This window comes from Henckelia pumila, chromosome 4 (genome assembly GCF_033568475.1).
Source record: "Henckelia pumila isolate YLH828 chromosome 4, ASM3356847v2, whole genome shotgun sequence".
Taxonomy (NCBI): domain Eukaryota; kingdom Viridiplantae; phylum Streptophyta; class Magnoliopsida; order Lamiales; family Gesneriaceae; genus Henckelia; species Henckelia pumila.
This window is the reverse complement of record NC_133123.1, coordinates 197687770-197759858: the sequence shown is the minus strand read 5'-3', so window position 1 is coordinate 197759858 and position 72089 is coordinate 197687770. Positions and strand designations below refer to the sequence as shown.

General features: G+C 36.8%; 1 protein-coding gene across 3 annotated transcripts; it reads right to left on the bottom strand.

Moving 5' to 3' along the window:
- Positions 1–15051: 15051 nt before the first annotated feature.
- LOC140863011 (isoamylase 3, chloroplastic) lies at positions 15052–71160 on the bottom strand. 3 transcript variants are annotated; one of them, XM_073266089.1, is made up of 24 exons: positions 70848–71158; positions 70699–70732; positions 70527–70616; positions 69988–70139; positions 68953–69046; positions 48920–49156; positions 47784–47888; positions 41829–41933; positions 41492–41626; positions 41275–41361; positions 40377–40434; positions 38762–38825; positions 35060–35159; positions 34345–34445; positions 24630–24681; positions 22696–22758; positions 21392–21481; positions 21231–21303; positions 19594–19673; positions 18049–18153; positions 17864–17962; positions 16976–17037; positions 16166–16274; positions 15052–15461 (listed from the first exon to the last, which is right to left on the bottom strand). In XM_073266089.1, exons 1-24 carry the CDS (start codon positions 70913–70915, stop codon positions 15339–15341), a joined length of 2286 nt encoding a protein of 761 aa, XP_073122190.1. In that variant the 5' UTR covers positions 70916–71158; the 3' UTR covers positions 15052–15338. The 3 variants fall into 3 exon arrangements, with proteins under 3 accessions (XP_073122190.1, XP_073122191.1, XP_073122192.1); XM_073266090.1 differs by lacking the exon at positions 17864–17962 and having other exon boundaries at positions 70848–71160; XM_073266091.1 differs by lacking the exons at positions 17864–17962; positions 18049–18153 and having other exon boundaries at positions 70848–71160.
- Positions 71161–72089: the final 929 nt, after the last annotated feature.

Here is a 72089-nt window from a genome sequence, read left to right as displayed (position 1 = left end):
TGTATGATTATATATATTATATATATTATAAAAGAAATGTGAAGGGTTATGTTGAATGTTACAATTCCCATGCATGACCTCTTGTGTGCCCTTTGACCATAACATAAAATACACAATTTCTTTCACAATTTTAAAAGCATGGATGTGGGTCTCCATATAGAATTCTCCAAGATTTTTGTCTTTTGATTTTGGGAGAAAAGGCAAGCAATATCTCAATGATAAATGTTCTAAATATTCTAGTGCATATTTAGAGTGGATATAGATTGTCTAGTCGTTGACCTAATTTGAAGGAGGAGCTATTTCGAAGAAGGTGCGCTCTTGGAAGCTTGTAGATTGGGTCTACCATATCAAGAGCTAAATTTTTCACAACTTGGTTGGAGCCATAAATCAATCTTTTGAGATTGATAGGTAAAATCTTCTAAAACACCCTATGGATGTTTGATAATTTTAAATGCTACATAAGTGCTCGGTTTTCTTTTGATAAAATTTTTTAAATTTTCGCTGCGTATTCGGGCATGAGGTAACTGATCCCTAACAATGGTATCAGAGCCTAGGTTACTCTTTTGTGTAGTATTTATTGAATATTATGTTGATGTAAATTTCTAACCGCATGAGAAAATCAAAATCCAACTTAGCCCGTTTTTAATTAAAAAAAATTTTGGTTGGCCGGAATCCGGCGACGGTGCTCCGGCAACGACTATGACGACTTAGATTTCCAAAAGGTGTTTTGGAATATCGAAGTGTAATGAGCCCTAAGTTGTTAAGATTATAATAGTTGATATTTTTGTGAAAAATTCTATTTTTATAATGTATGATTTTTCTCATAAAATAAATAATTAAAGTGTGACTTTGATTATTTATAGTAAATTGTGATTTACAAGAAAATCGATTATAAATAAATTAATTGGAAAGTAAACAAATGTGTTTGTTTATTTTGTTAATTTAATTTAGTGATTGGACCAAAATATATAATATTTGATCAATTGATTATTGTGATAATTAATTGATGGTATATGATATGTGATATTATGCATGAAGGATGATCAAAAGCCCAAGACCAATTTGCTAGGTGTATGCTAGGATATTTTGTGTTGAATGGGTTGTAATAATTATCAAATTATAAAGTGGGTTTGGTTTATATCCCGTTTCCACCCCATGAGATGTATCTCTATTTGCCATGGATATTTTACTGTAAAATATTTGATAGTGGAAGATCAAGATTGGAAGATGGTGGGCCATGATGAATTATGAAGATCCAAGACATGTAAATATTGGAAGCTTATGTAATTGTTGCATTTGCATCCCGTGCATTCCCTAGGATTGGATCTAGGCCCGTGTTTGGCTCACACGGGCCGAATAGTTTTGGGGCGATTGATCATCCTTGTTAATTTACTGTTTATAATATATGCATGATATATTATAAATAATGAGTATGTGCGTTATTATTTTATAATAACAAATTTGCATGAATTCGGCAAACATACGATCAAACATGGTAGTTTTTAAAATTAACGACGAGACCATTTCAAAATTAAAAACCCTCATTTTGAATTAGATTCAAAATTTATATCAAGTCCAAAAAGGAAAATTATAAATTTGTTTATAATTTTCATGTCTTTCATCGACAATGGATGCATGATGAACGCTATCCGTATTCAATGCTCGGCTCATATTATTGGCTAAGAAATCTGAAAATCGTCTTGAATTCGGAAAGGATTGCATATACACTTGATGAGTCACCCCCCTGATAAGGCTCCGACTGATTGTAGCCCTGAGGAGCTACAAACTTACAAGGATTTGTGTGACCATGACTTTAAAGCCAAGTGTTATATGCATGCTTCTATGAATGATGAGTTGCAGAGGCGTTTTGAGGATGCTAAGAATCCTGCTGACATTCATTTACATCTCAAAGAGCTCTTTGGTGAGCAAACACGCCCGCTTAAACATGCAACATTTAAGGAGCTGGTCTCTTTGTGCATGCGAGATGGGGCTTCGGTCCATGAGCATGGTGTAAGGATGATTGGGCGGGCTTGTGGAAAAGCTCTTTGTCATGGATCTTGTGTTACCAGCCGAGTTGACCACGAACGTGTTGCTCTTGTCACTGCCAAGCTCGTTTGATCCTTTTGTGGTGAATTTCAACATGAACAAGTTAGATCCGACCCTGAGGAGTTGATTAACATGCTTGTTACGTTTGAATCCACAATCAAGAAAGAGAAGCCGGTTCTTTAAGTGAGATCTTCATCTGGTGCAAAGAATAGACCACGTGGCAAGGGAAAGAAGCGTTCTTTCCATGCTTCCAAGAAAAATGTGTCCTTGAATAGGTAGGCTCCGAGTCTCGTTGTGGCAGCCACACCAGTTAAGTCTAACAAGACTAGTGACGTCTGTCATCACTGCAAGAAGCCTGGACATTGGAAGCGTAATTGCAAGGAATATCTTGACCAGAATGGTTCTGGAAAGGGTATGTTTTACATTGAAGTGAACATTTCACTTAACTCTTCTTCTTGGGTATTAGATACCAGCTGTGGCTCATATCTCTGTAACGATTTGCAGGTGATGGTAAGAAGTAGGAGACTTAGGGAAGGTGATACCTTCTTGAGGATGGGCAATGGGGCAAGAGTTGCTGCCAAAGCTATTGGAGATGTTTACTTATTGTTGGACAATGATTTTAAATTAATTTTGAGAGATGTTTTGTTTGTACCAGATTTGATGAAAAACATTATTTCCATTTCTATGCTTGATAAAGATGGATATTCTTGTTTATTTGGAAAAAGTCTTTGCAATATTTACTAGAATGAATGTTTAATTGGTACAAGCCAACTGGAAAACGATCTCTATAATTTAAAATTGAAATATATTCCATTGTATAATTTACAAGAGATATCAACAACATCCAAAAGAAAACAATATACTCGGAATCCGGCACACTTATGACATGCTCGATTAGGTCATATATCTTTAAGAAGGATGAACAAGCAAGTGGAAGAAGGCATGATATGTCTGATATTAATTCTCTTACTACTTGTGAACCCTGTCTAAAAGGAAAGATGACCAAAATTCCCTTTAAGGTCCATGTGGAGCGAGCCAATGGACTGTTGGATTTGATCCATATAGATATGTGTGGTTCACTTAGCATCACCACTAAGCACGGACATTCCTACTTCATCACCTTTACCGATGACTTTTCTAGGTATGGGTATGTGTATTTGATGAAATAAAAATCTGAAGCTTTTGAAAGGTTCAAAAAATTTAGAAATTAAGTAGAAAAATAGTTGGGATGAAGCATCAAGGAACTTCGATCGGATCGAGGTGGTGAGCACTTGAGTGCTGAAGTCCAAGAGTATCTTAGGGAGAATGAGATTCTCTCGCAGTGGACTCCTCCTGGTACAACTCAGTTGAATGGTGTTTCAGAACGTCTTAACGGAACTTTGATGGACATGGTTTGATCTATGATGGGGTTCACGGAGTTGCCGCCATCCTTTTGGGGATATGCGCTAGAACAGCGGCACTGTTGTTGAACAATGTCCATTCAAAGGCAGTTGATAAGACACCATATGAGATATGGATGGGAAAGCCTCCTAAGTATTCTTATCTTAGAATATGGGGGTGCCCTGCTTATGTGAAGTAGACAGTGGGAGATAAATTGGATGCTCGATCCATTTTATGCTACTTCGTGGGATATCCAAGGAATTCGGTTGGATATTATTTCTATCATCCAAAAAAAACAAAGGTGTTTGTTTCTAGGAATGCAACCTTCTTGGAGAAGGAATTTCTATTGGATAGAAAATGGGATATGATAGAACTTGAAAAAGTTCGAGAAACGCCTACGATTGTAGAGCCCATACCCGAACAGCCAAGAGAGGAGATACAAGCTCCTAGAAGATCCGAGAGGATCTCGAGACCACCTATGAGGTATGGTCTGCTTCTTGAAGAGGGCCTTGATGAGCCTGACCATGGATCTGATCCAAGGACCTTCAAGTAAGCGTTGTCTGATGCCGATACATCCAAGTGGCTTGAAGCTATGGAATCTGAGATGAATTCCATGCATTCGAACCAAGTGTGGAATCTTATGGATCCACCTGAGGGAATTGTTCCTATAGGGTGTAAATGGATTTACAAGAGTAAACTTGGAGTTGATGGGAAGGTGGTGACCTTCAAGGCGAGATTGGTAGCAAAAAGGGAATACTAAAAGACAAAGAATTGACTTTGAGGAAACTTTTTCTCCAATCGCAATGTTCTATAAGGATAATGCTTGTCATAGCTGCATGGCATGACTATGAAATATGGCAGATGGATGTAAAGACATCTTTTCTTAATGGGGATATTAAGAAAGATATTTACATGTCTCAACCTGAAGGGTTCACATCTATCGAAAGTGAGCATAAAGTATGCAAAATTCAGAGATCTATTTATGGTCTAAAACAGGCATCTAGGAGTTGGAACCTCAGATTTGATGGTACAATCAAAGAGTTTGGTTTTATTAAGAATCCTAAGTAACCATGTGTGTATAAGAAGGTCAGTGGGAGTGCTGTAACATTTCTGATACTCTATGTTGATGACATTATACTCATTGGAAATGATGTAGGAATGTTGCAATCAACTAAAGTATGGTTAACAAGTAAGTTCTCGATGAAGGACTTGGGTGAAGCATCTTTTGTATTGGGAATACAAATCTATCGAGATAGATCAAAAAGATTTCTTGGTCTCACCCAGTCTACATACATTGATACCATCGTGAAGAGGTTCTCGATGAAAGAGTCTAAGAGAGGACATCTACCAATGTGTCATGGCATGTCTCTATCCAAGTCCATGTCTTCCAAGAATGATGCAGAGATAGAGGCGATGACACGCATTTCATATGCATCTTCAATTGGTAGTATCATGTATGCAATGATATCTACACATCCTGACGTGGCATTTGCACTAAGTGTTTCAAGTAGATATCAATCGAACCCTGGTCTTCCACACTGGAAAGTTGTGAAAGATATTCTCAAGTATTTGAGAAGGACTAAGAATATGTTCTTGGTTTATGGGGGGTGGAGAACTAAAATTGGAAGGCTATACCGACTTTAGCTTCCAAAGCAATGTTGATGATTCAAAGTCAACTTTCGATTTTGCATTCATTCTCAATGGTGCTGCTGTTTGTTGGAAGATTTCCAAGCAAAATAGCACTGCGGATTCAACCACTGAGGCATAATATATTGCTGCATCCGATGCTGCAAAGGAAGCTGTTTAGATTAGGAATTTTGTCCAAGAGTTGGGCGTTATTCCTAATGGAAGTGATCCAGTCCCGATGTACTACGACAACACTGGTGCCGTTGCTCAGGCAAAAAAACCAAGGCCTCATCAGAAATCCAAACATGTACTGAGAAAATACCACATCATCCGGAAGATTGTGGAAAGAGGAGAGGTCTCGTTAGACAGAGTCGCCTCCTCAGATAATGTTGCTGATCCACTAACTAAGCCGTTAACAGGACCATTGTTCGAAAATCATCGCGAATCAATGGGTTTGAAGAATATGGATAGTTGGCTCTAGTGCAAGTGGGAGATTGTTAGAGTAGGTGCACGTCGAGCCAAGTGTTGGCCGATGGTCCTTGAGAGAACTCTTGTATGACAATATTTATTTTATTAATATTTGACATTATTTAATTTGGCACACCTTTATATGTATACCCATGTTAGTTGCATAGATAAAGCCTTTGAATATACAAATAGTAGAAAGAATATGAGATGGTCATGTGATGACTATCATGAAACTCATAATTGAAATACTGTATATTCTAAACTGTTCCTAGTCGATTCAGCTGCCACAAAGAAGGATAACGGCCACTCAAACTTGAGACTAGTATTTGCGATGTCAGTACCATGTTTCATTGGTAGGGGACATGGAGATGTCCAAGCATGCAAATAGGTGCTCCTTGTAGAGTGCACTGAACAACCCTCCCTAAAGGACTTTTCAAGTGGTTCTCACTTATCGAGTAGAGAAGTCCTAGTTTATGGTTGTACACACTAGTCCTTATGACCCGGGACAACATGGAGACTCTATATGCTAGTGCTTCACTTTGACTTGTTTACCGACTCATCTGGGCTCATCAGGTGGCAATGTTGGGTGTTGTGATGAAACATATAGGAGTCGATGCATTGTAGTCGGGGATTCACCGCTTACCTACGGGTATGGATATCCTATGTGTTCTCATGCATATGTAGCTTGAAATATCTGATCAGAGTATGTGGTAATTAAGAAAAGGTTTTTTGAATTACACCTTTGATGCAACTACGACATGACTCATAGTTATCGATTCATTGACAACTCTCGATATACCAATGGTTTTCGAATCGATTGGGATATCTGAGTTGAAGGGATCGTACTGTACGCTAACCATAATTGTTTGGTTCTTGCAGGCACTATCATTTGATACCTAGGGAGTCATGTAAGCGATGCTGCTAGACGTTTAACATGACTGGTTTGGGTACTATCAGACTTGAGTTTTCTGACGTTCTTATTATCAAGGAGTGGATTAATAAGAATGAAGCTATATAGGGTATGCTCACATAAGGGACTTGCTGATCCCGAATTACATGGAGATGTGAACCCACTGCTAGTTGTATCAATGAACCATTGAGGGTCACACAAATACTAGCTTTCTAGATCCCGTTGAGATTAAAATTAGTTCAATGTGTTGAACAACTTATAAAGGGGTTTACAAGTAAAATAAATTAGAAGTTTGACTTCTAATGGAGAATAAATGGGAAATCAACTTTTAATTTGTGAATGTGTTCCAAGATTAAAATTTGACTTGAATAAATAATTAGTTTTTGAAAATTGTGGTTTTCAAAACTATTATTTTGAACTTAATTAATTAATTCAAGTGTTGAATTAATTTTACACTAGTAGACTTTGTAAAGTTTAAATGATTAAATTAATTCAAGTGTTGGATTAATTAAACACTATTGAGTCTAGTAGAGCTCAAAATAAAATAGTGTTGTATAATTATTTTACTAGTGGGCTTGAATGGGTTCAAGTTGGATTTAATTAATTGATTAAACTTAAATGGGTTTAGGTTTAATAATTAATTAAAATTAAGTTCAAAAGCCATGTGAATATATATATATATATATATATATATGTATATGTATATGTATATGTATATGATTATATATATTATAAAAGAAATGTGAAGGGTTATGTTGAATGGCACAATTCCCATGCATGACCTCTTGTGTGCCCTTTGACCATAACATAATATACACAATTTCTTTCACAATTTTAAAAGCATGGACGTGGGTCTCCATATAGAATTCTCCAAGATTTTTGTCTTTTGATTTTGGGAGAAAAGACAAGCAATATCTCAATGATAAATGTTCTAAATATTCTAGTGCCTATTTAGAGTGGATCTATACTATCTAGTCGTGGAAATAATTCGAAGGAGGAGCTATTTCGAAGAAGGTTTTCTCTTGGAAGCTTGTAGATTGGGTCTACCATTTCAAGAGCTAAGTTGTTCACAACTTGGTTGGAGCCATAAATCAATTTTTTGAGATTGATAGGTAAAATCTTCTAAAACACCCTATGGATGTTTGATGATTTTAAATGCTACACAAGTGCTCGGTTTTCTTTTGATAAATTTTTTTAAATTTTCGCTGCGTATCCGGGCATGAGGTAACCGATCCCTAACAGTTTGCTCCTAGCAATTTTCATTCCCAAGAAATACTTCAGTGTTCCGAGATCTTTGACTTCGAGTTTTCTTGCCATCATCATCTTGATTTTATCCATTTCTTCACCATCATTTCCGGTTAGAATGATGTCATCAACATAGACTATCAGAATGGTGATGCTCCTTTTTGTAGAGTGTTTGAAGAAGAGAGTGTGATCTGATTGACCTTGGACGAATCCATGCCCCTTTATTGCTTTGGAAAATCTGTCAAACCATGCACGAAGAGATTGTTTCAGCCCATATAGTGATTTTTTTGAGTTTACACACTGTTTCTACCCCTGGTTCTTCAAATCCTAGAGGCTGACTCATGTAAACTTCTTCATCAAGTTCCCCATTCAGAAATGCATTCTTTATATCAAGTTGCTGCAGATTCCATTCAAGGTTTGCTGCCAAGGACAGAAGTATTATGACTGTATTCAGTTTTGCAACAGGAGCAAAAGTCTCAGTATAATCAATCACATACGTTTGAGTGAAGCCTTTGGCTACCAAGCGTGCTTTGTGTCTTTGAACAGAACCATCTGCCTTATACTTGACTGTGAAAACCCATTTGCAGCCCACAACATTTTTCCGGGAGGTAATTCTACCAAGCTCCATGTTCTATTTTGTTTCAAGGCACACATTTCTTCGAGAACTGCAGCTTTCCACTCAGGGATAGATAATGCCTCCGTGATAGACCTGGGAATCAATATATTGGAAATTTTCAAGGTAAAAGCACGAAATAAAGGTGAGAGATTAGAATATGACACAAAATTGGAGATAGGATGCTTGGTACACGATCTTACACCTTTTTTGACTGCAATTGGGATATCAAGACCAATAACAGTACCTGATTTGTTTGGAGGCTGAGGATCTACCACCGGTTCCTCTTCATGGCTGTAACTAGGATTCACGACTTCTCTATTTGTTTGAGGTTTGACTTTTCTTGAGTAGACTTGAATTTCTTTATACCCTTTGAAACTCCCCCTGATTCGAATTCTCATTGTGATTTGGATTGAAATCATTGCTCGAAGTGTAAGTATCATGGGTTTGGGGGTGATCACGCAAAGGAATGTCTGTGGGAATGACAGTGGTATCGATATTAGTATCAAGCAGGGGAAGAGTGTCCCAAGAACAACGAGCTTCATCATGATTGTGAGTATTCTCCCCCTGAAGTGAAGTTGACGGGAAATAGGGAGCATATTCCAAAAATGTGACATCGCACGAGACATATGTTTTTTTTCGTGCGAGGACAATAACAACGATAACCCTTTTGAGTTGGAGAGTACCTGAGGAAGACGATTTTTAAAGCTCGAGGATCAAGTTTACTGCGATGATGAGCGTGAACATGCACAAACGCTATGCAACCAAATGTATGTAAAGGTAGGTGATGGGATCGGGTAAGATGTGGATATGTATCTTGAAGGAGAGATAAAGGTGTTTTGAAAAACAATGAGCGACTTGGAAGACGGTTTATGAGATAGGCATTTGTAAGAACGACATCCCCCACATATATTTTGGGACATTCATGTTAAACACAAGGGAGCGAGCCACTTCTAAGAGATGACGGTTCTTTCGTTCAGAAACTCCATTTTGTTGGGGAGTACACATGAACTCTGGTGGATAATTCCGTGTTCCAACAAATAGTTTCCCAAGGTGGAGTTAAAATATTTCTTTCCATTATCAGTGCGAAGAGTTCGGATATTGGTTTGGAATTGGGTTTGTATCATCTTATGAAAGGCTTTAAATGTTTGGCAAGTTTTAGATTTGTCACGAAGAAGATAAACCCATGTAACCCGGGTATGATCATCAATGAAAGTGAGAAACCATTTTTTTTTCATGGGACGTGGTGATTTGAGATAGCCCCCACATGTCACTGTGCATTAAATTAAATGGAGCATAAGGAGTATAAAGGGTAGGAGAAAAAGAAGATCGAGTATGCTTAGCTAATTTACACACTTCACATGGAAAGGAATTAGGAGTTTTATTACCACACAAAGACGGAAACAGACGCTTTAAGTACAAAAAGTGGCCAAGTTTGTAATGCCATGACATTATTTTCCTAATACTAGAATTGAAGATGCAGAAGTAACAAGAGACATCGGGGACTGAGGATTGCCCACTGAAGTATCCTCAAAGTAGTAGAGTCCATCATGAATCCTAGCATTGCCAATCGTCATCCCTGAAGGTAGGTCCTGAAAGTGATTTTAAAATTTATAATCATAATTTGTTGATTATACTTCTGAAAATGAATATTTGAAGTGATATATATTTGACAGAGTACACGATAACCCTACCCACACATTTGTGTATAAACCAATGCAGATTTCTGCAGTACTAATGCAAATATATCCGGTAGTCGTCGATTTCGATCAGCTAACCGGTGTAACCGGGGGAGCGATAAGTTTTTACCCCGTGGGTAGCGTGGTGAGTTCTGATTAGTCCAAATCAATTAAGCATGAGGTACACGTTGCCTCCAGGGCACTACCACGTGATCAGCATGTACAAAACCCGAAGTTTAGGATATGTTTGGTGTTTCTTCCGTGATAATCCAGATCCTCATAATATATCGACAAATTATTATACTACACAATATGATTTCGAAGGTGAAAAAACAAGAAGTTGAAACAGATCGAATGAATAAACAACCGAAAAAAGACAACCGTAGTCATTTTTTATTTAGCCTAATCTTTTATATCTAATTTCTTCAAAACAACAAAACATTCAAAACTTATCAACAAAACATTCAAAAAGTTTCCCATCTTGTTCGATATCATTACATATATATGGCATCTTCCATTTTTGCTGCTTTAGTGAAGCACTTAATTTACTTACAACAAAAATGTCTAAAAGCATTTACAACCTAATAAGAGACAAATTGTTGACCACTGCTGCAGATGACCACAAATCAGCACCATTAGACTCGTTGCTTACGTGCAATGTTAGCTCAATCGGAACGAGGCAGAGTCCTTTGCTTCTTAGAGCCATATTCTTTTTTTCACAATTTACGATCTCCTGGTCATTGCCCTGTCGAAAAACGAGATACGATCTTTAATCAGTCGACAGATCCCGAACATTTACGAAATGTTGGGTGAAAAGACTAGTGGTAGTTACCGCCGTCGGACGGTGCAAGAATGGAGAGCAGAGGACTTGCACTTGATCTTGCAGGAATCTTATGTAACCATAAGTTTCATGTAGTACTGATGCTGTATCTGTCTGCACTACTCATTCACGTTAAATATAGTCATATATCAAACATGCATACAGCTAATTGTTCGACACTCAAATATATATATTTCTTTTTATAGAAAAATCATAGTTTCATAGAAATTACAATATATAAATATATATTTTTGGAACAAAACAAATTTTAAAATATGACCAAATCTATACCATATAGATCCATAAAGTCATAGAATTAATATTATAGAAATTTGAGAGGATGATAGTAACTTGTGCTATTTTATAATATCTAAACTAAAACACACATACGACGTATAATAATTATTCTATCTAAATATAATCCACAAAATAATTACATACTAAAAAGTAAGCAAATTAAATAATTAACCCTCTTTGAAATTTTTTTTCTAACTAACAAACAAACAATCTGGTAAAAATGAAAAATACGCGCGCCGTACAATGTTCTTATGAAAAAATTCTTAATTTTAACATAAATTCTAAATCATTTGGTTGTGTTTGAATAGATAGGTTTAATTGAAAAAATGGGATTAATTTGAAATAACATCATGTATTTTAAATTATTCTCATTACTATTTTATTTGTTTAAATTAGTAAAGTACGGATTTTATATTCACTAATTGATATAAGTAAATGCAAACGAATAAAATAGAATGTAAACCATGATAGCGATCTAAATATCAGCCTCATATATTAAACAATTTGAATCCAAAAATATATTATAGAAAGAGACTTATTATTATTATTATTTTAGCCAAAAAAGAAAAAAAAAACATGCTTTAATTAAAAAATTAATTGATCCCACCTTGCCAAAGGGTGACACTAGTTGTTGCAATGCAGTGATTCTTTCCCCAAGCTTCTCTTTCTTAACAATCTAAATAACCAAAATTACAGGTGTATTAGTACATTTTTATATTATATAATAATCAGATAACAAAGAATGAATTGGGTATTAAAGATATATATATATATAATTAAATTTAATAATCCAAATTAATTTATATCATGGTATTTCAGTGACCTTTGCATGAGTGCAGGCAACAGAGTGAGTAGGATTAGTGGACTTGGCCTGCTTCTTGCTGCTCCTCTGGCTCCCAGTCGGAGACCCGGAAGGACGACCCAGATTCGTACCCGGTTCATCCCCCGACCCTTTTCTCTTCTTCTGCAAATCTCAGAGAATTAATTATAAGAAAACAAAACAATTAATTAACCCATGGGCTAATTGCATGCAGAGATTTAATTAGTAGCTAGTACTGACATTGGATTTAGGCAATAATGTTGTTGAAGAAAGTGAAGTAGAACCCATGCAAATGGAGCCTGACTCCCGACCCGAATTCGTGGCAATATCAAAGCCACCAAAACAAAGCATTTTGGGGTCCTTGGATGCATTAATTGAAGAACCAGAACCAAAATCGAAACCAAAACAATTATGTTTGATTTCTTCAGCAAAAACCAGCGGTGGAAAGCACCTGAGAACCAAGGGGTCGTCTTCGTCCAATCCGCCAGCCATTTTGTGTTTTGTGTTAAGTTTTGTTTTGTTCTGTTGAAGAAGCTAGCTAGCTAGAGATTTGTTAATTGTTTCTGGGAATTAATTAATTAAGTATGGGTTCCTGTATATCTACATGCATTTTGGATTTGGTGAGGCTCGGAAAAGGTGTTGCATTTTGAACAAGGACAGGAAGACAAGCGGGTCAAAGTTTCGAGAAAATGGTGGGGTTACGTTTATTAATTAATAATAATCCGAGCTAGCTAGGCATAAATGAATAAATGATTTCATGTGGGCGTACGTGGGATCCTACCAAAGTGAACGTGGCCCACAGCTGCTGCATGCATGCCATCAGTCATTCCTTTTGTTCACCCACAAGTACCACTCATGACTTCAATTTAGCCTCATAAATAATATATACTCCATAATTACAACTTCAGTATTATAAATTTATAATACTAATAATTATATTCATATTGGTAAGATATGAATTATTGATAACATCGTTTCAAGTAAATCGGAGGTGGAGGTTTTAGGTTTAATTTTTAAAATAAAGTTTTATATAATTTTATATCGATATAATCATTTTATATAATAATTAAAATTTCAATTACTTCCAAATAAAAATAATGACATAAACAATGACATTAAAAAACGAAAAAAATATTGAAATAAATATAATAGGATTTAATGAATTTTTAATATCACGAGTCAGATATTTATTAATACACAATACAAATCAAATAAGAATTATCAAATTAAGAAGAGTAAATTATTTATTTTTATCATAAAAAAAATAAAAACTATAATTTAAATACTAATAGATGAAAAGAATAATTATGATCGATTTGAATAAAAATCAACCCAACAGTCGAATAAGAAAATTACAAAATTTTAGAATCTCACGTATCAAAAACCAAATAAATTAAAAATAAAGTACCAACCGTTATAAACAAATAAACAACAAAATTTCAATAAAAATGACATATAATTGACATAATTCGAACAATCCAATTCACCTAAATGAAGCAATTTAACGACAAAAACACAGTTTTGTTTTTTTTTTTTTACAAGAAAAAAGATTTTTTAACCCAAAAAAATGAGAAAAAAAGTAAAAAAAAAAAATTAACCACAAATTCAAAATTTTAACAAAAATATGGAGAGACACACATGATATTTTAAATAAAAATTATTGATAATTAAATAAAATTTAAAAATTGAGGCCCACACCAAAGAGAGACCCTAGGCAACCGCCTGGGCTCATTCTCTTTGAAAACGACCCTGATCATTAGATTCATGATTTGAGTAATATCATTATATTAGGATCTCACATACTCATTCCCCACTAGTCAAAGGACAATAATATCAATTTCCATGTATATTTATTTTGATAGGTTGCGCAGTTTATTTTGGAAGAATTTAATTGATCATGTTTCTCAAGACTTAGAAGTTAGAAGGTTGTGTGAAAGAAGAACCGCGTTCCGTAAATGTTCGAACATCTTACATTTATCTTAAAAGGGTTGACTCCGAAAGGGACTCCATCCCACATGAGTCAAAGACCGATAGAATATAGGCTGGGTAAATTACTCTGCGTACAACATATATAAGTCAAAACATATATCAGCTAAAAATTGTATTTTTACTTGTTTTGTATAAGGATATCTAATTTTTTTATTTAAAAAACAATTGTTTTTTTGTTGACTTCTCCAACAAAACACTCACTTAGCCAAATATTTTCATGAAAAATAATTTGCTTCAACCACTCAGTTCCAGGGTAGCTCCATGCTACTGGATTTTGGTATTGCTCAACGGCCCTATGCATAACCTTTAGACAACTCTCTATATCGAAATCTTGAATGAAAAATTAAAAATATTTTAAATGGATGTTTGTCCCGTGAGCAAATTTGGTTTAAGTTTCCAAATCTTTACTCATATTATACTACCAAATATAAAATAATTAATATTCGATATATATAATATGTTAATATCATATTTTCAATGTTTCGTACCAATTTTCGTTAAAAAAAAATTATGTCATTAAAACTAATACTTGGATACATTTTTGAGTGCTCAAAAACCAAATATGAACATATATGAAACAGTTGATACTCAAATAACTTATACTATAATCATATTTTCAATGTTTATTACCAACTTTCTTGTGAGAAAAATATTTGTACCTAATGAATACATAATCATTTTTCTAAAGATTACAAAGTGCAAACATATATTTTTCTGAGAGACTAAATGTAAAAATAAGTTTGGATTTGAGATTTAATCAAATTTTTACCCCAATATTTATATCACAAAATATTATGTCAGAACCCATAAAAGTCCTTGTATATACAGCCTACAAGCAATGGGGCTAGCCATATTTTTGAAAATTGCATTTTTTTCGTTTTACTGTTAAAAGCAACTCAGGTTGACAATGTTGATGATCATACGCATGCAGGGAAAATATCCAGAATAAAAAGTACTGAGAATTCTTTCAAAAACTTTTGGATCTAAACACACAAATACAAACTTAAAATATGTAAAATGGCTCGTGATTTTTGTCAATCGAAGAAACCAGAAAAAAGCAAGTGTGAGTAACCAACTGAGAGTTGGCTTTGCCCGTTCACTTTCATGAAAACCATGCCCATGAAATCTACATTGTATTGTACGTGAGTAGGTAATGTGTGGATGAAGAGAAATTTGGTTAACAAAATATGTGTCGATGATAGTTTCAGAGTAGGATTCTACTACTTTATTTAAAGTACAGATGGGGACCCGATCCTCAAGTTTAGGATACCAAGTTTATAAGCTCTACTACGCTGCTGAACCAGGATAAAACCCGAAACAAATTATCGTGGTTTAGGTTCCAAACTGTTTATGGGCCAACCCGATTCAACATGTACAAGTTACTAGTTTAAAGGTAGCACCAAGTTACCCTATTCTTTCATTGATTTATTATGACAAACATAATTTTAGACCATTTTCGGCTTGGCTTCGAGGAGAATCGAAGAGTAAGGTGCAATGTTATACATGTCCCCAATGCCAGGAACACCTTCAGGGACAATGTCGTCTGGAGAATCCAAATTAGTGTCGACCTGCAGTTATTTTCGTTTATGCCTCATAATCAAGCAATGAACGAGCCACATCAATAATCAAAGTATAATATATTTCATACTTTCAAGGGCAAGGATGAACATAGAATATTCAAGTATAACACATTGAACGAAGAGTACTCACAGTCTGATACAGGACAGATGCAAAGGAAAAGACAGTTCGACGGTGAACTGTGAATAATTTACTCACAATATCCCGAATTTAATGGGCGATGTGATGGTTCAGATATAATTGGAAATTTCTGAAGCGACAAAGCTGATATCCGTTATAAGTTGAGATAAATGCAAGCACCAGTGACACTTGTTTGAGTACAAAAGACATGCAAATGTGTGCAGTGGAATGAAAGAAACAATGTGTGTGTGGACAGCCGTTGATCATCTAACCAATAAATTTTTTTCATGGATTGCATTTACACGGAGGCCACTACAATCCACTGAGGGCAGAAGTTCGGATTGCATGTGGATAATAGCAAAATTAAGGCCTAAATTCTTCTAACAAAGAAACATGCAAATTCTTAGATACTGAAGCCAATGAGAACATACTGTTAATGGCAGTCCAACAGTAAGAAGCATATAAAAATATGGATTTTCATTAAAGCATGTAAATAGCTTAACCAGTAACTAGCAAAACATGCGATGGCAAAATTATTTTAAACCAACAGGAACAATTGAGTTTAGGAACTAACCACCCGATACCACTGTCTTTCTCCTGGCGGCGTTGGTATAACAGCCTCAACAAAATAGTCATGTGCATTAAATGCGACATATACATGCCCATCATTTTCATCACGAAGCCTGAAACCATCACATTTGTCAGCACGACTGTAATCATAAATTTAAAATTAGGTAAATATTTTATTATTGTCCTTGTGAAAAGAGAAAAAACACAATCTCATATTTCATAACATAATGTATGTTGAGGGTATGTGTTGGGTTCCGGGGAGAGACGAATGAGAACGCCACAGAATCTAAAACTTTTCGATCTCAGGGACAATGAGTATGCTATCCATTCATACAAAAGCATTCATGCATAATTTAAATGCTTGACAAGGAATTCCTCATGACGTAACTCGTGGATGGTTTGTCGGGCTTGCTCCAATCTGACAGCAAATATCTTATAAGTTTATAAATTTTTAATTATGCCAAAGTTACTTTCTAAAGAATATTAATTTATATAGACAAGTGTAAAATTACACTTTAGTTACATTAACATATGGTTTTGGGAAAAGTTATAGCGTTTAGATCGAATAAATCTAATGGTAATAATGCTAAGACTCTTGGAATAAATATGAATAAAATTTTTAAAAAAATTCAGATTCAATAAATGTGTGATTTTCAAGATAGACACTCAGTTCAAGGGTTTTTGTCATTTCCCTACATTAAACAAAAGTGGAATTCACACAAAATTTGGTATATGTGAAAGCATAACATGTTTAAATATGCGGACGGTAAAAGAATTTCCATATTATGGGAGATTCAAATGAGTGATTCCTTACGTGAATGCAATAAATTTACTCTCATAATTGTCCCAGTTGTCCTCGTGCCATGTCACATCATTCTGCATTGCAAAGAGTGTTAAATGAGCATCGACAGACATTTTTGTTAACTTCAAGTACCAAATGAAAGAATGAATCTTAAAAAGATTCTGTTACAAGCTAGAAATTACAAAAGCACACAAGTTCTGTATTCTTGTAATGCCACAAATTCAAGCCCTTGTTCTGAAGTCTGAACACATATTTGTGTGCTCTCTAAAATGGTGTTGTGTACCTATTGAGGAAATACCACCCAAGGGACAAGCAATGTCCAAAGCCACTCAACACATAAATTTTGGCCACGTGGAACATCAGACATCTTTGGAATTCAAATAAAAGATTATCGATCATTTATGTGAAAAGATAATCATAACTTAAGACTTATGTGAAATAGTAAAATATAAATAATTAGTATCCAGAGAGGCATGATATTTGAAGAAGGTTCGGCAGCATAAATTTTCATTTAGGCATTTGTGATCTATAGTTGAGTTTATTGAACATGATACGGCATGGTTAATGAATTGATAAAGACCTCGCCAAGACCTCAGTCCTGCATAAAACAACTATTAGCTAGTCATTACTGTTGGTAGTTTCAATTACAGAACAAAGAAACAATTTCAACCCGAAACCATTCTTAGAGTAACATTTTGCCAGACATTAAGACTTCCCGAAGTGTAGAATATTGCAACGAGCTAGTGTCACATCTACCTATTTGAAGTACTAGGGCCAAGGGGCAAAACTAATAGTTAAATTTATTTAATATGAATAAATTAACTTGAATGAAGCAATCAAGCAGACACAAACTGCGCACTTGCAAGACATGAACTATGTCACTGAAATCTAAAATTTTACCTTTCCGAGGAAGTTCTCTCTTCTAAAGACATGATGGCTCTGCCTAAATTTTATCATCTCCGAGAAAAACCTAAAATGATTATCTTTATTGGACTCCAACTGTTTCATCAAATTTCAATCTTGACATTACAACTATTACACTAAAGATATATAAGAGGTGAAGAAATATTTTAAGTAGCACATACTTGTCCCCATTGGAAATGATTAAGAGCAGTATCATGCCCATAACTATTATTATTTCCATGACGTGTATGGCCATATTCATCCCCCATTAGCATCATCGGAGTTCCCTAAAACATAATAATGAAAATGCATATTATAGATATATCAACAAAGTTACAGCCCGGTTATAGGGGCCAACTAATCCATATTATCAATGCGTCTCATATAAGAGCTCTTATTGTAATCAGAATATTAAGTAGGAAGTAAACGATGGAATTATGACACAATAGCATCAGAAAACAATGAGTGGGCGCAATAAATGCATATCCATATAGGCCTTTTGCAAGAATCTTGACCTAGGCTTAGTTTTTTCTGTCTGGTGTGCTGTCCAAATGCCTGTCCCATGGAAAAAAACCTAGTTCTTTTACTATTCATGTGAATAGTAGCCGCACAAATGTTTGTGTGACTGTTAACATAAACAACAGTTCCACGGTTGATAACTAGCATAATTCTAACTATCTATTCCAATTACAGACTATCCTGGTCACAAGCTGAACTACCCATAACAAGAACGACTAAAATTTTACATGTGAATCAAACATATCCCGGCTATCTGCCGTTTATTTCTTTATTTTTTTTCACAACATGGTGCAAGACTTTCCTCAGGACCATTTTTGTGTTCCATGTTGGAACAATCCAATTTAGATTTCCATGTCCAACTTGGTATTAGTGTTGGAAATTAACGATGTATATTCTAGAATCAGATTTGATATACTTCAATTTATAATTTGTTTTCCATATATCACTGGGCAGGAATGATTTCCTGCCATAATTATCCAATAATTTTACATATAGAAAAGATGAAGATTGCACTTTAATCTAGAGAGATCAATAAGAGTTTTAATCCCTGTGTTGAGGAGAGATAGTCAGAGTTCTAACTCTTGTGTTTAGAAGAGATTAAAAAGAATGTAGTGATTTGGGTATTGTTTTATGAGCATAGGCCTTCATGACCAAACCACATAAATTTTATGTTGTGCGGGCTCTCTCTTAGCTATATTTCTATTACTAAAAGTCCAACACCAAGCAAACAGCCCCTAACCTTTATCAACACTAGTGATTCACAAGTTGAATAGGACTTTGCTCTATATTATCTAGCTTGTTAACTAACTTGAAGAATGTGCATGGGATATTGACACAATATCTTCCGATAATTAAGCAGAAAAGCATCAAACATTTGTGATTGCCAAGAAATTGATCTTTCAAGTAGGAACATCAACTCCTCTTCTAATTATGATTTAGTGTTCTTGCAATGTACCAGTTTCTTATGAACTTGTTTTAATTTCAACATTCAGTATTTTGAAGTTAACTAGTACACACCAGTTTAGCTGCAAGCAACTTGTTCCTCTAGATGAGTGTTCTGCAACGGAACTAGACACTGAGCATAATATTTTATTTTTAGTAGAATATATTTCATGATATTCCAGTTAGAAATTAAAAGAAGATTACACTGCTACTAGATACCATTTTTTTAAAAAAATAAACTGGATACATCTTTCATGCATGTTTACCTGGGATATCATGAGAGCTAAATGATAGTTCTTCATTTGCCGTGAACGTAGTGCCTTGACATTCATATCTGAGGTTTCTCCTGATATTTGCACATCAAAAGAATACCTAGTTCATCAATTAGATGCAAAGAAACAATTCTACCACTGAAACATGAAATTTGTGTAAACAGAATAACAGGTTTTAAAAGTTTGGGAAGGATGAGGAATAGTTTTTCTACTGGCTGAAAGCATAATTCGAAACAATCAGTAACACAAAAACACAAGGAATGAGATCAAAAGTAGCTCATTCTAAACTTCAATCTCAAACAAAGAATATGAAACCACATACACCATTTTTCTCTTGCTACCTCATAGAGACTCCAAGTTGTATCCCATAACTACATCATGTTGGTCTAAGGATTAGTAATCTAGAGGGTGTAAATAAAACTACTGTGGAAGTAACCAAAATTGATGTTCTAAACATATGAAGATCAAACTCCTAGTTCAATATGCATCACATACACGGCACTCACTTAAAAACACAATGACAAAAACAGGGACACAGAAAAATTAATTAGGGGGTCGAAAATAAATTTTTTAAAATAATTAATTATTAAAAAATATAATGTAATATGGTTATTGTATAGATGCATGAAATAATAACCGTCACCATATTTGCACATATATTCTATCAAAAAGGTCATTATACTAAAAATCTTAATTTAGTACAATAAAAAATTAAAAAATATGGTTTAAAAATAAATTTCGTGAAAATAAGTGCAACATGGAACAAATACCAAAGTTTTAAATGTTTCATCTAACATGTTTCACAGCTTGCACAAATGGCAAAAAATATAATACTTTAATAGTTTTAATCCTGTTAATTATATAAAAACTGAAGTACAAAAGATAGATATAAATCACTATTTATTAACTTATTTATCATGTTTAACTACCTTTAGTTGTGATCGATGTTAATTCATAACTTCAAGCTCATCAATAATCAAGTCAATGCCGAAAGTTTGAGCAATTTCTTTTTTAGGCCCCGTTTGGTTTCAAAAGCCAGATCAGAAAAGCATTTTTTTTTTTTAAAAAAGTGCTCTTTTGGTTAACTAGGTGTTTGGGTGGCCATTTAAGTGCTTAAAAAGCACTTTTTAAAGTCAAAATTAGAGCTTTTTCATAAGCTAAAAATTGTAGCTTAAAAAAGCATTTTTTTTAAAAAATATCTATCAAATCCAAACGGGCCCTTAATGTACATTAGTAATTACATATTTTCATAAAATTTTAATCTCAATAATAGTTTAAATATGATTTTTTTTTTAAAAAAAACATACACTTTAAAAGCTGGGAGACGGCAATTTAAAGACGGCACCGCAGTAGAGAAAACATTTGAAAACAGGAAAAATAGAGGTATAAGAATTGGTCTCGGTTTTATATTGTGTTTTGATTGTTTTATTATTTAATATTTATTTAATTTTTATAAAATGGATACTCCATTTTTTGCATCAGATTACATTAGATGGTATGGGCATTGCTTAGTGAATAAAAGCCATTCATTGGATAACATACTTGCAATATACCATGAAAGTGAAAAGCTAGAGGTAATAAGCAGGACAATGAGTTCTATGAAAAGAAACTTCAAATGTACTATAATCTACCTTCAAATCCACAATTCCAGCTAAAATTGTCGTTGCATCCATCGTTTCCACCTTCTCCATTGGCTTCATTATGCTATGGTTTCAAACAAGAGAAGAAAATCAAGCGGAACTGACATTGAAATTGTTAAAATGGAGATAGAAACCATCGAAATATGTGTTACCTTGTTGTTGTATGACACAAGGTCGTATAATGTAAATCCGTCGTGTGCAATTACAAAGTTAACACTGTGGTATGGCTTGCGCTTATGGACCTAACATGGAAAGGAACATCGAATTGTTATCTGACAGTACAATCTCACAGAATAATAACAAGGTTACTAAGATGACCATGAATAATTGCTTTATATGGTACTGAGATTTCCAATATCAAAACAGATGCATAAATAATGAATGCTATTTTATATTGTGTTGTTAGCTCTGGTTGGTACACGTGTGTTGGTGCTTTTTGTCATCATTTATCTTACAATAGAGGTTAACTCCATAAAACCCACTCCTAAATAAATCAAACCTCAGAATCATACATATGAAATTAGGTAGAGCTCACGTGATTTGACCATATTAAACTCAAGGCTAACCCAAGAATTTAGTGTCAAGACTCTTGTTCAATCATAGGGTTGCATCACAAATTCTTCTCAACTATACTCCCCACCTTCTTGGGCTAATTCGTACACTTGAAAGCTTTAACAGTTTCATTCTTTTGATTATGTGTTACACAAATCTGTTGCTCAACTCCATGTTTGTACATCAATGTTTCAAATCAAGGGCATGATAACCTTGTAATGATTATTGTTATTCTTAGCTCTCTCATCTTCATTAAAAAAAATGAAATTCAAATGTTTGCTTTTGGCTGATGTCAAAGTATCTCAACCACAAAGTCATGATTATTAAGTGACCCTTTTTAGAGTTTCATGCACCACTACCTGAATCTAAAATGATTTGCACAATAAAAACACAAAACTGCTAAATCCATTCCATTCGCAGAACTCAACAATAAGAAAAAGACATGACACTTGCACTGATACAAACCCAAAACACAACTTTAAAAGAAACTGTAATTTAATTAATTAAACTAGAAGAATTACCTAAACATAATGACCAATCCTCACAAAAGAGTATGGCCCCTTAGAGCAGAAAACATCACAGAATAATATTCCCTCTCCCTAGCAATTGCCAGGCCACGTTACTTCCAAAACAAAAACTACTCCCTTCAAAATACCTAATCCCCTTTTTTATATGTTATTTCTGTAATTACCCTATTTGGACCCAGCCCATTAACCCTTAACCCAAACCCTTAACATGCACACTCAAATAAAACTAACAGTTGCTATTACAGACATGACAAGAAGGCCAATTAAGAATCAAGTCATGAAACAAAGTGGCAAAGAAATATGATCTCGCGGGCACAAACACTATGACAGCTACATAAGTGACTATAAAAAAATAAGTGACATAAAATGACGCTTACTTTGTAAAGGTCAGCAGAACCTGCAATCCTAGTAGCAAATCTTCCTTTCACACCGCAGTCACCCTGTACAAATATGACATTTAGGCACTGTTTGGTGTGGAGGATAACATATTGACTGATCATCCATCCTTGCTATGTCGAATGCTTGGCTCAAGTTCTTTCAAGGATTAGTATCATACACCATTGTCTTATTCAAGTATATCGATTTATCATCCTTGTATTATTTATCCATCATCATCCGATCCATGAACCAAGCGGTGCCTTAATTATTATGGAAAAAATAATGACAGTGGACGAATGCTAAAATCTATAATTTTTCAATCACGATGCCTCCTAGTATCAAATTTGGTGCCCATTGCCATACATAAAATGTAGTGTTAGAAATATATTCATAGAACTGCCTTCAAGATGGAGACAGTTCCTAAGTAGGAAGAATGAACAGTACAACAAACAAAACAAGCACTCGTCTATATAAAAGGGAAAAAAACTATTAAAGTGAATTGTAATATATGACGAATACACAATGGATTCCACTGGGGAAAGCAGAACAGCCGACATAAAAAATTGTACCCAAACCCCAAATCCTCTTTCTATCTTATCTGAAACCATATTGCATTTTACAAGAGAACAAAACTTGTGCAAAATTCATTTTTCGCAATTCCAAGAGAAATCATGCACACAGTCCAAATAATACAATAGAATAATGGCAGGAAATGACTGGTCCAGGTTCACTTTATTCAACCAAGAAAAAGTATCTCTCTTGAAGACACCCAATCTATTCATAACGCAACCCCAAGAACGTGTTGTTGGTTCCTTCAAGAGTTAACAAGTTTTCTTCAAGGAAAGGTGGTAAAAGGATGAGATTCAAATAAACATAAGAATGACAAAAATACAGTTTATGAAACCATGTGCAAATTGTTGGGAATGCAACCAAAGTCCTACATTGAAAGATCAAGAGATCATGGGTTAATAAGATGGAATGATATCTCCATTGATATGAGTCTTTTGGGTGAATTCCAAAAACAATACCATGAGTCTTTATGCCCAAAGTGAACAATTTTATACCATTGTAGAGATATGTGGGTTACATTGCTCGACAATTGGTATCAAAGCCATGGTCTAGATTGAGTCATGTGGATGGAATCCACGGATATTTAAACGAAGAAGGCGGGAGCTCCTGGTAAAAATCCTTGATAAGCTCTCAAGGTGGGTGATGTTCCTTGTATTTCATACAAGGTGTGCGTCCCAAAGCAATGAGGATGAATGGCTTTATTGGAGGATGGATAGGCTTGAGAGAAGGCCCAGATCATGGGAATAATGGTGATCCTTTGTTTGAGGAGAAGATTGTTGGGAATGCAACTAAAGTCCCATATTGAAAGATCAAGAGAAAAATCATCTCTATTGCTATAAGACCTTTTGGGTGAAGTCCAAAATCAAAACCATCAGAGTTTATGCTCAAAGTGGACAATATCATACCATTATGGCAATATGTAGGTTCCACACTCGACAGGAATTGACTTTTTGTATTTGAACATTCTGTAAACATTGCAGAAATTTTATCTACGGGTAGTTGTTGAATAAAACCTAACTTAAAACAGGATTCTCCAATTAGGCCAAGGATGCAAAACTTCCCGAGCTAGGGGATGTGGGAATTTATAAATGGATGACATTACAACTTGATTTTTGTGTGATTATCAACATGAATAAAAAGTAATAAATATTGAAGTTATTAGAGAGTACAAATAAACTGATTAAACATCTGCCACAGTTGCCATAATTTTTAGATGAATTTTCCCGTAGGTTATCGTCCATTTAACAGGGAGCCATCCAGCTTCACAGAAAATGTGAACATGTTTTCAAAATGAGTCTACGGAAAAATTTTTGTTCAAAAATTGCAATTATCTTATTGGTGTAAATTTATCAGCTTGTATCACCTTTATAAATCTTCTAACATCATCTCGGTACATCCCGTTCCATTCAGCCCACCTAGAAAGCAAATAAACAGGCACATTAATTTTGTATGCATACAATGTGCATAAATCAACAAACAAGAAAATATAAACAAAATATTATGAGCGAATTAAACAAAAACATTCAATGGTTGGATAACGACATGTATCCAAAGCTCTTGAAAAATGGAATGGATGTATAAATTTTGTACGATATAACCCCTAAGATTTATGATTATTCGGCCAATTTATCAATTTTTTTGAAATAGCCAATTTATCAATTTAGTATCACAGACCAAGAAATGAAAAAAAGAAGAAAAATTGGCTGTTATTTTTCCTTTTCGGCTAAAACCCTGGGTGCCTCCTTGACCTTTAGCCCTCTTAGTTCTTACACTATGAGAAAACAAATACAAACATTCATGACATCAAGAAATCATCCATAGAGACCTTTCACAATTTCAATCAAAGTTGGATGTCACTTATTATTGTATTTGGTCTTACAATACAAAATATATAGATGCATATTGCAGGAAGACTGGAAGAAATATATCAGGAAGGAAAGGCTGCACCTAGAAAGAATGACCCATGTTATGATGCACAGGCCAGATCATGCCCTCATCAATTCCATGACCAACGGGCTGATGACAGATTTTGTGCTCCGAGGAACAAATGAAAGAGAAGTTTGGGATACAATCAAGTGAATCAACCTAGATGCCTCATATTCTTGTCAAGTATATGGACTGAGAAAGAAATTGCCAACCCCGCCGCCAAGGTGAAACGAGATTATGTTATATATATATATATATATATATATATATATAAAAGATCATGTAATAATTATAAAAAGTGGATGGTTATCCGCAGATGGAGCACTTAGAACCCACTAAATATCAACAAAGTACCATGCTCTAATCTCCGACTAAATCTAGAATCGAGAACATATCAAACTCTTTTTTTATTTCTAATCCACATAGAAGCCCGCAATTTGATTTTTCCCAACACACATCTCACGATTCCACTTTATCTTCAAAAATTCTTTTGTTCCTCTCCAGCCAAATGTGCTGACAAATACAATGAATTGCCACCGTTCAAAGTAGTCTCCCCTTCCTACCAAGCACGCACCCAAGATCACCCACAATTAACTCTTTTGCTGAACTCGGAGTTACCCACAAGAAACCCTAACTCTGCCAGAGCCTTATACCAAATGCCTCTGGTGAAGGGACAATGAATGAAGATGTGGTCCTGTTACTCCACCTCCTGCCGACAAAGCACACACCAACTTAGGCTTAGAGAACAAGAGGGCCAACAACTTTGCAAGGTCTCACTGGTTTGAAGCTTTCCTTGCACTACAACCCTTTCCGAGAAAACTTGTACCATCGAAGGAATAAGCATTTTCCAAATGACACAAAAAAAGAAAACGTAGGAAATCCCTATTAGGAAGGAAGAGTCATAGAAAGATTTAACTAAAAAAACTCCCGAAGAATCCCCGACCAACTTCACAAAATCCAAAACCCCTACATCCAACCTAACTCTCTCTAAGCACTCTAGCAAAAGACTCAACTCATCCATTTCCACGTCCGTCAAATCTTGCCTAAAATGTAAACTCCAAGAGACAACCGAATTGAAAGATTGACTTTCTAACTGAGCAAAATGATAAATCGGAGAATTATCAATCGAAGATAACTGGAAGAGATTAGGAAAGTGGAATCCCCCACCACCTGTCTTCCCAAAATCTTAAAATATTACCCTTTTTAGCACCGCTCTCACCGACCGGAGGAAAACTAGGTAAAACTCCGGAGATACACTTGGCTTCTAAATGTGAGTCATGTGGCGATGCAAGCCAGCCCCGCAACCAATCCATTATCCTGCATCTCCTACTTACTAACGACTTTTTCCACGATGCCTCTCTTTCATGTGAAAATCTCCACTACCACTTTCCCAAAAGAGCCATATTCCTTGAGCAAATATTCCCAATACCCAGACCACCTTTTTCCTTCGATGTAAAAACCTTATCCCAAACCACCCAATGACCATGTAAAATCCCCATCAGCTCCTTCCCAAAAGAAATCTCTCATAATCTTTTCCATAACATCAGCTACACCTTTCGATACTCTAAACAGAGACATAAAATACATCGGCAAAACATTCAGCACTAATGAAATCAATGACAGTCTACCCCCTTTGGACAAAAAGGCCTTCTTCCAACATGCTAGTTTCTTCAACATCTTAGACAAAACAGGTTCCCAAAATGATAATTTCAGTGAATTACCACCCAACAGAATCCCCGACTTTATAATAAGCCAAGAATCTCTCCCATAACCGATTTCAGCCAGCAAGTCAACCACCTTTTCTTCTTCACAATTTAACACCATCAAGACCAAAAAACCCAAATGTTCAGCTTCCTTAACAAAAAACAGTGTAACATCCGCAAATTGAATGTGAGAAATCTCCACCCTCTCTCTGCCAATTTGCACTCATTTGATGGACTCCAAATACTTCTCCTTATAAACCAACCTGCCCATCACATTTGCCACCAAGTTGAACAAAAAGGGTGACAACGTATCCCCTTGCCCGAGCCCCTTTTCACCTTTAAATTTACCACGGGGTCTTCCATTTATAAAAACCGAGAAAGAAACATTCGAGACACAACCCTTAATCCACCTTCTCCATCCTTACCCCAAAAACCTTCTTAAATAACACAAAGTCCAAGAATCTCCCAACAAAATAAAACTCAATATTCTAGGAACTTGATTATGCCTCTGCCCAATACTATGGGGGCTGCAAAAAAAAATGGTAATATTTCAGCCACCAAACCATTAATTTAATTCTTTATTTTTTCGTTTCAATAAAATATAATACATCCTGAGAGGAATAGGGATAAGCAAAGGCCCCAGAGATGACATACATCAGACCTTGATGGTAGATTTGTTTTGTTTCCCTCCTCTTCGATACACTACGTGTAGTTACTTGACTACTTCAGCCACGCAACATTATTTTTCAGCCATCACCAAAATGCTACCATTTTGTTACTACTAGATACAAATCCAAAAAAATAGAAAAATGCATTTGTCCTTCCCCTTTTTTTATCTCCATCCGAAGAAAGGAAATTATTTCAAAGAAAAACATATTGTTCAATACGTTGGAGCAATTAAAATTGGAAGAGTGATTATCAAATGAGGCGACCATTAAGAAGCAATTCTTGATGACAAGACATATGAAGTCTTCTGAGGCTACGTTTGTTCAGTATTGGATTTTTAGGGGCCAAAGGGTAAACAAAAGGTGCTTTCTCACCAACTTGTGATTCATCACCAATTTTCATCACCTCCAATAGCACGAAGTGCCTGGTAAATGTCCGGAAGAGTGATTACCAAATGAACACTTTCTCCATCTATTTCATTTTTACACGGTATCAGAATAGGCTCCATCTTTTTAATTTCTCAACCGATTTGATTGTTGCACCACTGCTCATCTACCATCGCCACCTCGCAAAACCCTAGCAGTGGAGTCCTCGCGCATCTCCAGTGGGAAACCCTAAGCGGTTGTCGCCTTGTGCCTCTCCTGCGCAAAAACCCTTGCAGCCGCCACCTCATGCTTCTCCTGCACGAAACCCTAAGCAAACTCTAGCAACTGCCCCACGCGTCTCTCTTGCATGACACCCAAAGCAGTTTCCACCTCATGCCTCTCTAGATGGCCAGAGAATTTGAAATCAAAAACCTTGAATCATTTAAATACTTTCAGAGCATGGAAATCGTGAGGAGCGAAAAATGTATTTTAGTCTCACAGAGAAAATACACTTTCTGATAAAAGAATCTGGCATATTGGGATGTAAACCAAGCAATACTCCAATTGAATTGGACAAAAATGCATAGACAAGAACGTATTGACAAAGGAAGTTATCTGCGCTTGGTTGGAAATCTTATCTATCTCTCACACACTCATCCTAATATCGTATTTGAAGCAAGTCTAGAGAACCAATAAGCACTCACCAATCCATGTCAAGGCCATCTCAATGCAGTCTATAAAATTCTGAGATATTTGAAGTTAACTATTGAGAGAGCACTATTCTTTGCAAAAACTTAAGATCGAAAAGTGACCGCTTTCGTTGATGCTGACTGGGCCAGATCAATCAAGGATCGAAAGTCAACTCCTGGATATTGTGCAACGGTGTGGGGAAATTTAGCAACATGAAGAAGCAAGAAGCAGTCAGTTGTCGCAAGGGCAAAAACTGAGTATAGAGTCATGGCTTATGGAGTATGTAAACTAATTTGGATAAAAAGATTAATGGAGTTGAAAATTCAGTGTGACGACCCTATTGAGACTTTATTGTGATAGCAAATAAGCTATCAATATAGCTCTTGATCCAATTCACATAGACATGACTAAACACGTAGACCTTGATCGTCACCTCTTCAGAGAAAAGGTGTATGAAGGATTCTAAGCATGGAGTATGTACGTACATCTCACCAATTAGCAGGTTTGTAAGAGAACATTTGAGTTTCTTGTAGGAAAGCTTGGTCTCATCAACATTTACCAAAACCTGAAGGGGTGGGTAGAAAAAATCTAAAATTTAAATTTGCATATGTTCAGGTGATCTGAAAGGATTTTTCGATTCTCTATTTTTGCTAAGGTATGATTTTGTAGAAAATATAGAATAATGCATTGTAGAGAAATAATATTATTCTCATTGAAAGATGAATGAATGATACAACCTAATTTATAAATCTAAATAAGTTAAATTAAGAAAATAAACTATTCCTACTTTAAAATATAATTTACCCATATTACAAAGATGGAGAATATTAGGAATTAAGGAAATAGAATATTCAGCACTCCCCCTCAAGCTGGATAGTAAATGTTTATCATGCCCAGCTTGAACTTCAACTCATCAAAGGTAGGTCGAGCTAGAGCTTTTGTCAGGATATCTGCAATTTGCAAGTAACTCGGAACATACTGGAGATTGATTACTTTCTAGTCAATCTTTTCACTGATGAAGTGTCTATCTATTTCAACATGTTTGGTTCGATCGTGGTGTACTGGGTTTCTGGCAATTCTTATGGTGGCCTGATTATCACACATCATATCGATTGGATGATTATCTTCCAATCTCAACTCGGTGAGCAGCCTCTTTATCCACATTCCTTCAGATATCCCATTGGACAATGCACGATATTCTGCTTCTGCACTGCTGCGAGCTACAACAGGTTGTTTCTTACTCCTCCAAGTCACAAGATTTCCCCACACAAAAGAGCAGTATCCGGAAGTAGATCGTCTATCAATCGGACAGCCAGCCCAATCTGCATCACTGAATATTCACATTTCTGAATGTAGTTTTCCTAATAAGTAATCCCTTCCCAGGTGTTCCCTTTAGATATCTCAGTATGCGATATATTGCTTCCATGTGTTCTACACTTGGGTTATTCATGTGTTGACTGATCACACTAACAGCAAAGCCAATATCTGGTCGGGTATGCGAGAGATATATAAGTCTACCCACCAATCGTTGATATCTGCCCTTGTCAGTAGGTGTATGGTTTTCTTCTGTTCCAATCTTGACATTAGGAAATTTGGGGTGTCGATTGGTTTGCATCCTAGCATTCCTGTCTCTTTCAACAAATCGAGAACATACATCCGTTGAGAAACTGAAATCCCAAGTGAAGATCTGCCCACTTCCATGCCTAGAAAATATTTAAGAGGTCCAAGACCCTTCATTTCAAACTCTTTTGAAAGAACCTCTTTTATCCGATTCATTTCTCTGTCATGATTTCCAGTAGCACAATGTCATCCACATAGACAATAAGAACCGTAACTTTGCCATCAGAATTTTTAACAAACAGAGTATGATCTGACTGGCACTGTAAATATTCATCACTAGTCAGCACATTTGTAAACCGATGAAACCATGCTCTAGGTGATTGTTTCAGCCCATAAAAGATTTTTCCAGCTTGCACACTTTGTTCTTCATTGTTTTTGGCATAAATCCCGGAGGTACGTCCATGTAGACTTCTTCTTCAAGATTACCATTCAGGAAAGCATTTTTTACATCCAATTGGAATAAGGGCCAATCGAGGTTTGCAGCAATAGAGAAAAGTACTCTGATAGTGTTAAGTCTGGCAACTGGTGCAAACGTTTCCTGATAATCAAGTCCATATGACTGTGTGTACCCCTTTGCTACTAGGCGTGCTTTGTAGCGTTCAATGCCTCCATCCGGTTTATGTTTGACTGTAAAGATCCATTTGCATCCCACAGTTCGCTTCCCTGGTGGAAGTTCAGTAATCTGCCAGGTTTTGTTCTTTTCTAGGGCTTTGATTTCTTCAAAGGCTGCTGCTTTCCACTTTGGATCTTTGAAGGCTTCCTCGATAGATGATGGAGTCTGAATTTTATCCATTACCAGAAACAAAAGCACAATATGCAGGAGATAATCCCTCAAACGAGACAAAGTTAAGTATTGGATGTTGAGTGCATGCCCTTTTTCCTTTCCTTAATGCAATAGGTATGTCATCATTATTAGAGTCATAGTTGAGATCAACAGTACCTTGATTATCTTTTGGGGATTCTGACTTTGGAGAACTGTCATGGTCTGGATGATTTGGTACTGGTTCATGTGGCGTCTCCGTTTGAACTTTATTTCTCCTAGAATAGACTTTGAGTGGTATTTGACGAGGATCAGGGTCAGACGGAGACTCAGGCAGAGTTGACTGTAGGTTATGTGAAGGAGTTTATTCGGAAGTATTCAAGGGTTCGAGCAGTAAAGGATCCCAATTTGGAGATTCACTACTACGCTCCCCCTGAATTGAGAAATTGGGGTAAAACGGCTCATTTTCGAAGAAGGTAACATCCAAGGTGTGATAGAATTTTCTAGTGACAGGGGAATAACACTTGTAGCCTTTTTTATTTGAGGAGTACCCAAGGAAAATGCATTTGAGGGCTCGAGGGTCGAGTTTGCTGCGGTGCTGGGAATGAATGTGGACAAAGGCAGAGCAACCAAAGACTTTTAGGGGAAGAGAGTGAATGAGTTGCGTTTTGGGGTAAGATGCAAGGAGAGAATGGACAGGGGTATGAAAGTTCAGTACCCGAGACGACATGCGATTAATCAAGTATGTGGCAGTTAGGACAGCTTCGCCCCAGAAGTGTTTAGGTACTTTGGTCGTGAATAAAAGAGAACAAGCGACCTCAAGCAAATGACGATTTTTACGTTCAGCAACCCCGTTTTGCTGAGGGGTGTCAACGCACGAGCTTTGATGTATAATGCCAGGAAGGGCAAGGTAATCACCCAATACAGCATTAAAATAGTCACGGGCTTGATCAGAACGAAGTATCTGGATCTTGGCTGAGAATTGGGTTTGAATCATGGTATGGAAAATTTTGAACAATGATGTTGCTTCAGATTTGTCCTTCATCAAGAATACCCAAGAGAGCCGTGTATGATCATTCACAAATAAGAGGAACCAGCGAGCGCCAGTGACATTATTGACGCGCGACGGACCCCATATATCACTGTGGATGAGGGAGAAGGGGGCCGATCGTGTGTAAGGTTGGGACGGAAAAGAGTGACGTGTGTATTTAGAAAACTGACAAATATCACACTGTAAATTTTTTGAGCTTTTATTACTGAAAAGAAACGGAAATAACTTTGAGAGATACAAAGAGTTTAGATGCCCTAAGCGATAATGCCATAATAACAAGTCACTATCCCTATTGGAATTAAAAACGGAGCAGGAAGAAGAAAACAATGAGGCTGGAACACTTGGAGGCCGAATTCTGGGAGAAGTATCCATCCGGAGAAGGTATAAACCAGCACTAAGATCAGCACAGCCAATCGTCTTCCCCGAAGCCAGATCCTGAAAGATACAAGAGTCACTATTAAATACAATGCTGCAATGGGCAAAAGAATTAAGTTGACTCACGGATAATAAATTGCAAGTAAGCTCGGGCACGAAGAGAACAGACTGTAAACAAATATCCCGGTTAAGAGTAACTGAACCAATACCAACCACCGAGGAGGTAGTCCCATTAACAATGCGAACGGAACGAGAATCCTCACAAGGACGATAAGAGTCAAATAGCAACAAATTCCCAGTCATATGATCAGAGGCACCCGAATCAACAATCCAAACATTAGATAATTTGGGTTGTGAAAGGAGAGCATTGGCACAGTGAGCAATACCAGACTGATGAGCACTATTACCAGCCCCTAGGAGGGACGGGTAAGCAGCGGATGGAGTGAGCATAGATTTCAGCATCTCCATTTGTTTCTTGGTGAAGGGCAGCGGAGTAGAGGAAGATCCATCAGCGGCAGCGGCAGTGGATTGACGAGGCCGAGCCGGCTTCCAATCGGCTGGTTTCCCGTGGATGCGCCAGCAAGTGTCGAGGGTGTGATTGGGCCGTTTACACTTGGGACACCATGGGCGGCCATTGCGGATGTTGGGCTCACCAAGAGGGGCAGCGATTGCCAGTGGATGGGCTGTAGGACCTGGGCCAGCAGTGAAAGAGGGTCGATGAGTGGCAAGGGCTGACCCATCAACAGACGAAGAAGAACCATGAGAGCCCAGCATCAAGTTGCGCCGACTTTCTTCATGGCGTACCTCAGAAAAAACAGTACGAAGGCCAAACATTGGTTTTGTTCCAAAAATACGGCCCCGGACAGCATCAAAAGAGGGATTGAGGCCCAACAGAAACTCAAATACACGTTTGATGTCCAAGATAGAGCGGAATAGAGCGGCATCGGTGGTACAGGTCCAGTTATGAGAAACGAACAAATCCAGTTGTTGCCACAAGCGAGTGAGGGCGTGAAAATAGGTGGTAACGCTGTCCTCCCCTTGGCGTAGACCATAGTGCAGGCCCTCAATGCGAAATAACTCCGACGTATTCTCTTGAGATGAATACGTGGTCCGAACCGCATCCCATATTTCGGCAGCAGTTTGGTATAGGAGAAAATTCTCACCTATATCTTGGGTCATAGAATTTATTAGCCACGACATGACCATATTGTTTTCGGCAGTCCACAGCTTGAGTTTCTCATCACCGACAGCCGGACACTTCGAGGCACCGGAGAGATGATCCTCCTTTCCCTTGCCGCAGATGAACATCTTGACGGACTGAGACCATTGGAGGTAGTTGTGGCCGGTTAATTTATGGCATGTGATAGAAGAAAAAGGAGAGGCGTCGGGAAGATGGTGCACTGGAGGGTTGGTGGTCGGCAGTTTGGACTGTGAATCTTCTTCGGAAGATGCCATACTGTCGAACGAGATCATGGCGAGAGATTGCCTTCTGATACCATGTAGAAAATATAGAACATTGTATTGTAGAGAAAGAATATTATTCTCATTAAAAGATGAATGAATGATACAACCTAATTTATAAATCTAAATAAGTTAAATTAAGGAAATAAACTATTCCTACTTTAAAATATAATTTACCCATATTACAAAGATAGAGAATATTAGGAATTAAGGAAATAGAATATTCAACAGATTTTATTACACCTTAACTCTTGCGATTGAAATTTCTATTGCACACCATATAATGTACTGTACATAGATCAATAAAATCAACATTTTCTCCCTCTCTTTCATTCCATATATATATCTTTTTTATAGGAATTTTTCATATACACACTGCAGCTAAATGCTAATGCAAGACGAAATATGCCTACGTCTGTGGAGTTCCTAGAGACTAAATAAGAAAAAATCTCAGATTATACCTATCCCAATTTGGAAATCTTCCAACAAGATAAAGACCACCGCAATCCCAAGGCTCTGCAATGATTTTAGACCTTGATAAAATTGTGTCTTTGGCAATTGCCTGCACCATTTAATAAACCAGGTATATTAAGGCAGCAAGTAGCTAAACTCTATTGCTTGTGTGAAAATTAAATTTGTCAGAAAATAGTTCTATCCACAAGAAAAAATGTTCGCTATGGATTGTAGGTAGTGGGTTGAAGTATTTCACATCTATAAATCAATTTAATTTTGTAAGGAATCTTTCCTTTAAATATGTATCTTGTACAGAATTAATTGTTTCGAAAATAAGAGGAATACAAGTCTTTCATTATTCCTCAAACCCGTCGTTGATTTCTTCAGTTTTCAATATCCAATACCGTACCGCTGTTCGATGACTAAATCATAAAAATATGCTCAGATTTCTTTAGATTTTCTACATGGAAAGGGATATTGAATTTTATAGTACAAGGAAAAATGCATGAAGATGTCGAAAACTGAAAAGACGAAGACAAATTGCCATCAGAAGGAGGTAATCAAAATTAAAGAAAGTAATAGCTATTTTTAACCCCTTGAAGAACACAGCAAATTGGAAAAAGAAATAGGATTTTACTGAAACATGTCTTGACAACATTTTCCATGACATCATTTGACAGTCATTCCTGTGACAATTATAATTGCAAGTGTTCGACGACTTACTCGGATCAGTGGGGGAGCATCCAAAGGAGAACCATCAGTTCCTCGGCAGAGCACACTAGCAAGATCGAAGCGGAATCCATCCACATGATAATGAAGTACCCTTCAATTACAGTGTCAAATAGTTAAAATTCATTCATAAAGAGATGGTAGCTAAAACCACACAAGTCAAGGGGTTTACCAAGAATCAAAATATATTTTCTGAAACAATAAAAAAAAGATGATATATTCAAGCAGGAAATTAAATATTTCCACATTTAAAGAGTGGTGAATTAAACTTAATACCAAAACAAAATTTTATCAGTTTCCTGGTTAATAATGGCTACATTGTCAGTAGTGCTATCAAATCATTTAATCGTACTAGAAATACATTTGAAGAATGGTATTTACATATATTTACTAGGAAATAAACTTACAAGGACTCCTAAAAGTTACAATCAAAGTCAACCCAGCCTCCCAACTGTTACCTGTAAACCATATACAATTATCTTATTTCACACTGAATCCCCCTAATCGGAATATCTCCAGTCAACCACTTCCCTAACAGTGCCCTATTCTTCAAACTTTCACCAATCCCTAAACCCCCTCTGTCACGCCCCGAGACCGAGACGTGCCACCGGCGTTGTTTAAAATTCACACAAATTATAAAACAACTAGCCTCGTAGTACAGTATAAACCAAACCAGTCTATTATCATAAATAAATTCCAAAACGTCGTCTTTTACAACTCAAATCTCCATAAAGTGACAAAATCTTGCGGAAGCAACTAATAACTAAATAACAAAAAACTTTAAATGCAACAACTCAAAAATAATAGCAAAATTAAATCCTCCAGCTCTATCTTTCACCAACCCCAAAACATATCTTGTTCACGATTCTCTAACTCATCATCTTCATCATCTGGGAGGGAAAAAGGTAAAGGGGTGCGTTTTGGAAAACACTCAGCAAGTGGGGGGCCATTCGAGACATGTAACAAATATATGTATAATCATAGGAACACAACACATCATGAACATAAACATAAACATAAACATAACTCAATACTTGGGTCATCGGCCATAACATCATCATGATACATAAGCTTTCAACACATGAACATAAGCACTGAAATTCATCTCCTTTCCATGATTTACTGTCTCTTATATGTTAATCCTCTAAGGAGCGAGGCCATGTCCAATATGTTAATCCTCTATGGAGTGAGGTCATACAACGGTTACAATCCCACCGTATAAGGGTCATATCATTACCATATCCATTCGAATCATAACAGTGCTTGACAACATGCATGACAAAACATGAACCAACATGACACGAATAAAAGACACATGCTCGAACGAATTTCGAAAACCAAAATACCATGACTCATCAATAAATATTTTTTAAAATCACAACAAGAAATATACATATAAAAGCCCACTTACAGATAATGTGTACAAGAATCAATAACTTGGAAAAGCCTGATCCGAAACTCCAATGAAAACCCGAAAGTACTTCTCGAAATTCAGCCTTACTTGACCGACTAAACTTTGACCAATATTTCTTTTCCCAATTCTCAAAAGTTCTCTGACACAATTTGAAGCAAATTCCTTTTCCTTCCCTAGGCCACCCACGTGAGATTTGTATAACCCTTTTCTTTTGGACTATGATGGCTTCGAGAATAGCAAAGAACAAGGACTAAATTTTGGACGGAAGTTTGGATCAAAGTTGCAACCTGTACTTGCGAGAATATGGCAGAGATTGACAGAAAATTTTTGATCCTAAATTTGCTAATCTGACGCTCGAAAATAAGGGGAGAAAGTGAAAGATTTCTAAAGAGGTCTTGTGGCTTTATATAGGAGAGGGTGACGAGATATGGGGTTGAAAATGAAGTGATTTGTTGCTCTAATTAAGAGAATAAAATCAGCCTTGATTTTGAAAATTGAGGAAGAAAATCTGACAATACACTAACTTTATTTAATTGCTGAAAATATAATGATTTGTATCCAAAAAAACTCAATCTCAAAGAAAAGGGAAGATTACCTTCCAAGTTTGGGAGATTATTTCTAAAAAGAAAAACTTGGAGGCCAAGTTCCGGGTTTTCACACCCTCCCTCTATTTGGTCTGCAAACTTGAACCCAATCAATCAGATGATCATGATCATCACCATCCGGATCATCCCACAAAAAGTCTCTCATAATCTTCTCCATTGCATCTGCTACCCCCCTTGGCACTCTGAACAATGACATGTAGTACAATGGTATAGCATTCAAAACCCACTGAAATGAGTGTCAATCTCCCTCTGGAAAGAAAAGATTTCTTCCAGCTAGCTAGTTTTTTTATTCATCTAGAACAAACCCAAATATTTAATGGGCCAAGATTTCCTTCCAAACCCAATCTCACTGGCTAATCTTCCCATTGTCTCTTCATCACAATTAATCCCTGGCTCACAATTAATCCCTGGCAAGGCACAGTCTCCATAAAAATCGCAAATGGTTCTCATCCCTAGCAAAGAACAACATCTGCAAACTAAATATCTCAAACTTCGACTCGATTTAAACCAATTGTCAGACCTCTATAAAGATCCATTGCTTTTGCCTTATCAACCAATCTGCTGAACACGTCTACCACCAAGTTAAAGCGAAAGGGTGATAACAGATTTCCTTGCCTCAAACCTCTCTCTCCTCTGAATTTACCCCCGGGCTTACCATTAACAAGTACCGAAAAAGTGGCGCTCGACAGGCAACCCTTGATCCACCTTCTCCAACGATCCCCAAAACCTTTCTTGAAAAGCACAAAATCCACAAACCTCCAATCGGCATGGTCATAAGCCTTCTCAAAATCTACCTTAAAACCCAACCATTTATCTCCCTGAACCAGACTTCTTCCACTGACTCGTTTGCAATTAAACAACAATCCAGAATCTATCTTCCTTTAAAAATATTACGAGAGTCAGCTATTGTAATAGGCAAAAGTCATAACCATATTCAAAGAAGAATCAGTCGAATGGTATGTGATACTTTCATCAAAGAAGAATGAGTCACCAACCATTATTAGAAAATGCTTTCTTAATTAAAATGTGTACAAGAGGTCACAACACATATCGAAAAGAAACAGAACGAAAAACCACACTCTTACTTAATTGTTGCAACCAAAAATTAAGAACTCAAATTATATTGCAAATGGAAGAGATATTTTCCCAAAGATAATCTCTACGCACAAACCCTAGCCAATTGTTAGTATTTCCCTAGCCTAAAACTCTTGGGCTAGTTACAACCTTCAAAACAACCAAATGAAAATTAACTCTCCTCCCTCACGTATTTATTTATTGCCCTATTTCTAGACTCTTCTAAAACTCTTGGGCTATTTGAATATAGGCCCACCAATAACAGGTCCGTAGCAGTAATCCACATAGCTCATTTCAAGACGTCAAAGAGATTTAATATGATAGTCAATAAGATCGTGATTTCAGTTTTTACGAGTTCAAAATAAACATGATTCCAGGTGCAACAATAAAACAATGAAGTTTCTTCATAGTAATAATCTATGCCAATGTTCAATATGAAACTAAATATACACATTACAGTTTTTATAACATGATGACAATTTAATTTAAGGATTAAAAAAAGCGAATCACTTTGACAGATTTCCATAATGTAGATTAATTCACATGTAGAAGAATCGCAAAGCATCAACCAAAGTATCATGATGATGATAAATCGGAATTTACCAGTGTCTCAGGCTGTCAAGTATCAATTCCATAACAACAGGATGGTTACAATTCAATGTATTACCTGGTACAAAGACCATGACAGAGAGCACTGAACATCTCAAAAAGTAAAACAATTTATTACAGAAACTAACGAACAAAAGGTAGAAGAGAAAAATATGTTTTTCATTCTTATTTTTCTTATTTTATTCACTCCAACACGTACTTTTAAATAGACCTCCCAACAATCACAACTAAATTGTGATAACAGATGATAGACAAGTATCAGATAGCATTCTTAAAAATAAAAAGTTGAACACGGATTATTTAAAGTAAAAAAAAAGAATCTGTAATGACCCAAGTTCTGTTATGAATAAAGTATCAGTTAAACATTATTGAAATATTATCAATAAGTAAATTGAGGTAATTATATGTCAAGTAGTTCGGAATCACCAGCGACAGTTCGAAACCACCCAAGTGTCCAAAACTTCCGAAGGCAGTTCGGCCCATCGAAACTCTCACTACCAGCAAGCCAATCTATGCGTCAAAAGTGCACCAAAATGGACCAGTTTGTTGGATCCATATAGGTGGCAAATCGAGAATGATCTCGGTCAAAAATTTGCACGAATTTGATGGTTGTTCTATTGTTTCTAGTTCATATTTTTTTAGTGGTTTTTAAGATATATCTATCAGACACCAATGATGAAGTGCTTCCAGGAGTGGCAGCGACGTCTGGAGTGATCAACGAAGTAATCTTCCCCAATGTTTAGCCATAGTTGGGGGTTGATTATAGCAGTTCACTTATGATCAGTTAGTAATACCAGCATTTTGTATTATGTTCTCTAGAACCGGAGCTTAGGATTCCTAGACCAATTTTTAGAGCTACGTAATGTCCTGAATGAAATTTTCGGCGTAGTATACTCTCTTATATGCGCATTTTACTAGCCATTTGATTATGATACGTGTTCATGTCATGATTTATACATTGCATTGCATATCACATTGAGACTATGTATCCTTGAGATAGCCTTATTGAGTAGGGTTGCTCAACCCTGTTCTTCGTGGACGTTGGTACCGAGAGAGTTTCCGATGGGACGAGCTGACTCTGGTAACCCAGGACATTCCAGGTCCATGTTTTGATATAAGTGTATTGACGACGAGTTATTGTAACAGAAACACATTTCAAGCACCTCTAAGCATGAGATTCCAGATTTGATCCCTCATCACCAGTTCATGCTACATGCATTGCATATAGGTTTGTATACTCACACCTTACATACAGGGCAATTTATCACTCACGTCCTTGTTATCATCTTGGGCACCCCATTCCCCGAGGTAGGTCTCGGGTTGGACTGGCCATATGAACAGGGCAGTGGCTAGGTGTTCAGTTTTTGCTTGGGGTTTTTATGATGTTATTTCGATTTGGTCGTATATATTTAAGTTTAATTAATTGTTATGCTTTTGATGGGGTTGTACGCAACTTAAGTTATATGATATTTCCGTTGTTTATAAGGTGGATTATGTTTAATTAAGTTTATCACGCATGCATTCAGTTCAATGGTAGTGGACCGGGTAGGGTTGCTCCAGAATCAAATAAATAGATCTTTTATGAAAGAGAAAAATGATTAGAGATTACCACAACCAGAGTAGTTCAACAGCTGAGCTTTATTGTTTAAGTCTACCATGTAGTAAACCTACAAAAGGTTTATAGCACGTAAGAGAGAAAGGAGAAGATGTAATAACAATTTAAGCAAAAATCATAGCATGCAAAAGAGGTGGGTGTCAGATACATAAAGCACAGTGTGTGATCTACCATAGCTTGCTTAAAAGCAAAATTGTCTGGACATTCGTCAAGGCTTAAATTCCTGGCAGTCAGCAGAACACATAGTGGCTCAAGTAATCTGCCCGCGGATGACAAAAGGAGGCTAATTTATATTAAATTGTTGGAAGTTAGAGCTAAGATTTTGCTGAATGAAGTATTATGCCCAAACTGCAAGGAGACAGCCACCTCCTAAACACAAAGATTCCAGGTAAAGATTTATTAGCCAGGTTGTTGTGATAAGGCAATCAGGATTTTCTTGCCCAAGTTATCCCAACACCGGTGAGACAATACTTTACTGCTCTATAAATTGTTGAATATTTACTAGTGATTAGTGAATATGAGTGCCTTACGTCTTCTCAGCAGTTAAATACTGTCATGATTCTCTTGAGGCGATCAATGCATGTAATTTTCCTGGCCCCATGTATTTGGCTCACTACATATCTCTTATACCATGAACAAACTAATGGCATACGAAACCCTTCGACAAACCTATTAATCTATTTAAAGCTTCAACATTTTTGCTAGAAAAGCATCTTAAAAACATTAAATATGTCAATGGGACTGCATGGACAGAGATCAGCAGTTCTCCAGAATCACAACAATTAAAGAAAAGAAAATGCTAAATCAGGGGCCGTTCAGCAAAAAAGGGGGGGAAGGAAATAGTCATTAGAAAAAAATTATGTTACTTAGCTGCATTGAACAGGTTAATCACCTTGTTGTCAATACCACGAAATGAAGTAGTATATGGATACTCGTCATCAGCCTCATTTGTGTGATTATATACAACGTCTAAAATTACCTGAAAAGGCAAGAGCACCATATGCAATGTCAAAGATTTCAAAATGATCGGTAGCACAAGCAGCACAGAGGTATTATGAGCATGGAATAGATTTTTCAAATTGAAAAGTCATAAAATGGAAGAAGAATACCTCAATTCCAACATTGTGAAACGCTTTAACCATTTCTTTAAATTCTCGAGAAGCATTAAGGGGTCCTCCACCATTACTCGCATACCGACTCATAGGAGCAAAGAAATTTACAGTTGAATAACCCCAGGTGTTGATCTTTCATAAGAGTCGAATTTGAAAACATTCGACATGGATTCATCAGAAAGCAATTTTAAAGTAAAAGGCAATTGGTATTTATGTTTATATAATATACCATAGTTCAGAAAACAGGCTTTCGAGCACTAAATAACGAACTCAATGAAGCCCAAAACAAAGATTTTCAGGAGGGAACAAAACAGAAGACCTCAACTACGCATACCATGTGATCTCTTGGATTAGGACGCCTTTGGAATTCCATTTCATCAAACTCAAAGACGGGTAACAACTCAACTGCATTGATTCCCAGCTCCACCAGGTGGGGTATCTTGCAGGAAAAGAAATTACGCATTTAATATTGGAAACCAATTAAGTTATTACAGGCAGCACAGTACATGATAAATATAAACACGCTCGATAAAAATGCCTAGTTTTAGTTATTTACAAGACAAGTATCCTGAAAAAGAATGACATTTTAAAAAGTCCATAACCATTTAACTTGGAAACTAGTGCCGATCATTTGAAAGTCAATCTGCATTATATTATGAGGGTGAGTAAAAAGCCGTATGCTTCTAATTTATAAAAAAAAGGAAAAAAAAAAGTTGCAGGCAATATTTTTCATCGAGTCTTTTAGTATCGCTCATCCAGACATAAACCCAACTAGGGAACCTCATCACTGCCATACTGACCGACCCTTTCAATGTCTCAAGCCCTATCTTCTCTCTCTAACAGGCCAACATATAAACTCCTAATCCTTAATGCAGTAAAACTATGCTAGCAAAGCTAAACAACAGCATACCCCAGATTGCCAATTATTTATTTCCATTACATTGCAAGACCAACAGCAGATATGAGAACTCCCTAGCTCTGTTGATATAATATTGAGAATGGTACTGATTCTAGGCGCCTCTTCATAAGCTGATAGAGGTATGTTACTTACAGTAATCAGAAGAATATCAATCTTATTGACAGAGAATAGCACAAAGAATTGGATGATAAAACTTCTTTATTACGTACAAAGTCTGTACATCAACATAAAGACTCCACTTTAAGACAAATAAGGAAACATATCTTACTAATAAAGGGAAAAGATAATTGTACTTCTAAATCTCTCCTACTGGCTAGTTATCTAAATATACACAAGATTGATTCACAAATATACAATATTCTAGGAAATCTTCCAACACTCCCCCTCAAGCTGGCTTGAATATATCACTCATAGCAAGCTTGCCAACCAAATTTTCATATTGAGCCCTCGGGAGACCTTTGGTGAGTATGTCAGCTACTTGACTCGTGGTAGGAATATAAGGCATACAAAATACACCACTGTCAATTTTTTCCTTGATAAAATGCTTATCAACTTCTACATGTTTTGTTCTGTCATGTAGAACTGGATTATGAGCTATAGAAATAGCTGCTTTGTTGTCACAATAGACTTTGATTGGTGTTGGTACGGGAACCTTCAACTCCTCTAGAAGCCTTTTGATCCACAACACTTCGCAAAAACCATGCGCAACAACAGACCGAAATTTTGCTTCGGACATTTTGTTTTTTGCTTCTCCAAGTGACCAGATTGCCCCCAACAAAAGTGCAATATCCTGATGTGGATCTTCTATCATTGACATCGCCTGCCCAATCTGCATCTGTATAGGCTTCCACACAAAGATGACCTCTATTTTTAAACAAAAGTCCCTTCCCCGATGTCCCTTTAAGATATCTCAAGATTCTGAACACAGCTTCGAAGTGAATAGGTCCAGGTGAATGCATAAATTGGCTCACGACACTTACTGCAAACGCTATGTCTGGTCTAATATGTGCCAAATAGATTAACCTTTTCAACTAATCTTTGATAGCGTTCTCGGTCCACCACTTCATTTGGTGTTGCAGCTTTCAATTTAACATTACGATCAGTTGGAGTATCTGTTGCCTTACAACCAATCATTCCCGTTTCTTTGAGTAAGTCAAGAATATACTTGCGTTGATTGATAAAGATCCCCTCCTTCGATCTAGCGAATTCCATACCGAGAAAATATTTCAGCTTTCCAAGGTCCTTGATGTCAAATTCGACTACAAGGTGTTTCTTCAAGTTATTTAGCTCAAGATAATCATCTCCGGTCATGATAATATCATCAACATAGACTATTAGGATGGCCAATTTACCTTCTGTCGAATGTTTGAAAAATAAAGTATGATCAGCTTGGCTTTGTGAAAAACCATGTCTCCTAACCGCATTCCCGAAACGCTCAAACCAAGCTCTAGGGGACTGCTTTAATCCATACAAGGCTTTCTTCAACCTGCATACTCTTCCTTTTCCAAAACATTCTTCAAATCCTGGTGGTAAATCCATATATACTTCTTCTTGTAAATTTCCATTTAGAAATGCATTTTTGACATCAAACTGATGGAATGGCCAGTTGGAGTTAACTGCAAGCGACAAAAAGTATTCTGATAGAGTTAATCTTGGCGACAGGAGCAAAAGTCTCTTGGTAATCTATACCATGAGTTTGAGTAAATCCTTTCGCTACAAGCCTCGCCTTGTATCTTTCCACACTTCCATCCGATTTACACTTTACCGTAAATACCCATTTGCACCCAACTGTCTTCTTGTCTTTTGGTAGATCAACAACACTCCAAGTGTTATTTCTCCTAAGAGCATTCATTTCTTCCATTACTGCTAATTTCCAGTTCGGATCACCTAATGCTTCCTGGACAGTTCTTGGAACATATAGATTAGAGATCTTAGACACAAATGCTTTATGAGTGTGTGACAATTTTTCATAAGACAAAAACTTAGCAATAGGATGGTTAGTGCATGCTCGGGTTCCTTTCCTAAAGGCAATAGGAGTATCAAGATCAGAGGAAGATGTATCAAATGATGAAGAGGTCGTAGGAATGGAAGGAATATTACCTTGAATTCTAGGACCATCATTCAGGAAATTGGATTGATCATCTGTTTGAGAAATAACTGGGGCAGTAGCACTTTTGAGAAACTTTCTTCTGGTGTAGACTTGAAGCTCTTGTTGAGACTTTTCTCCCTCTGTCTCAGATAAAGTAATGTTTGGCAAAGATGTAGTACTGGTTTTGGTTTCCATACTTCCAATAGAATTTTCCAGAAAATTTTTATCAGAATCTATTGGGGGAGCAATTGGGGAGCATAAGCTTTTGGTATAATTTCTGGAATAGGTAAAATGTCCAAAAAATTATCTTCCTCAACTATGTTCTCCCCCTGAAGATGATTTTTCTGAAAAAATGGTTCATCCTCGACAAATCTGACATCCATGCTTTCAAAATTTTTTTTGGTGATAGGGTTAAAACACTTATACCCTTTCTTGTTAGATGCATAGCCTATGAAAACACATTTTTCAGACTTCGGATCAAGTTTTGACCGGGAAACATTAGGTATATACACATAACAAACACAATCAAAAATTTTTAAAGGAAGGTTGGTGGTGATTCGTGACATTGGAAAAGAATTCTTTAAGGTCTGCAAAGGTGTTTCAAATTTCAAAATTCGAGATGTCATTCTATTTATCAGGTAACTTGCAGTTAAGAGAGCATTCCCCCAAAGATATTTTGGAACGTTCATTAAAAACATAATGGCTCGAGCAACCTCGAGTAAATGTCTGTTTTTTCGTTCTGCAATGCCATTTTGTTGTGGTGTATCACGACAAGTTGATTGGTGAATGATTCCTTTATCTAGAAGAAATGCTCCCAAATGTTGATTAAAATATTCAGTTCCATTATCAAATCGTAAAATGCCAATCCTAGTCTGAAATTGGTTTTCAATCATGGAAAAGAAATCTTTAAACCTTTGCTCAACCTCATATTTTTTTCCCAATAAATAAATCCAACATATTCTTGTGTGGTCATCTATAAAGGTCACAAACCATCTTTTTCCGGAAAGTGTTTTAACTTTTGATGGTCCCCAAACATCACTATGAATCAAGTAAAATGGTTTCGAACCAGAATAAGGTTTTATTGGAAAGGGAACACGATGACCTTTAGCAAAATGGCATGCTTCACAATGAAATTTTGAACGATTAATTCCTTTAAACAATGCAGGAAATAAATGTTTGAGGTACTGAAAACTAGGATGTCCTAATCTTCTATGCCAAAGCATTACTTGATCATTGACAAAAGTGGAACTAGTGCTACCTAAATAAATGTTTGAGGTACTGAAAACTAGGATGTCCTAATCTTCTATGCCAAAGCATTACTTGATCATTGACAAAAGTGGAACTAGTGCTACCTAATCCATGAGCCTTATTTGTCCAGGAAGCAGTTTCATCAAAGTGGTGCAGCCCATTCATTTCTCTAGCAGTTCCAAACATCTTCCCCTGAGATCAGGTCCTGAAAAACACAAATGGTTGGAAGAAAGAAAGCCGAACAATTAGAATCCTTAGATAATTTGCTAACAGAAAGGAGATTGCAGGCAAGTTTTGACACATGTAAAACAGATTTTAGTGTAATATGTTCTGAAATTTTAATGTGCCCTTTTCCTGCAACCGATGAAAAACTGCCATCAGCTATTCTAATCTTTTCAACTCCAGAACATGGACTATAAGAATCAAACAAGTGAGAATTGCTGGTCATATGGTCTGAAGCCCCTGAATCTATGACCCAAGGGCTGAGATTTTTAAAAACAGAAAGTGCCAACAGATTACTACGGTACTACCTGTTTGTGCGATAGAACCAACAGGAACATTAGGTGATGAATAAGATTTTAGCAATTTGAGAAGATGATCTAATTGCTATTTACTGAATGGAGATGACTTGGCCTCATTTGCTGTAGGGTTACGAGATTTTTTCATCCTACCATTTTGTGGTTTTCCATGCAGTTTGTAGCAAGTTTCATGTGTATGGTTGGGCTTTCCACAGTATTCACAGCTTCGCCCAGTGTTGTCTCTTGTACAATGATGCTGGAATGATTTGCTGCTAGCATGAGCTTCAGGAATGGCCAGGGCAGATCCTTCGACAGATTCCATCTTACCAGCTGCCTTTTTTTCCAACATAACTTGTCTACGGCTTTTTTCTCGCCTTACCTCTTGGCGAATTTCCCCAAGTCGTAGGGTTAGTTCATACACTTGGGACTGATTCCCTAAATCTGAGCACATCTGCGAGACATTTTCCCATAACTCCTTGGCTGTTGAATAGCAGAGATAATTTGCACTTATCTCTTCGGCCATTGAATTGACTAACTAGGTCATTACCATTGAGTTTTCAGCATCCCAAATGGCATAGGTTGGATCTTTTGCATCAGGCCTTTTTGTTTCACCTGTAATATACCCGATCTTAACTCTCCCCTGATGTACATTCTAACTGATTGTGACCACCGAAGGAAATTGTCACCATTGAGTTGGATTGTAGTGATCTGAATGGGATGACTGTAAGAAGGGTTTCGAACAGTTTGAGTCTCGGGTGGAGAAGGCAAGGAAGTCTCGGCCTTAGACATTTTTCGGAAGCGAATAAGCCCTAGGATCTTTGATTTGGCTCTGATACCATATTGACGGAGAATAACACAAAGAATTGGGTAATAAAACTTCTTTATTACGTACAAAATCTGTACATCAATATAAAGACTCCACTTTAAGACAAATAAGGAAACATATCTTACTAATAAAGGGAAAACATAATCGTACTCCTAAATCTCTCCTACTGACTAGTTATCTAAATATAACACTAGATTGATTCACAAATATACAATATTCTAGGAAATCTTCCAACAAATCTTGATTTCTTTTGTTTTTCTAATGACTGAAAGGATTTTCTGACATTAAGTTGTTGCGATGATTACCACGTAATAGCATGTCTCATCATGAACACTACATTGATAATTGTAGATTTAGATAATATTTGTGATAATTGTGAATATTTGATATCAATCTTGTAGATTTAAATAGGAATACATTTCAACGCAAATTGAAACTGATCAGGGGTGGTGACAAATGTAGAATTGACCCTCAAAAGGAGACTGAAGCCCATTCATTGAAAAACGGACCAAAAATCAGAATATAAAAAGCAATGGTATGCCTTGATAATGCAAACAAGAGGGTATGCACTATGCAATGGCACAGACCCTTTAAAAAGGGTAAAGCAAATACACCAAAAGTAAAACCTATAAAATCTTAGTAATATGTAAGGTGTTGAAATATCGTTTATAGTTGCATGCTAATTATACCTTCTCAATCACACCACGGTAGCTTCCACGAATATTTGGATCCAGTCCACTAGATTTATCAGCTGTAAAAGCACGAACATTCATTTCATATATAACAAGATCCTTCTGCAAAACCAGTGGGCAATGTCCTGCGGTCAAATATATGAAAAATATACGAAAACCAAAAAGAATTATAAAATTCCTTATGCAAACAATGAGACAAACTAATATATATGTGTGTGTACATATATATATGTATGTATATATATTCTGATGTGATGTCATCGAAAGGATGGACATAGATGGCAATTATTATGAATAACACATCAAAACCAAGACACCAAGTTGCACCAACAGTTATGGCAGATTCAAGGCAATCAAGTGACACAGGGGTTGCAAGAATGAGGGGTAGCTATTTTGAATTAACAAACCAATAACAGCACCTCAATTGGGCACCACCAGTGTGGCAGGTTGACGACTCTGGATGAACACAACCAATTAGTTTTATAAAATACAAGCAGAGCTATTTGTGCAACAGCTTAACTTGACGATAAAAATTTCCATTTGTTTAGTACAGAAGATTAAGAAGGATCTCACAAATAAGAATTTCAAAACATTCACAGTGACAAAACTTCAGTATAGTAAAATCAGACAGACCATTACATTGTCTATTAAATTAATTCTACGCAACCAAACCACCCACACCAAACCTCAACCAGAAAGTGTGCAATGTGAAATCTATTATCAAGCATCTTATACCAAGGAATGACAGACATTTTAAATACTCTAACCTCCTGTCCAGCCTTGGCTCAAATGGATATTGTCGATGAGTGTAATTAGTATTTTAAATAAGAGACTATATTAGATATTGATTTGATAGAATTAAATATGATAAAATAGGATTTGATTTTCTGATTCATTGGGATTATTTTCTGCTTCTTTTCCTATTTAATTTAACACTTTGTTCTAAAATTATCATCAGAAAATAATAAGAAATCCAGGGTTTTTTCTTCCCTATCTTGCTCGATAGTTTTTTGCAGATATACCATGTGACTACAAGAAGAACTAACGTTCTCCGGCTCTAATTTTGAAAATCAATTACTATCTCCGACAAAACAAATAGAGAGAGCACCATTCACTTTATTCATATTGATTACCTCAGGTATGCCAGGAGCCTTGTAGTCTTCCCCCCAGTCAAATGTCAAGCTATCAAGATCATAAGTTCCGAAGAATGTAGACATCTTATTGCTGGCATCACCAAATACTCTGCGTCCTTCAATGAGCTTCGCATATGGATCGATCAAAATATTTTTGATATCAAAACGATGTCCTTGATGCCAATCACGGGGACCATCAACTCGATAGCCATAGAGGATATCGCCACGTGGCAAATCCTAATAAATAAAAGGAATAATTTACCATCAAGGTATTAACTTGACTTGATCTTATTTGAAAACAATTTACCATCAGACATCAAGTATTAACTTGACACAAAAAATACCAACTATGACATGAAGATGAATTAGAAAAATAAAATGAGTTCTAAATTATGTTAAGATCTTAAACCGTTTTATTCTTGCAATGGTTATAAATACCTTAAGTTGTAAAATACTAGTATCTTTATTAAGGAGAAGTTTTTAAGCCTTTTACATATGAAAATACCTAAATTTATAACCAATCGAGTCAATTTTAAAAGTTCAACAACATTAAAAAATGGTAATTTCATCTACCTCCCTTTATATTTGTCACGGTTACAAAAAAAATCCAACTATAATTAAATGTTACATTTACCCACTTGAGAATTTGTGAAAAATAACAAATAATCCAATCACTTCTAAATTTACAAATATGTCAATCAAGTTTGTATTTATTTTACAGTTTTGACGTGTATGTAATGTTAGTACTTATTGGATTTAATTTGTTACTTTTCACAAACTTCAAGTGAGGCGTATGCAATATTTAAATATAATTGTTTTTTTTATTGTTAATATGACAAGCCTTAGGGAAGGTAGATGTACTTAACCCTAAACATTCTCCACATAATTAAGACATTTTTGAATATGCACAACCAGGTTCGACAAGTTAGTTTGTTTTGCATCTAAATGTAATGCCATTTGATTTATGTAACGAATTTAAGCTACATTAATTAGAAAGCAACAAATCAATTGATTATTCAAATTTAAGTGTGATTCATGCAATTTACTAAAAGAAAAAGTATGATTCATTCACAAGGTCTAGCTCCAACTATTTTAGTCTCATTTCATCACATGTACAAAAATTCCAAATATAATACTTTCTAGTGCAATTGTGTTCTGAGGCAAAATTAATAGGATGTGCATAGATGGTAGAGCTGTCGATGAAATTACTTTGAATTATGGCCATCTTATACCTAGATTAGATCATAGATTATATATTAGATGAATTACAAGATGGATGAGTTCTCCCAAAATCTGATCTTACTGTTAGTTATTGTCAAATACGCATGTGTGAGGATGATGAGTGGAAAACTGCATTTAAAACAAAGCAACACTTCATGATTGGTTAGAGACTTATGTTCGTTTAGCTAATGCACCAAACACTTTTATCTGACTCACGAATCATTTCTTACAAGCATCCATGAGTAAATTTTGATTGTATGTCTTGGTGATTTCTTAGTGTATTTCATTAATATTGAATATTCATGTAAAACACGAGAGGCGAGTAATTAGAGTAGAAAGTATATGCTAATCTTAAAAGGTGTTGTACCAATAAAATTATACTCTTGTATTACACAGTTTCTTCTAAGGGAATATAGGTAAATGAGAAAAGGCTACTGAAATTTGAGATTAGCCTACACCTAAGTCAGTCAACAAGAATGTACCTTTCATCTATAGAGGGTTTGAGAAGGTTTTCAATACTTATAGCTGTTGATAACTAAAGATTAGATATTATTTGTTTAGACAATCATTTTAATTCTTGGTAGATAGGAATCATTTTAAATTTAAGTTTAAATTTAGATTAGACAATACCTTTATAGTTATCTTGACAGAGGAGAAATTCTATAAATCAGTTGTATTTCATCTCTTTGAGAAGACAAAATAATTGAATGAATAAAACATTATTTTCTCCTTCATTCTTTCCCATATACTTTCACGGACTTTATTCCTGGTGGACCTCGGAAAATACTGTCCGAAGGCTGGGTGCCCAAAATGCGGCCACGTACTTCATCAAGACTATGATTAAGGCCAGATTGGAATTTAAAAATCGGTCATGTTTCAAAAATTGATTTATACTGAAGTGCATCATCCTGCCATTTCAATTCGTGCACCCCAAACAAGTTTAATTGCTGTCAGAATCCAGTTAATGTGGTGAAGTAGGTTGTGACCGATGTATCACCTTGGCAAGGTTCGTGAAGCTTGCTGTCAATTTCAAAGAATTCTGGGTTATTTTCTTTGGAGAAACATGCATCTCCCATTGCGTCCCATATTTCTTTCGCTGTCGTGGATAAGAGGAAGTTCTCGCCAAGGCAGATTATAGTGTCAAAAATGCAGAACGCCAACCCACTCCCTGGATACTTGCTGGAGAATACATGGGAAGCCGGCAGATTGGAAACCTTCCTGGGAAAACATGCAAACTCAGCTGCCTCTGAAGAATTTTCATCTGAAATAGTACCTCTTACTGCAGCACAATTGGAGGCCCTTGAGAAAATGATCGGTCAGGCCCATTCCTCACCAAATTCCTCAAACGTGGTCACTGGCAGCACAGCTCAAAGAGCTGAATTGTCCTTTGCTAATTCTTCCCAACGAGATTTGTCCAACTCTTGGATAATTGCTTAGGTGCATCCGATGATATGACTGGTAATTTTTCCTGGTTTCAAACTGTTGAAGATTTCAGAAATATTTAGGAGATATTGTAGATACTAATTTGTATAGTTTCTTTTGTGTGAATTATCTAGAATAGGAAATTATCTTGAGATCAATTAGTGATTTTATTACCTTTTATTATGATTATGTAACTTGTATAAAGGCTGTATTTTTCAGTAGAAATAATAAGAATGATTTACGCAATTCTTCTTGTTTCATGGTATCAGAGACACCGATCTTAGGGGTGCATCTCTGCGTGTTTTACAGCCTATCATAATATGGCCTCAGAATCCTCCACCGTGGTAAACCAGGTAGTTCCGCCAAACCCAATATCCTCGAATCCTTCATTTGACAGCCATTCGCGGCAAATTACCCAACACAAGCTCAATGGGTTGAATTTTCGAGAGTGGTTTCAATCCGTCATTCTTGTAATCAAGGGAAGAGGGAAGATCGGATATTTGACAGGTACAAAAAAGGCTCCATCTAAAACTGATCCAAGCTTCAGTTCATGGGAAGCCGAAAACTCCATTGTTATGGCTTGGCTCATAAACTCTATGGAGCCAAGCATTGGCCGCACATACTTGTACTACCAGACAGCTAAGGAAATATGGGAAGCTGTACAAGAAATCTATTCGGACTTAGAAAATACTTCACAATGTTTTGAGATTCGCTCGAAACTTCGAAACACAAGGCAAGGAAATCTGAACGTGACAGAATACTTCAACTCTCTCATGGACTTATGGCAAGAAATCGATCTGTTTTATGACATGAGATGGTCCTGCACAACTGATGCAACAAAATACAAGACGATGCTTGAAAAGGAGCGCACCTTTGATTTCTTACAAGGTCTTAATCATGATTTGGATGAAGTTCATGGACGGTTGCTGGGGACAAAACCATTTCCGTCTCTTCGGGAATCATTTGCTGAAGTTCGAAGGGAGGAAAGTAGACGATGTGTTATGTTGCATTCCCCACGACAAGAGACCTCTTCCTTAGATGCCCAGGGTTCTGCTCTGATTGCGCACAAACAAGACGGAAATCGCTTCAATCGAGATCGTCACACAGTGCCGTATAAACCAGAAGTAGCCCGTGGATATCAATCTGATGGTCGAGTGGTATGTGATTTTTGCAAAAAGCCCTATCATACTCGTGATACTTGCTGGGAAATTCATGGAAAGCCTATTGATTGGAAACCCAAGAAGCAACAAAGACCGCCCAAATCAGCCCATCTTGCTTAGTCCACCTCTAACGTTGCTACTGGACCAGAATTCTCCAGTGAGGATTTGGACATGTTGCGACAACTGTTGCAACAAACTAGAGCATCCACTGGATCTGTGACTCAAACCTCAAAAACGCCTACTGCTGCTATGGCCAAAACAGGTATAATTCATCAGAATTTCCTCTCAAAATCCCAACACACAGATTGCTGGATTGTGGACACAGGAGCCTCAGACCATATGACTGGAACAAAAGTCGTTTTTGACACATATACCAGTTGCAACGACAAAATTGATGTTTGGGTTGCTGATGGAAAAGTATCACCTGCTGTGGGGAAGGGCTCGGTTTGTCTATCAAATATGACACTAGAATCAGTGTTATTTGTGTCAAATTTATCTCACAATCTCCTGTCAGTAAGCAAACTAACCGAGGATATGAATTGTGTTGTAACCTTTTTTTCTTTTCATTGTGAATTTCAGGACAATTCTTCGGGGAAGATGATTGGAGTTGCTGAGAAGAAAGATGGATTGTATTATCTGTTGGAAACAAAGAATCCTGGCCAGTCTAAGTCACCCAATTCTTCTATGTCAGTTGTTTCTAACTCTAATGTAATGTTGTGGCATCAATGTTTGGGACACCCTAGCTTTCAGTATATGAAAATTTTGTATCCTCATCTTTTTATCAATAAAGATCAACATTCCTTTCAGTGTGAACAATGTGTACTTGCAAAGCAACCTCGTACCAATTACCCTACACATGTGTATCAGCCTTCAAAACCATTTCAGCTAATCCATAGTGATATATGGGGACCTGCTAGAACTTCGAATCTCACTAAAACTCAATGGTTTGTAACCTTTATCGATGATCACACAAGGGTGTGTTGGGTATACCTCATGAAGGACAAATCTGAAACTTTCTACTGGTTCAAACAATTTCATAAATTTGTCTTGAATGTATTTCAGTCCAATATTCATGTTTTTCGCACAGATAATGGAAAGGAATACCTATCAAGTGAATTCAACCAGTACTTGGGAGAAAATGGGATACACCATCAAACCTCTTGTGTCAATACACCAAAACAAAATGGGGTGGCAGAGAGAAAAAATCGTCATTTGTTAGAAGTTGCTAGGTCCCTTATGTTCACTAGCTCCATTCCTAATTTCTATTGGGGGGAGGCGATTCTCACATCTACCTATCTGATAAACCGTTTACCCTCGAAAACACTCAAATTCAAAACTCCTTTGGGTGCTCTAACTGCCAGTTTTCCCAACCTTAATCTTTTCAGCTCTTTATCCCCAAAAATCTTTGGTTGTACTGTTTTTGTCCACAACAAACAGCCAAACCGAAGTAAACTTGATCCCAAGGCATTCAAGTGTGTTTTTGTAGGATACTCCCCAACCCAGAAAGGATACAAGTGCTACTCACCTTCACAAAAAAAGTTCTTTGTCTCTTTGGATGTCACTTTCTTTGAAAATAATTTTTTCTACTCTCGCTCTCCTCTCCAGGGGGAAAATAACGACGAGAATAGTATTTGGGATCCTACTGTATCGTTACCCATATCAGAAGATGTGTCTCCTCTTATAAATTCAGCTCCTATACTTGTTTCAAGTCCTATCCAGATTCATGAACAGGGGAGAGAAGTACATGAGGAGGTAGTTTCAAGGAAACCTCTTCAGACCTACTCTCGCAAACCAAAGCATTCTCAGCACAACCAATCATCGATCCTAGAATTGGAACCTGCAGTTTGCAAAGATTTGGAACTTCCAATTGCACAAAGGAAAGGGGTAAGATCTTGTACTATGCATCCTATTGCAAATTTTCTAACCTGTAAAAGGTTGTCTCCTGTTTTTAAGGCCTTTACAGCAAAAATTGACAGTGTGAAAATTCCCAAAAACTATTGATGATGCTTTGAAAGATAAAAAATGGGAAAGTGCTGTACTGGAAGAAATGACAGCTTTGCATGAGAATGAAACATGGGATATAGTGGATCTACCCAAGGATAAGAAAGTGGTTGGAAGTAAATGGGTGTTTACAGTAAAGTATAGGGCTGATGGAGAAGTTGAAAGATACAAAGCTCGGTTGGTGGCCCAAGGGTTTACTCAAACATATAGAATAGACTACGAAGAAACATTTGCTCAAGTGGCAAAATTCAATTCAATACGTGTGTTGTTGTCTCTTGCTGCAAACTTGGATTGGGAATTGCACCAGCTAGATGTCAAAAATGCGTTCCTGAATGGTCACCTTGATGAGGAGGTGTATATGAAGATTCCACCTTGTTTCCAGTCAGAACATGAGCAAGGGAAAGTTTGTAAGCTGCGGAAGTCATTGTATGGGTTGAAACAATCCCACGAGCGTGGTTCACTCGATTTAGCTCCACTCTCATGCGACTGGGATATCGTCAAGGAAAGGCAGATCATACTTTTTTCATCAAAGCAGGAGAAGGTGGAAAAAAGGCCATCCTCATTGTGTATGTGGATGATATCCTAATTACAGGTGATGACAGTGTTGAGATTCTTCAGCTCAAAGGAAAATTGAGGAAAGAATTTGAAATAAAAGATTTAGGATCCTTAAAGTATTTTCTTGGCATGAAGATAGCTCGAAGTAAAGATGGCATCTTCATTTCTTAAAGGAAATACACTCTTGATTTGTTGCAAGAAACTGGAAAATTGGGTTGCAAACCGGCAGGAACACCCTTGAAAAAAAATTGGAAGAGCAGCATTAAGGAGAATGAACCTTATGCAGACATTGGTAGATACCAACGCTTGGTTGGCAGACTAATCTACTTATCTCTCACACGGCCTGATATCGCATATGCCGTCAGTGTGGTAAGTCAGTACATGCATTCTCCAACTCAAAGTCATCTACAAGCAGTTAATCATATTTTAAGATATCTCAAAGGAACTTCTGGCCGAGGACTTATGCTCTTAAAAAATAATAATAACCGAAGCATTGAGGCATATGTTGATGCCGATTGGGCTGGAAGTGATGACTGTAAGTCAACTTCTGGTTTTTGCTCGAAGTTGTGGGGAAATTTGGTTACATGGAGAAGCAAGAAACAAACCGTGGTAGCAAGAAGTAGTGCCGAGGCTGAATATCGAGCTATTGCACAAGGGATGTGTGAAGTTATTTGGCTACAACGGTTAATGCAAGACTTGAGAATTACTATCAACTCACCTATCAAGTTGTATAGTGTCAGTAAATCTGCTATCAGCATTGTGCACAACCCAGTCCAGCATGACCGAATGAAACATGTAAGGATAGACCAAAGTTTTATTAAGGATGAAATGGAAGAATGAGGCATTAAATTATCCTATATCTCCTCTTGTGATCAAGAAGCTGATATCCTAACCAAGAGTCTCACAAAGCCAAGTCATGAAAATCTTCGTAGCAAGCTTGGAATGAGAGATATCTATTCCTAAGCTTGAGGGGGAATGTTGAAGATTTCAGAAATATTTAGGAGATATTGATACTAATTTGTATAGTTTCCTTTGTGTGAATTATCTAGAATAGGAAATTATCAATTAGTGATTTTATTATCTTTTATTATGATTATGTAACTTGTATAAAGGCTGTATTTTTCAGTAGAAATAATAAGAATGATTTACGCAATTCTTCTTGTTTCACAAACATATATTCCTGACGATCCGTATTGCTCGGTTCAATCTCAAGTGTTTGGTTCAGGCTCAGTGCATTTATCTCGGGATATTTGTCTCAAATCAGTTGTATCCCATCTCTTTGAGAAGACAGAATAATTAATAATTATAATTAAATGAATAAAAGGTTATTTTCTCGTTATTCTTTCTCACACACTTTCATGGTATCAGATAGCCCTAACAACCAATGACTAAGTGTGGCATGGCCTCTTCAGGTAAGTCCTCCAAACCTAATGACTGCTTTAATCCAGGCGGATCTCCTACCCCAGTACCCACCGCCTCTAGGCTTCTCGATTCCTCTTCGATCCATATCACAAGCCATGAATTCGATGGGAAAAATTAGCCTCCAATGGTCTCAATCAATGATTGAAGCAAAAGGCATGGACGAGTTTCTTTTGGGTGATTCGACTCAACCGAAAACACCACTGATCTAGCGCTCAAAGCATGGATATCAGACTATAGCATGGTCATGTCATGGTTAATTAATTCCATTCCACAGGAAATTGTTGTTCTAAATAGCGGTCGAGGAGGTTATGTAGGTGGTCAAAGGTGAGATGGGGCCGGAGAGGTGGGTTTAGGCGGTCGATAGTTGACAAAATTTAAAAATCATACTTTATTAATACATCATGCACTCTCTCTTCAAAACATAATAGTCAACTCAATCACCACAAGTGCTACAAGCCCTACTTTCTTTCACCTCAAACCTCCACCGTTAGCCAGCCCACTAGATTAGAACTATTACTACATTAGATTGTTACGTTTTTAGTATTAATATGGTGATGAATCTTTATCTGTGCCTCGTATAAATTGTATTATATTGTATGAAGATTATTTGTGCATAAACATCATTTAAATTATGCATATATTGTTTGTAAAAAAAAAAATTATGCATATATTGCATGATTATAAACAATTAACGGTCACTGACCGCCCCGCCACCGCCTACTACCATTTACAACACTGCACTCAGAGGAAGGTAAAATCACTGTATAATATATGTTGATGAGATTGTTCTTACAAGAGACTATATGGAGATGACTCGTGTAATATCACTACTCTCGAAAGAATTTGAGATGAATCTGAGATGACGGATTTAGGACACTTGAAATACTTTCTGGGAATGGAAGTGGCAAGATCATTGCTAGAAGTCTCTATATCCCAAAGAAAATATGTCTTGGATCTCTTGAAAGAAACTGGTATGTTAGGGTGCAAACCTGCCGATACACCTTTGGACCCAAAGGTCAAGATAGGAATAAGGAATGACAGCCAGCTGGTTGATAAAGGAAGATACCAAAGATTGGTGGGGAAGCTGATATATCTCACACACACAGCCCGTTGTTGGGTTTGTTGTAAGTGTCATCAGTCAGTTTATGAATAAACCTAATGAAGAACACATGGAGGCCGTGTATCGAGTATTGAGGTACTTGAAAAGAGCCCCTGGAAAAGGTCCACTCTTCAAGAAAACCTCCTTTAGGAATGTCCGAGTTCACACTGATGTAGATTGTTCACAGTGATGTAGATTGGGCTGGCTCTCCCAATGATAGACGTTCCACACAGGTTATTGTACATTTGTATGGTAGAATCTCGTCACCCGGCGAAGCAAGATGCAGTCTGTTGTGGCACGGAGTAGTGCGGAAGCAGAATTAGAGCCTTAGCTCATCTCATCTCCGGAAGGAATGCAGTTTCAAATCAAAAACTTCTAAAAGAGCGGCGAGTAGGACATCAGTCAAATGAATTAACGTGTGACATCAAGCTGCAATAAATATAGCCAAGAATCCTGTTCATCGTGATCGAACAAAGCATGTGGAAATCAATCGAAACTTGATGTGAACACCCGAAACTTGGCCTGCAAGTATGCATCAATATGGAAGGGTCTCTCAAATTATGCAGAGTATAATATTACCTTTTTTTTTCAAGATCTGATGATCGATAATTTGGACACAAATCAAGGTAATTTCAGAAATTTAAATCAAGGAGATTTTTTTCCTCCTTTTTGGCCGATTATTGGCCTCCTATTTAAGTACAAGAACCGCCTCCCTTCACCACTATCACTCTGTGCAAATTCTTCGGCAACACACTTCCAAAAATCCTCACAGCCTCGAGTTCTGAACCATGCTGCTAAGTTGAAGCTTGTCCACTTCTTTTCCCTTATTCACGTTAGTACAAAGCTGCAAGTGGGTTGGAGTGTGCAGAATTCTTGCATCTTTTATTTTGAAGGTGGGTCCACTCTATTTTATTAATTTCAAAAATCAAGACTAGCAATTTAGAGTTTTAATATGTATATTTTTCCCTTAGCTTCGAAGTGGTGGTCTAGGAATTGGAAAGAGAGTGCTCAAGAGATAGTCCAAAGAATTTTCCTAACCTTTCGAGACTTTCAAGTCTGAACTTTTCGAATTGTGATTTCCCAGTTTTGGGTTCAAGCCTCGCCAATTCAAGTTATCCGATTTCGCACGTGTGACGGTAAGTGGGCTTATGCTTTAAAATTATATGTATGATTTAAAATTCGATCGCTCATGTTAATCGTTGGAATTTTGCTATTTAATATTGTTCATGATAATGCTTTGCTGAAAAAATGTTGACACTGTTATGAATCGAATTAGGAGTGGAAAGGGAATTTCCGAACCATGTTATGTTATGGCCCTGATACGGTGGGTATAATAACCGTTCTATGACCTCACCCCTTAGAGGGATTACATATAGGGGACTGATCAGTTAGCCACGAATAATGAGAGGAATTTTAGTGTCTTGTCAAAGATTATGTTATGTCATGTCAAATATGTTATGATGTTATTTATGCTATGCTATGCTATGTTGAGACATGATATGAAATGTTTATGATTTAAATTAATTCATGAGTTTTTGAAATAAATATATATATATATATATATTTTGGTATGATCGATCGGCCCCCACTTGCTGATTGTTTCCCAAAACACTCACCCCTTACTTTTCCCTCCCAGATTATGAAGATGATGATGTAGAAGTTCGTGAGCAAGATATGTTTTGGGGATGGTGATAGATGACCAATAAGACTAAATTTCGCTATGTTTATTTTTGGGATTTTTAGCATTAATATTTTATTATTAAGTTTTTAGACGCTTCCGCATTTGTTTTGTTATTTTGGATTTATCGAGTTGTAAAGACAATGTTTTGGAGTTTATTTATGATAATAAACTGGTTTGGTTTATACTGTACTACGAGGCTGGTTGTTTTAAAATTTTTGTGAATTTGAAACAACGCCGGTGGCACGTCTTGGTCTCGGGGCGTGACATTTTAGTGGTATCAGAGCCGCCAGGTTCATAAATCCGGATGGGATTCCGTGCCGAAAAATTTGACGTTGTCAAATTTTGACCAAAGCCCTGCGTATCCTGACCCGAAACGATCTTCTGAGTTAAACTCATACTATGTATGACTAATGACGCTTTTAGCCCGAATTCAATCGTTTAAGCCTCCGAAATTGCGTTTTTGCCGTTTTAGGAAAGTTTTCGGACGCTTATAACTTCACCTAGAAAATTCGAAATCCAATTCCGCGAATTGTCCCACAACACCCTCAACTTGTAGTTTCTGCCCATAAAGAAATCTCAAAATTTTCCATTTTTGGAAATATTGCCCGAAAATCTTGTCCTATATCAATTCTGTCTGAAGTATTCATCAATGTGAATTCTGACCTGAATCCATTCCTCTTTATTCTAGGAAGATGGCTCGCACCAAAGTCACGGCTCGCAAAAACGTGGTTCGAAGCAAGGATCAAGTTATCGAGTCATTGAGGACTTCACTATATGTGGAGCAATACGAGAAAGAGGAGATAATGGAAGACATGAAGAAGCTAAAGGCGAACAAGAGTGAGATGGAGGAGCATCGGGACCACCTCGAAGGCGACGTCGAAAGGCTTGCATATTATCTTGATAAGGAAGAGAAGGAACATGAGGAGACGAAAAAGAAGTTGGAGTCGTCCCTAGCTACCATCACTTTCCTCGAGGACCTACGCAACCAAAGAATGATGGAAATGTTAGAACTCCAACACCAAGTGCAAGTGTTGCAAAACGCTGTGCAAGGTCGTGATGAAGTGAACGCAGCCCTGCTCGAGCATATCAATCACCTACAACAAGTAGACATGGTGGCAGAAGAGAACCCCGAAGATGTTCCTGCAGAAGATGAAGCCTCGGGCGATGGAGAAATCATAGATTAGGCTTTCATCTAGCTTAGTCCTTTTATTCATCATTGTTTTTGTTTGATTCAGCATGATACCTTAATATTTTGAGACTTGGTTTGTTTTGCTTCATTTATCTTCATGACATTTTGAGAATCAATAAAATAACTTTTATTCTTGGGATTATTTATTGATTCATTTTATTATGCTATTTCCTTTCTTTTTAAATATCATGTTTCGACAAACTCTTAGAACTCCCTTACTGTAGGAAATGGCCGGAGAGCTCCCAAGAACACGCAACAACAATCGTGGAGATAATGCGAATCCACCTCCAGGAATCAATCTGAGCCGAGAAGATCTTGCGGCTATCGCAGCAATTGTAGCAACGACCCTCCAAGGGATGGGAAATACCAATGGCAACGGCAATCCGCCACCTCCCCCACCTGCTCAGAACGGAGTCAAATTTCATTATGAATCGCTCCGTAAGAACCGAACTGAAATGTTTAAGGGAGATGCTGACCCAGAGGTGGGAAGAAATTGGATGAAAAAAATGGAGGACCAATTGCGTTTACTTGAAGTCCCTGAAGAACTTAAAGTGGAGGTAACAATTCCTTTTTTGGAGGACAAAGCAAGGAAATGGTGGGAGGCCGTTTCACCTGCTATGTTGGCTGCGGGACCAGTCACATGGCAACAGTTCAGTACTGCATTTTTGAAGCAGTACTTCCCAGCTGAGGTTCGTATACAGAAGCTGAGCGAATTTGAAAACCTCATGCAATCTTCAGATATGTCAGTTGTGGAGTACACCTCTAAGTTCAATGAGATAGGATCATATGCCCCTACCATTATGGGAGATGATGATCTGAAGCTACACCGTTTCAAAAAGGGTTTGAATAGCCGAATCCAATCGGCGTTAGCAGTTTTTCAGCCTGCCAACTTTGCAGACTTGATGGGAGCAGCTATCCGAGCTGAATCGGATATCAAGCGTCGGGAAGACGACTTCAAGAACAAATGACCTCTGTCTGGTCAATCTTCTGCAATCGGGCCAAAACCCAAGCGTCCGAACCAAACTGGTGGACCATCCAAGGGAACTTACTCTGCTCCAAGTCGACCACTGATCAAACCGTGTCCTACCTGCAACTTCCGTCACGAAGGGGAATGTCATCGAAAAACTGGAGCCTGTTTCAATTGTGGGAAGTTGGGGCACCTAATGACTGATTGTCCTGAACCAGTGAAGCCAAGGACCGGGCCAAATACTAGTACTGCGCAGGCCCAACCTAAAGAGACAAAGCCCAACGCCCGTGTGTTTGCTATCACACAAGAAGAGGCTGATGACGCGAATGAAGTCGTGGCAGGTACCATTTTAATCAATACTAAGCCTGCATATGTTTTATTTGATTGTGGTGTCACTCATTCGTTTATATCTAAGAGATTTACTAAGAAGATAATGCTTGTCTCTGAAAAACTAACTGAACCACTGAGAGTAGCAACCCCTACTAACAAGATAATTGAGACACTCAAGATACATAGGAATTGTAAGATGTGTGTGTGAACAAATCTTTGATGTTGATTTGATTGAACTCAACATGGTAGAATTTGATGTTATCCTTGGGATGGATTGGTTGTCTAGAAATCATGCAGTGGTTAACTGTCGGAATAAGAATGTTAAACTTCGAACCCCAAACCTCGAAGAAATTACATTTCAAGGAAAGACCAAGACGCGAAAACCCCTCTTGTTGGCCTCCCAAGCATGGAAGGCGATAAAAGGTCGCGAAGAAGTTTACCTAGCTATGGTGAGCGAGGTAAAAGAAGAGCCAGAGCTCAAACTAGAAGATCTTCCGATTGTATGAGAGTTTCCGGATGTCTTTCCAGAGGAACTACCCGGAATGGTTCCAGACCGAGAGATTGAATTTGAGATTCAGCTAGAACCTGGAGCTGCTCCGATTTCAAAAGCTCCTTACCGAATTGCACCAGCGGAACTCAAGGAATTGAAAGAGCAACTACAAGAGCTGCTGGACAAGAAGCAAATTAGACCAAGTGCATCCCCGTGGGGAGCCCCAGTCTTATTTGTCAAGAAAAAGGATGGAAGCATGAGAACGTGTAGAGATTACAGAGAGCTCAACAAGATCACAATCAAGAACAAGTATCCTCTTCCAAGGATAGATGACTTGTTCGATCAACTTAAAGGAGCTGTTGTTTTCTCCAAACTAGATCTGCGGTCGGGCTATCACCAGTTGAAGGTCAAAACAGAAGATATTCCAAAGACGGCTTTCCGAACAAGATATGGGCACTACGAATTTTTGGTAATGTCGTTCGGTTTGACGAATGCCCCTGCAGCATTTATGGACCTCATGAACCGAGTTTTCAAACAGTTTCTTGATAGGTTCGTGGTGGTTTTTATTGATGATATCCTAGTATACTCACCTAGTGAAGAGGATCACAAAGAACATCTCCGTATTACACTACAAACCTTAAGGAAGAATAAACTCTATGCCAAATTCAATAAGTGTGAATTTTGGTTAAGGAGTGTGGCATTCTTGGGACACATTATCTCAGCAGCCGGAGTCTCAGTGGATCCCAAGAAAGTTGAAGCAATAACAGATTGGCCCAGACCCAAGTCAGTGACTAAAATTCGAAGCTTCTTGGGGTTGGCTGGCTATTATCGAAAATTTGTTGAAGGATTTTCTTCAATAGCTATACCTCTTACGAAACTCACCCAAAAGAACGTAAAGTTCGATTGGAACAAGGACTGTGAAAAGAGTTTCGGAATCCTGAAGGAAAGGTTAGCATCTACACCAGTACTAGTGCTACCCGAGGGAGGAAAAGATTTTGCAATTTATAGTGATGCATCAAAGGAAGGTTTGGGATGCGTGCTAATGCAAGAAGGGAGAGTGATCGCCTACGCATCTAGACAGCTGAAACCTCATGAGCAAAACTACCCCACTCATGATCTCGAGTTAGCAGCAGTGGTGTTCGCACTGAAAATTTGGAGACATTACCTCTACGGTGCAAGTGTGAAATTTTCACTGATCACCAAAGTCTCAAGTATTTATTCACGCAAAAAGAGCTGAATATGAGACAAAGAAGATGGATCGAACTCTTAAAAGATTACGATCTAACCATAAACTACCATCCAGGTAAGGCCAATAAAGTGGCTGACGCCTTGAGTCGAAAAGACATGAGCAAGAAGATTCTAGCTTCATTAACGGCTCAACCGTGTCTCCGAGAAACAGTCAAATTGAGTCAAGAGCTAGATTCATCGTTGGCTAATTTCAAGGAACAAATCAAGGAAGGAAAATTACCAAACTTTCATGTGGATGATAAAGGAGTCCTATGGATGAAAGGACGTTTATGGGTACCGGACGTCAATGATCTTCGGAATGAAGTCATGTCTGAAGCACACAAGTCAAAGTTTTCAGTACATCCGGGAAGTACAAAGATGTATAGAGATTTAAAAGGGAACTTTTGGTGGAATGGAATGAAGAAGGATGTCGCAGAATTCGTCTCTAAGTGTCAAGTATGTCAACAGGTTAAGGCAGAACATCAGCGACCTGAAGGGCTACTCCAACCATTAAAAATCCCGGAATGAAAATGGGAGCACATTTCCATGGATTTTGTAGTGGGACTCCCTGAATCAAAGCAGAGGCATGATGGTATTTGGGTGATCGTAGATAGACTCACAAAATCTGCGCATTTCCTACCAATACGCATGAAGTATAGTTTGGACAAATTAGCTATGCTATATATGGATAATATAGTACGGCTACATGGGGTTCCAGTCAGTATCTTGTCTGACCGAGATTCAAGATTTGTATCGCGCTTTTGGAAGAGCTTTCAGCAAGCTATGGGGAGTAAAGTTACACTCAGTACGGCTTATCACCCTCAAACTGATGGCCAAACTGAGAGGACAATCCAAACCCTTGAAGATATGCTGCGGGCATGTGCTCTGGATTTCAGCAGCAATTGGAGCGAACATTTACCTTTAATTGAGTTTGCTTACAACAACAGCTACCATAGCAGCATTGGAATGGCTCCGTATGAAGCGTTGTATGGGAGAAAATGTCGTTCTCCTCTCTATTGGGATGAAGTCGGAGAGAAGGCTGTTATCGGACCCGAAATTATTCAGGAGACAGTGGGAAAGGTTGCAATAATCAAGGAGAAACTTAAAGCTGCACAAGATCGCCAGAAAAGTTGGGCGGACTTAAAAAGGAGACCTTTGGAATTTGAAGTTGGCGAAAAGGCTTACGTCAAACTTTCACCTATGAAAGGAGTCGTGAGATTTTGCAGAGCTGGAAAATTGAACCCGAGATATGTGGGACCATTTGAAATTCTCGACAAAGTGGGAACATTGGCTTATCGACTAGCATTACCACCTGCTATGTCAAGAGTTCACAATGTGTTCCATGTGTCGCAGCTAAGAAAATATGTTCCCAACCCAAGTCATATTTTGGAAGCAGAGCCACTAGTGACTGATGGGAATCTGAATGAAGAACTGAAATATGAAGAAGTCCCTATTCGAATGGTGGATACAATGGACCAAGTCCTTAGGCGAAGGACCATCCCTTATGTCAAAGTGCAATGGTCAAATCACACTGAAAGAGAAGCTACTTGGGAGTTGAAAGAAAAGATGCAGGTGAAGTATCCTTATTTATTTGAAGAGCAAGTTAACTCAAGTTTCGAGGACAAAACTTCTCATAAGGAGGGAGGAATGTGAACACCCGAAACTTGGCCTGCAAGTATGCATCAATATGGAAGGGTCTCTCAAATTATGCAGAGTATAATATTACCTTTTTTTTTCAAGATCTGATGATCGATAATTTGGACACAAATCAAGGTAATTTCAGAAATTTAAATCAAGGAGATTTTTTTCCTCCTTTTTGGCCGATTATTGGCCTCCTATTTAAGTACAAGAACCGCCTCCCTTCACCACTATCACTCTCGTGCAAATTCTTCGGCAACACACCTCCAAAAATCCTCACAGCCTCGAGTTCTGAACCATGCTGCAAAGTTGAAGCCTGTCCACTTCTTTTCCCTTATTCACGTTAGTACAAAGCTGCAAGTGGGTTGGAGTGTGCAGAATTCTTGCATCTTTTATTTTGAAGGTGGGTCCACTCTATTTTATTAATTTCAAAAATCAAGACTAGCAATTTAGAGTTTTAATATGTATATTTTTCCCTTAGCTTCGAAGTGGTGGTCTAGGAATTGGAAAGAGAGTGCTCAAGAGATAGTCCAAAGAATTTTCCTAACCTTTCGAGACTTTCAAGTCTGAACTTTTCGAATTGTGATTTCTCAGTTTTGGGTTCAAGCCTCGCCAATTCAAGTTATCCGATTTCGCACGTGTGACGGTAAGTGGGCTTATGCTTTAAAATTATATGTATGATTTAAAATTCGATCGCTCATGTTAATCGTTGAAATTTTGCTATTTAATATTGTTCATGATAATGCTTTGCTGAAAAAATGTTTTGACACTGTTATGAATCGAATTAGGAGTGGAAAGGGAATTTCCGAACCATGTTATGTTATGGCCCTGATACGGTGGGTATAATAACCGTTCTATGACCTCACCCCTTAGAGGGATTACATATAGGGGACTGATCAGTTAGCCACGAATAATGATAGGAATTTCAGTGTCTTGTCAAAGATTATGTTATGTCATGTCAAATATGTTATGATGTTATTTATGCTATGCTATGCTATGCTATGTTGAGACATGATATGAAATGTTTATGATTTAAATTAATTCATGAGTTTTTGAAATAAATATATATATATGTATATATTTTGGTATGATCGATCGGCCCCCACTTGCTGAGTGTTTTCCAAAACACTCACCCCTTACTTTTCCCTCCCAGATTATGAAGATGATGATGTAGAAGTTCGTGAGCAAGATATGTTTTGTGGATGATGATAGATGACCAATAAGACTAAATTTCGCTATGTTTATTTTTGGGATTTTTAGCATTAATGTTTTATTATTAAGTTTTTAGACGCTTCCGCATTTGTTTTGTTATTTTGGATTTATCGAGTTGTAAAGACAATGTTTTGGAGTTTATTTATGATAATAAACTGGTTTGGTTTATACTGTACTACGAGACTGGTTGTTTTATAATTTTTGTGAATTTGAAACAACGCCGGTGGCACGTCTCGGTCTCGGGGCGTGACACTTGACTAGTGAGAAAGTTGAGAAAAGAATTGTTGATCTTAGATACATTCCGACTTAGCAGCATGCGGCGTATATCCTGACAAAAGCACTATATCGACCAAATTTCGAAGACATGATGATTTCCAAGCTAGAATGATAAACATTTACAACCCGGGGGAGTGTTGAATAACTGAAAAATTAGATATTATTTGTTTACACAACATTTTAATTATTGGTAGAGTAAGAATCATTTTAAATTTTAATTCAAATTTAGATTAGATAATATCTCTATATTTATCTTGATAAAGGAGAAATTCTATAAATCATTTGTATTCGATCTCTTTGAGAAGACAGAATAATTGAATGCATAAAATGTTATTTTCTCCTTCATTCTTTCTCATATACTTTCAATAGCTGCCCATTAATTGAAGACATTAAGAAAACATGGCGTTTCGTTGGGGTGAGGAGCAAGTGTGCATTTCCATTAACAAATGATAAATCATGCACTGTTTAACTCGATGACAAACAACTTATAGCATTCTTCAGCGAGAACCTAAGCGAAAATGCACTTAACTATCCTACACATGATAAGATACATGAGAGGATGATTTATCTTTAGGGGTGAACACCAATGTAGATTTGCATCATCTGTTATTGATAAGAGATCCAATTTTGAATATTGCATTTATCTCGTGCATCTGCATCTGGTAGCATGGAGGAGTAAAAAGCAAAATGTGGTGGCTCAAGCAAGTGTTGTAAATTGTAATAGAGTTTAGATCGCTAGCTTTGGGAATCTATTGTGGCTGCGATCAATTTTTAAGTTGAAAATCAAATCGAAAGTGTCGATAAAGTTCGTAAATTTGGACTTGGATCTAAGAATCTCCCAGGAACTCTATCCAACAGACGTGGGACATATTTCAACACACCTCTCACACGCCCAGGAATGAACATTTGGAGCATGGAGATATTAACGTGTAGCCCAACTATGGGCAGCCCAATTATGGGCAGTCCAGCACATACGGCGAGCCTGGACTCTGATACCAATTGTAAAACCGAATGCTTGCCGTTTTACCAAAAACTATAGGTAACGGTAATGCAAGTCTTTTATACCGCACTGTAGCCCAAGCGTCATGGTTCGATCGCCCTATTCAACAGGGATAATTACTGCACCCCAACAATCTCTCTCCCAATAATTGGACTCCTTGCAACACATTACCTTGGCTCTGATACCATGTTAAAATTTGGATTTAGACCTAACTCAACCCAAAAAACTAGCTCAAGCGGGGAGGTTGTCCTTGTCTATCTAAGTATCACCCGGAAACTATATCCAACCTATATGAGACATATTTCAACGAACTTGATAGGACAAAACAGGACAAGGCTATAGACACTTGATAAAGAAGCAGCTTGATAGCAGCCTATTTTCTTCGAAATTTGTGTTCTAGAAATGCCATATTATTAGGGAATTGTCAAATATTTTTGTACTCTGCTTTAACTTCTTTCCATCTTAGAGGATTTTTTTCCAATCTTTTCTTGTTCACCGTCATTGAACATATATCTAGGATAATTTGTGATGAATAATAAGATCAGAATTACTTTCTTTTCTTTCATTGATAAGTTACCGTTCCATTTAGTGCACTGGGAAGTATGAATGAATTAGAAACATTATTAAGCAACCATTAATGTTAATCAACCTTATAACATTGAACCATGATCTTAGAAAATTCTATGCAGATTTTTATTGATTTAGAAATAAGCAATCAAGGAAAAAGTTGAAGTACTTGCAGTTGAAGATAAGATTAAGCTGAATACCTAAAAGGAACTTATGAGAAAACATAAGTATAGACTCGATAACATTGGAATGACAGTGTTGACTTGATCTTATTTACGAAGTAAGACTTTCGCATTTGGAGATAATGCGGATTTAAATTTCAAACACAGTACAATGGAGATGATAGAACATAAAAAGAGAAACTTACGTGTTTGATACAAAGTTTTGTATGGTTTCAAACTTTCAATCATGTTAGCAAGATTTTATTTTGTTTGGCAGGCATGAAATGGATATTGGTCCCTCTCCCAATTTGATAGTTTCATTCCTCGTTTACAGAAATAAAATTATCCGATATACTCGTCAAAATACAGTTTAGCAAGGCCATAGAAACAAAGACCGATAAATAAATAAAACTACCTCAACACAGATGTGCCATATGTCTCCAGTTTTATTGGCCAGTGGGTCCAATGATAGTGTTATCATCCCTTGATCATCTATATTCGGTTCCCCTCTGAACACACATATAAAAGGTTTTCAAATTTAAAAACTCAGTAAAATACCTCTGGACGCCACATTTTAGAGATGAATCTCTAATTTTGGCCACTTTTTACAGAAAAACATATATATTTTTAAAACATAACTACATAAAATCAAGATGTGAACAGACACTAACACAGATAGTACATGATATGAACATATGCATTGATATTACTGACACATCAGAAACCCAACAACATTAAATCGCATCAAAATTCGAGACAGGGATGCACACTTGAATGTTTTATGGTTTATCTAACAGAACTTCAGGTATTAAAAATTTCAAAAACAATTGAAGTATTAGGTCCATCATAAAGATCTCTTCAAGTATCAAATATGCATAAAAAATATACAGATTATGATAATGGATTGATGACATATATATACTAAAGTGTTTGTGAAGGGAACTGATAGAAGGTAGAGTGTGAGAGATATAGCTTGTGAGGTTACAAATCTAAAGAAACAGGCCAAAGATAGGAGAAAGTAACAGAGACATATTTCTCAACTTTGAAATAGAAAGATACAGCAAAAACCCTCTGTTGGTTTCAAAATCTGTTATACATCCCAAGTATATAACTGACACCATAATATTTTCCTATTTTTAATTTTTTAGGCTGTGATACCTCTTTGTCCATGAAATTTCGATGTCATAGACAGATTTTGAAGTATCCAAGTTTCATGGCTACAACTAAAGTTTATATATCAAACGAGTTCACCAAAATGTCATGGAAAAAAATAAATGATGACAAAAATTTCTCATTATAAAAATGATAAAGCAAAAAGAGGAAAAGACAAAGATTGACTTCCGACAGAAATAGCACACAAGTCACAAACCAATCACATGATGAGATATGAAACAAACACAGAACATGGAAAAACAGAAACTTCCTAATATGAGAAGAAATCCATTCAAACCTCTTTTGAAGAACCAAACAAAGTGTAACAGCTGTAGCATTTTGGGAGAAAATAGCAAAATTGATTCCACTTTCGACCTCTGACACTCCTAAGGGTTGTGCCTGACCTGGAAAAACTTTAAGCGAGGGCACCTCTAACTGGGATGATTCTTCCTAGAGTAGACAGAAACAAAAGGAGGAAGCAAATTTATTCACAAACAGCATCCAAATATCAGCCAAAGAGAGACAAAATCACCAGAGAAGTAAATTAAATCAAATTTCAAAGAAAAGAACATCAAGGACTCTAATCAGGTTTTTATGTGCATTATTAGAAAAGGGTATGCATTCCAAAAAAGACCACGACATGCCATGACAACAGTAAACTGAAATATGATCACTAAACATCTAGTTCGCATATGATACAATATGTGAACTAACATGATGTGCATCATTATATCCTCCTCCATCACCGTATTTCATCAAACAGTTGCTGTTGAAATCAGAAACAATTATGCTATTAAAATTGTGTTGGATGCAATTGTGAGCATCCTATGGACAAACCTCCTCAACAACAACGCCCACTCTTTCTCCTGCTGTACTTGCATAAACAGAAACATTCCTTTGGCTGCTTACACCCAATTCCCGCCTTGCCTGAACCATTTGTTTAAAGCAAAAAAATGATTATTCTATGATGAAAACTATACTATGATAAAACGGTAGCAATGGGGCTTACATTCCAAGAAGATATAGGCACGCTTGAATTTGATCTGCACAAAAGAAGCCCACCAAAATTTAAAACCACATGGTATACACAACACATACATCAACAGGTGAGTGGCAAAAGCAAAACTGAAGTCCACAAGAATGGGTAGCTAATCTCACCTCATCATATGCTTGGAGCGAACAGAGGGGCAGCAGTCGCTCCAAACAGCCGAATGTGACAAAATCATCACGTTCCCAATCAATGGTATACCAAAACTTTTTAAAAACAAGAAAATTGATGAAGTTTAGACTACAATAATCAAATGGGCTCCCAAAAAAATTTAAAAAAACGCTTGGAATCGGAAGGAATTCCCAATCGTAGTTCCAAGAAAAGGGAGCTCGAATCACAGTGTGTTCATGCCTTGATATTTGGGAATAGAGTGAGGTCCCACCCATTGCCTTTTCAAGCAAAAATATCCTTTATGTGGTTACTCACGATGGATAGCGAGCCGCGTGGCATGGCGGGAAGGGGGTTGGCTTTTCAAGAAAAGACGTGTGACTTACAACAACCCCTATTTCATGCTAATAATTAAATAAATAAATAAATAAATACTCTAAATATTCGTACAAAAATCTCATTCAAAAAAAATATGTATATTTTATCAATATTTTTTTAATAAAAATGTTTATACGAATATTTTTTTAATAAAAATTAATAGTGTTAACATAGAATATCATTTGGAACTAAATACTTCCTCTCCTTTTCCAAAAGGATTACAATAAAAATTAATAGTGTTAACATAGAATATCATTTGGAACTAAATACTTCCTCTCCTTTTCCAAAAGGATGTGTAATCTTCGATCGACCGACTTTCATGACAATGAAAGCATAATTAAAATATATATATTTATTTTGCTCCCTCGCTTTCACTTCTTTAATCAAATTTTCATTTTTAGTGTTATCTTTTGAAATGTTTTTATTTATCGATTCATTTATATTAAATTAATATCATTCGCTTCTAGTATAAGAAATCTTTAATGACAGCTCTTTGAACTGTCATTAGGCTGAGGTGACCCAATTGGAAGAGCTCTTTCAATTGTAGAGCAAATGGTGCTTTTATGGTAGCGCAACGCTCTTTGTCTTTATTTTTTTAAAAAAATATTTATTATTTAATAATATATATATATATAAGTACCGTTTGAAGATAAATAATATAGAGATAAATAATATATTGTAATAAAAAATAAACAAAAAATGATAGTTAAGATAGTATTTGATTTGATTGATAGATTATAGTATGTTTGATTTGATTGATTAAATTTTATATAAAAATAGTAAATTACCATTTTGACAATTAATAAAATATAAATATTATTATTTATAAAAGGTAATATAGTAATTTAAATTCAATTATTTGATTG

Coding starts and splice junctions, on each gene's coding strand:
- LOC140863011 (XM_073266089.1), bottom strand. CDS start 70,915: ATGATTTTGTCACATTCGGCTGTTTGGAGCGACTGCTGCCCCTCTGTT. Junction 69,047..69,987: donor TGTTTGGTTCTTCAAAAGAG/GTTTGAATGGAT, acceptor ATGTGTGTTCAG/AGGGGAACCGAATATAGATG. Junction 16,275..16,975: donor AGTAAATTTATTGCATTCAC/GTAAGGAATCAC, acceptor TGATGGTTTCAG/GCTTCGTGATGAAAATGATG.